Source organism: Rhopalosiphum maidis, chromosome 3 (assembly GCF_003676215.2).
Source record: "Rhopalosiphum maidis isolate BTI-1 chromosome 3, ASM367621v3, whole genome shotgun sequence".
Classification (NCBI taxonomy): domain Eukaryota; kingdom Metazoa; phylum Arthropoda; class Insecta; order Hemiptera; family Aphididae; genus Rhopalosiphum; species Rhopalosiphum maidis.
In genome coordinates, this window is record NC_040879.1 from 57,866,358 (window position 1) to 57,938,446 (window position 72,089).

The following is a 72,089-nucleotide window of genomic DNA, read 5'->3' on the forward strand; positions in this document are numbered from 1 at the left end:
AGCATTTATACGCTAATGCCACTTGAAAAATATTAAAATAATAGCTTATGTATATAATATATTATTATTTTGCATTTAAAATTTAAGTTTCTGCTTTATAAGTATTTTATAGCAAATAAAATTCATGTTTTATCTGGAAACTATTCACCATTACGTATAAATGGATAATAATATTATGCTCTGTACACGAAGAGATTTTCAAATCGGTTTTTGATAAAAAATTAGATCTAGTCTGTTTTATATAAAGGAGTTAAAAGTATGAATTATTAATACTATTCAAAATCACTGAAAAACTAAAAAGATCACTAGGAAAAACGATGAGAATTATCAAGCAAAACCAGTATTTGATCTATAAAACCGATTTTATTTTTTTAGTGTAATTAATATCCATTAAAACTTGAAATTTTTACTAAATATTTATTATAATTAATTAAAATTGTTTATATTATAATTTTCTATGCGTGGTATAGTTTATATTATAAAAATTATTGAAGTTAAAAATTCATAAAATTTTTATGATTTATACCTAAAGTTAAAAACCTAATACAAGATTTTCCATAACTTTTTCTTCAAATAACTGTAAAAATAAATTCTAGCGTCAATATAGAAAAAAAATGACGAGCGTATGAAATTTAATATTTACGAAATCACGTAAAATATCGATATATTACAATTTAAATAAAGGTAATAATATAATATATCCTAGAATGACAAATCATCTCCGTTCAGAATCGTTTTTCGTATACAATGATACCTGTCGTTGCATTTAAATTTAACACATCCATTATAGTGACCTACTCTCCATTTCTACTATATAGCACAGCGATATTTCAAGTTAGTAAATACAAGTAAATTTAACTTTAGTTAAACTTACATTTATCTTTACTAATTTTTCTAAAATTATAAATGTTTTCAAATCAGCGTGGTAGGTTAGGTATACGTAGTATATTATTTAAAAATCAAAAAAAAAAAAATATGATAATAGATACAAATAAATTTACCTGATCAAATTAAAATAAAATTTGGGCTTTTTTGTAATTTAATCACATTTTAATTTTGGTAATACGGGTAATACGGGTATAGACTAAAGAATATTTATATGTTCAATTTCTAGGTAACTTCAAATCTTTATCCAACTTTTATAAATTTATTACACAAGCAGTTTAACTACACAATAAAAGAGTTCTGAAAAATAGCGCATCATAATAAATAGTTGAGGCAATAGTTTTTTTTATATTATATTGGGTATATAAAACGTACGGTTTTTATGACGAAAAACATACATAAGTACAAATAAATAAAAGTTTAAAATATCAAAACCTATGTTACGAAACTAAAAAACCAATATTTACTTTCTAGTTTTATTTCATATTGAACCCTTTTAAGTGAATTTAAAACATAGTGGAAGAAATATATATGAAAGTTTGATTTCCTGAAAAGAAAACAATTGCAGCATATACAATAAATTGTATTTTTCTAGTAAAAATATATCTAATTGTTTATTCTATCAACGAATAATAAAATTGGGAAAATAATAAATCTTCTATGATATAGATATTATTTTTATTATAACTGATCAAATTATGTAGCACGTTAATACTATTTTTATAAATACATGTGAAGTCAAAATTTATTAAATTTACATAATCAAATATATAATAATTATATTATGTATATATTAAACAATTTTATTTAGTACCACTGTAAAAATAATATGAATCCATTTCATGTCAATAACAATCAGTTTGAATAGGTAATAATTTTTGATACGATATAATATTATATTATACGAACTACAATGTTTATCGTACTTTTGATTTTAATGTCCAACCTTGATAACATTTTCCAAATTAAATAATAAAATAGAACAAAAAAATGTAGGTGTACAATCATAGTTTTTATTGTATTGATTTGAAATAATAATATTGGTTTAAATGTTTAATGTTATAATACTTATCCAATAATGATTGTAATAATTATAATAGACGTCTATATTTTTGTACAATTAGTGGTGGGTTTCTTGTACGAGCTTGTTGCTCGAACAGTTCATCAAGTTACCGTTAGATAGAACGAAAATAATCAATAAAATGCGTAGTTGCGTACGTCAAATCCAAACGTTTACATTACAGTAGGTACCCCATCTGAAGTTCGCACATTTTTGGCGTTCAGTATACTCCCAGACACGCTGATCGGCGGACCTCCCGTGAACATTAAGTCTACGTAAAATTTTCGATAAATAACATTACGTAACAACAAATACGTACTTTGAATTTTTCAAATTTTTTTTTCACTCGTTTAAGTCTTAACTGGAAAATGGCCACGAAAATAGATGTAGCGAAATTAATACATGAAGTCAGCAAACATCCAGAGATCTACAATCCAGATCATGCAAACTTTGCCAATAAAGAAATAAGAAACAATATTTTTAATACCATCATCAATAAAGATATGGATGGTATAACAGGTGAGTAATAAACTTTATTCTTTAACGTAATATCCAATTATATTATATAATTAAAAGGCTCAGGAGTTTATTAATTAAAGCTATTAAAATATGCACCCATTCTTGACTTACAAATAAAAAGTCAAAAACAATTATTTCTATCATTTAAAATTTTTTTTCTTGTGGAAATATTGTTTGGATACAATATTTAATAATAGACGCTTTATTACTATTGTAAAAAATTAAAATGCAACGTATTTCTGTATTTTTCATGACTTTTTTAGTTGAAATGATTTATCTGACATAATTAGTTAAGATGTGTTTAAATGTAGCTAATCTGATCTTTTTTTAATCATTCAGTAAAATATACTAATGTGTAATTTTTTAAACTGTTTAAATCAAATATTAAATATATAATACTAAGATACTTTTAGAATATCATAATTAATTTAAATTGATTTCGTAGTATCTTTATTGATGTAAGTATTATAATTGTCTGAACTTTAAACTATATAAACTAATTGTTTATAGCTTTTTACATAATACACGTCAAATAAAATTGCAATTAATATCTAGGTATCTATATAATTTTAGTACAAAAATATAATAGTATTTTTTAATAAAAATTATTCAATGAAGTATTTCTAATATTATAAGATTCATACATGTATTATAGCGTTCAAAACATTTTTATTTTATCTAATGTAACAATGTATTTTTACCATAATCACAACAGAAAAAACCAGGAAAATGGATTTTCTGTATAGGTATGGCTTGAATGTATCTCATAATTCAGTAAGTCACTGTCACTAGTACTACAATATGGTGATAGTGAAGTAACTTTTTGTGCTATGCCTACGCATTATTATACCTACCTAAGTATGAAATAATTTTTATATGTAAAAATATAAATGTTTTATAATTACAACTATAGATTAATTAGGATTGACACTCTTGAAAATTTCGTACGGAAAATGAAAATATTCTCGGGAATACCAAATTATTTTTTTTCGTTACATAAAGGTAAAGGGTTAATATAAAATATTAAAATATAAAATTATTAATCAATTAGCAATATTTTTTTTTTTTGTGTTACCTTTTTATACAATTATCATAAAATTAGCTCAAAATGTATTGCTTTATTATTTTTATCGTTAACAGTTTATTTATAATATACCTAGTTAAAATCAAGGAAGAAATTTAAAACATACACATCTTTCACAAACTTTAACCGGGTCAGTTTTCCACTGACAAAACAAACCATCTTTTCTTATAAAAATTGTTGTTTTTCTGCTGTTTTTTTTTTTTGTTGTTGTTCGGTTGTGTTGCTGAGCTCCAAAGTGAAATGTAAATTTCATTCTAAATTCCAAGTAAAATATATTTGTACAAAAATGTTGGGGTGTGTAGTATGCTGCACCGAAACTAACATTTAGTTTTGCGTGAAAACTTTCACAAATATTTGTGGTACGATTTAGGGTCACTGCAAACTCAGACCAAATATTAGGGAGAGATAAATCTTAAATAATGCATATTGCTCAATATATTATGATTCTAGGAGATAATCTCAAAATGTTTAGACTGGTTTGATGATCATTAAATCATCAATAAAACAATTAAATACTTCCTCTGGTTTCAAAAACGACAAACCACACTTAAGTTAGTCAATTGTATCATTATCGGGACTTTTATATGTTTTTTAACCATGTATAGATTCTCATAAAGTTACACAAAGCTTTCAAGTTAGTAGAAAAACCTATGATATTGTCTACCAAATAATTACAAAATAAAAATTGTTCGTCTCTATTGATTGTTATGTTCATTGTATTTGAAAAATGATGTGTTTTTTGTTTGCTTTTAGGTAATTTTGGATACAGTACTTTACGAGCATGGTGGATGTTATTTCTTATTAATTTCAAATCATTCGTAGGCATTTATTGTAGGAATATTAAAATTTTTCAATTCAGACCTAATGAGCTTCGAAGGCTGTGTAGAAATATCTTCTTGCGATTTTCGTTTAACCGAGTCGCTAAATTTCTGCCTATCTAGAACTTTACTATCACATTTTTCGCCACAATGCTCACATTTACATTTCTCAATTATGTTTTAAATACCTACACGATAATTAAAAAAAAACACTTGCACGTATTTCAAAAACACTTTCAATGTTGTATATCATTCATTGACAATTTATGGAAACAAAATTTTCGCTTGACACAAAATCCATACTTAAGTTTTTAACACTACAAAACACACTAAAACACTACAAACGACTATAATTCAAACTTCTAGCCTTGACACGTACCGTTCTACTGACTACTAGCTAGTTTCAATATGTTATCCGATGACAGCTACTGTCCGGTCATGTCGTTATGGGACGACATTAAGTTTGAGTTATGTAATTAAGATAACATTAATATAAAATATTACTTACCATGAACCCAACTCAAGTATTATCAAATATTACCATGGACCCAACTCGTGTTTATTTTAAATGATCAAATATCTATCGGGACCCAATTCAAGTTTACCCTTCTTAAATATTTGATTTTAAGATTAGTTTTTATTATATTTTTAAAAGTTCTTATATTTCTATATACCTATAGTAACTATTAAAATCAACAAAAGAATATTCAATGTTTGTGAGCCAAAATTAAATAAATGTATGTAAAACCCTATACCAAACTATAGAGATTCAAAAAATATACTTAAATACCCTAAAATTCTAAAGAAATGTATTGATATAACGTTTACCGAAAGTTGTCCAGTAGTTTATGAATTAATATAGAACAAACTAAGAAACATTAGTTTATAATATTATATTATTATATGTATATAAATAATAATTTTGAAATGTAATGTAAAATCTTGTATTATAGTGTATGATAATATTATTAATCATTAGATACAGACGATATACACTCGATGCAGTTAATATTTTTAACAGAAAAGAGAGTAATTGTGTTTAGAGTACTTAAGTACCTATATATACTACTCTCAATCGCAGGTAAAATATTTTTATTTAGTATTTAGATTCTGAGAGGAGTGGGTGAAAAAACTAAAAAAAAAATCAAATGTTTTCTTGTTAACACTAGAGATGGCAACAAAAAATACATATGGCATATACATACACCTAGGCTTAGTTACCAGCTCCTTATCAATTTTATTAACTTTTTGGTTATCAGTTTACCGCATAAATGCAGACGTGTAATTCTAAATTTTATTTAAAATTGTGTATATTCTTGATGTGGCTAAATTATGATCTAGGGTATTACTTAGACGTACACATTTTTTAATGTTTGCCTCGGTGTCAACTTCCTATTAGGACAATACTTATAATTTATAATGTACACTCAATACAGAGCAGTATTTAAAAATTTGGTGCTCTTGGGCATATACAATATTAATATTACACTAATTAATTCATCCATTATCAGGATTCTTTAATACTAAAATCTAACTGATCAATTTATAAATGAAAATCGTTTAAAAGTTAAAAAAATTTAAATCTTCTTTTAATTAACAAATTATAATTTATAACATAATAGTTCATACCAATTACTTCTTTTTAACGTAATTTTTCCCAATAATTCAATAAAATGTAGCTTCTTCGTGATTTTTGTAAATTTCCACGTATTCCTGGAAAATGTTAAGCCCCAGAGTTAGCTACTATATGTATTTACACGGGTCACAAGAGAGAGATATCGAAAATATTCTGTATAGGTATAGACAATTGATAATTAAAGTAACAGTGGAATATTTGAAATTTCTACTGTTAATTTTTTTCAATTTCAACAAAAATCAAAAATCGCTAAAACACAATTTCGTAAAATATACGTTTGAATATCTAAGTTAAAGTTATGAATATTTTAGTTTCAAATACTTATATAAAAAAGCATTTAAAACAAAAAAGCTAACTCTGTTTTTTTGATTTTTTTTATTGCTGTAAGAACAACATAAATTTACATAATATATAAGGAATTTCTATTGCATTTTTAAACTTTTTAATTTAGAAAATAATATCATATTTCTACTTTCTTCGATAAAAAAAATACAGTACGATTTAGAAGGATTTTCTTGTACTGAATTTAATATACGAAAAAATAAGTATTATCTACTTCATAAACTAAAATTATTGTTGAATTAAATATACCTTGATTTATTTTATGTTATTAATTAATTCGTGTTTATAATTAATTATTTCATATTCGTTTAGTATGTAAATTATAAATATTTTATAATATAAAGCAAATAAAGTTCTATGAATAATAAAAATGTTTTTATTCATACATTATTCAAGTGCTGATGGTACGTTGTTGCAAAATATACTTATAACATTTTTAGTTGAAAAGTTTTCATTAAATACAAATTATTAATACTTTTTATAAAATACCCCTATCCGTTTTTTTTTTAAGTCAAAGATTTTTATTTTTACTTTTAAAATGTTAATAACACTTGTATGGATATTTTCTCATAATATGCATCCAAAATAATTGATATTTTTATATTATATTATAAAAATCCATTTTTATATAGAAAGTTACAAAATTTTTTACTTGTTATAAATACTTATATGTTTGGGTAAAAAAAATATTAATTTAGTTTTTATATTAATACATTTTATGACATATTTTTAGTACCTACAAAAGCTATGAATTAAATGAGTTTGCATCTTTTTTTTGTTATTTTAAAGAAAAATTAATTAAAATATTTGATAAGAATTTATTTTACATTACTGCAGTATATGAAGGCCTTCACACTAGAAACTATAGGGAAACATACATACTTATTACTCAACGTGGAGCAAGATGAAGTAAGGCGGGACAACTGTATTCCTCTATAGTCAGTGTTTATAAAATGCATAGGTAATAATATAGTTTAGAAGTATCTACTGTATAGAACCAGATGATTTTTGTTGAAAAATGAATACTAATTAATCACATATCAGTGTTTTTAAACGTTCATCTCTCGACGACTTATTTAATAATAATTTCTACATTATTTTAAGTTAAGAGTTATTAATTAATTTCTTATTAATACATTTATTTATACATTGCTGTAGCCTGTAGTCTAATTAATATTATTGAAAATGTTTGAAGCATCTCATCGTGTAGGTTTAACCGAAAATAGTTAGTCTACGTGGGGGTGTAATAATGAGACTGGGTCGTGTGGGCGTAGGTATAACTAGACTATTCTAATTAAGACGTCTATTTATAGTGATCCAATCAACACCTACTGCATTGCAGTGTGATACCTTTTTTTATATACTTTTACTATCTATTTCATATAGCATAAAGAAACAAGTGTTACGATATTTTTGGACAGAATAATAATACATATAAATACGAAGAAAATCTTAAACTTAAAAGCATTTATTTAATGTCAGGCATCCACCCCCACAAGCTGAGTGCAAAGTTGTTTAATAACTACAGTTTGATAGTTATAATTCTGGTTATATCGGAAAAATAAGTACATTTTTATCTGAAAAAGAGATAATTTAAAAAAATGTACCTAATAACGTTTAACCGTTTACTATAAATTTCGTTTCTAAAAATATTATTATCTAAAGTTACAGTAACTAGGACAGTAGCAATAACATTTATAAGTTATAAACTTAATAATTTATTAAATTTAAATTTGAGCATTTTTTTAATAAATCGAAATCATTAACGTATTCAATTATAATGAATTTTTTTCTTGTAAGTAATCTAGGTAGTAACTAGATATGCAATATAGGTATTAATATTGTAGTTACCTACCGAATAATTTCGTTTGTGTAGTGTATAGAAATTAATTAATTAATTAAAATTAAATTATTTGTTCTAATTTAGTAATAATTGCATTTTATATTATATTTAATAACAGTATTTGATGTATTTTCTTAAAATCATTGCTATAATTACTACGCAAAAATTACTAAAATATGGATTGGAAATTGTATTTAAATATTTTATTTGCACAATTATTGTACCATATTTATAATAAAACTTTATAATTTAAACAATATACAATTTCATAAAAGTTTAAATTCTTACAAAAACCAACAGCATAAGACGTTAATAAAAAAATTATCTCCTCGATTTTACATGGATAAGAGATTAGAGAGAGATAGGAAAGTAGCTATTTTTACTTTTATAAATAGTATGCTAGTTGATAGAACTTATGTACGTATAGGACTTTATTAATTATTATATTAGTATTAGTAGTATTTGTATAAAAGACGTTATTTAAACTGGATGCGATTACATGTCGGATATCATTTATTTAGACAAAAAGTTTTTGGACCTTATTTAAATCCGACTTCAATTAAATTTGGATATAAATCAGTTGGACAAAATAAATTGGATCTTATGGGGTTTATGTGAAATATATTAAATAAATATGTTCCAAGTTTTTGATTAGTGCCATTCGACCTACTATCCTAAAACTATATTATTATAATAATATAATTTATTGCATTATATATCAGTCCTTTACTCAATTTAACGTTTTATTTTTAAATTACAAAAATTAAGTGATGTACATAAATTGTAATTCTAATTTCGATATGATTTTAAAATTTAAACTAATAATATATAGCAATAAAAATCAAGCATATAATCATGATTTTCTCGTAGAAGGCGGAATGTCACTTAAAAATTGTATTTAACTTCACTGAATTTATATAAACAAGTTATTTTATAGGTAATATAATATTATAGTTATTTACATATTACAGCTTGTATAAATAAATTAATAAATTCCACTGTAATCAATGACAGAAGAGTATGAATATATTATTATGTAGGCTTTTTGCATGTGCATTGTTCGATACACATAAATAAATGTATGTGTAACGCAGGGTGATTCTCTTATCATTAAACATTCATTATTTCAAAAAGTGTAAACTTTTTCAAAACTTTTAGTTTCATGCTTTCTTAGAAGGCTAGAACAATATAGCATTATATTTAATAGTGAGAACACTGTCAACTTTTGATTTTCAAATGGCAACCTATATTAAAAATGTCATAGAATAATAGGGCTTTAATGAATCTTAAAGTTAAAATTATTTTTTTTCATTTAACCGTTAGTGAATTATAGCGGCTCAAAGTTGGATGGTTTGAGGTTTTTAGGTGTTCGTCCTAATAGGTTGTTACGACTGTGAAGCGTTGGTAACTACAGAGTACAGGTGCTAAGTTCATCACTGCGTTAATAGTAGAAAACGTGTTTATTACATAATATGAAAATAATATCTACATTTTATTATCTATTATCCTTTACCCGTGTAACTATTGGTCTTCAGAAACAAGAATTAAAGAAGTATTATAAAAACCGAAAACCACTCAATTTTAAAAAGATCTATCTCGCTAAAAAATTAACAAAAAATAATAATTTGAACGTTCCAATTCATAAAAAAAATAGCCCTGTTAATTTAGTACATTTTAAATATAGGTTGCAATTTTAAAATAAAAAGTTTATAGTGGTTTCACTATTAAATAAATGGGTGAAAAAAATAAGAATTTTATACAATTTAAGAAAAGCATGAAATAAAAATATTTTGGAAAAAAAATCATTAATTGGCAAAATAATGAGTATTTAATGATAAAAGAATCACACTGTATAAACCATATCCGAATACCAGCCCGAAGCACTCGAAGTGGATGAAAGTAACTGAGCCTCAAATCAAAAATTTATTTTTTCTTACATAAAATGTAACAAATAAATTTGAATGTGCGCCCGTAAGGCACATAATGGAAACATATTAATTTTAATAATGATATTATGTACCTACATTTATTTTAATAAACGATGGCAACGTCGCGGAAGTAATAGTACAAAAGAAATCCTCGCGGCGTCCTCAATTCAAACAGCAAAAAAGGTATATTTACCTACCATATATAATATACATATATGATTGTTCATGCAATAATAAATTTTAAATAAAATACTTTTATATTTTTTCTGTATGTACATAAAATTGAGTAAAATAATTAAGTTAAATAGTTACACCTTCATGAACCGTATGTACACTTTATCCCGTATAGTACCTATGTACCTATATACTATAACATGTTATATTATGTAGCGATATGATTTCAATATATAACTAATATATATATATATATATATACATAACTAATATATATACGTCCATACAATATAATGTAAGTGTAGTATATTTTATGACACAAAAAATCAGTGTCGTATTTACAATTTTTTTTTTTTTTAATTAGTATTAGAAATAATTTTATAAGCCTACATAAAATACGAAAAATAAACATGACAAGCAGTAAGTACATATAACTAATCACACAACGACCGACTAAAATCATCCGTGTGTACCGAAGAGATTGAGATAAAGCAAAAAATTATGGATCTTAATATAGTTTAAATTATACTAAGTTATTTTTAATTTTTATTAAAAAATATTATTCAAAAAAATTGTATCATCATTATTTTAGTATATTTTTTAAAAGTTGATGAAAATTATATGTAGATATATAAATAAATTTGTTCAGTGCGTGAAAGGGAATTCCTCTATATCCTAATCACCTTACACGTTACTGCGATGAATGCATTTTTTAGAATATTTAAACGAAATATAATGAAATACTCCTTGGGTAATTTATTTTTATGGAAATCGCGTAATTATCAAAAATTGTTTATTCAAATATTTGTTTTATACAAATTTAGAGCTCGCAAATAGAATTATTTAATTATTCATCAAATATTTATGGTCATAATTTTTTTCGAATTGCCAACAATTCGTTAAAATACATATTTATTTAGGTTTTATATAATTATATGAGCAATATAAAATCGTTAAATAGTTAAAAACTGCCAGTGTGTATATTGTACACATAATGAGGTAGGTAGTAACTATATAGTAACTAAAAAGTTAACATAACTCAACCCGTCGCACGTAGTTATTTTATACACACATATATATATAATTAACCATGGCATTTAACTTTGATATATTATTCATTTTATTTTGAAATAGATAAAAGAAAGATTTCTTAACTGACTCGGTGACTTATTTTGTTTGATACACACAATATTACAAATTAATATGTTAAGTAATATTATGTCTTTATGACATAGGTATTTTGCTTTTCATGTGTTTTGGTTTTATGAACTTAAATATAAACCAAAATAAATACTTTTATTAACACAAAAATAAAAGATATTCCTAAATATTTCCTGTACATGGTACATACACAAACAAGTGTAACTTAAAGAGACTTTTAAATGATTTTCCGTCTTTGACATTCCCCGAAATCGTTTTTAAACGGAGAAACAGAATATGTGCCTATTTGTTTCAATATTTGTAATGTCGTATGAATATATTAAACTATAAAAATATTTACAATAACCATTATAATAATGTCATAATACGAACAGGAACAGCTCACAAAAGTATAAATAAAATTTGTTAGTCTCATGTTATGTTTTTTATTAGGTACTTACTTCATATTATAATTTATAATTTTTTGAACAATCTTGCTAACATCTCAAATCACATATTTTTATTTTCGATACTTTTTATAACAATTTATAGTTTTTAATTAAATCTATAGGTTTTGATTTGTTTACACAATTTTTTTTTGTTATAATTTATTTTTAAATCAAAAATAAGTTTGCACATATTATAAATAAATAGGTACAATAATGCAATTTGTAAATTAATACAATACAATAATCTCTCTTAGGTTTAAATTTCGTTCTTAAAGCATAGCTTATGATAAGGGTAGGGAGTTAATAGAGGTTGTTTGCAAGTATAATTTTTTTTATATATTATATATTGGTCGTTATTCTCAATACCATTCGGCGATGAGCCGATGAATATTATCTACTAGCTACTTTTTACTTTGATTATTAAATTTCAACACATAAATATACTTTAAATAAAAAGAACAAAAATTAATATAATGTATAATAAAAAATTTACGAGTATAATATTGTATAAAATAATTTTTAATTTTCACTAATTTATCTGCGCATAATATTACTATGTACAGAGTATGTGCATTATTGAAATGAAAATATAAAAAATATAATTTTTTTTCATTTTATTCGTTATCTTTCACTCTCAGTTATACGGGAACGGAATCAGCCACTTTCGCCCCACAACTCCATAGACTTTTGTCTCCTTTATATCTACTACATAATGTTACGTTTGAGGAAACACTTAAGCGCAACACGTTTTACTTGATCCGTGATTGTCATTTACTATAGAAAATAAAATATTTACTATAATAATATATAAATTTAGACTTATATTTTATACTTTTGATAAAATTATCGACATTTCTTTTCTTTGTTAAAAAATTGTGCAGTTTACATTCAACAGATTTTAAGACCGGGTTATCCATTGGCGTTGTTTAATTTTTTTCTTGTGTAACTTCGAAATCAACTAGTAATTTAAAATTTAAAAATTTAAAAAATTGAACATTCGAATTGTGGGGTGTCCTGGCCAAACTATTCGGACTTACAATTACAGCCTCAGCTATAGCTTTATGCTTATATAGAGTAATCGCAACCGTAAATATATCGTACATCACTGCTCAGACAGATAGACGCGTCCTTCATTATATATAATTATTAAACGCATCATTTATTAACCTGGTTTTAAGTCATTTTAATATTTTATGGTATCAAGGTAATAATTAAAAAAACATTAGCTACTTCCAAATATTTAGCGTTCTATTTAAACGTCCTGTATTAGTCTATTTTGGTATTTTCTAATTGTTAAGATAATTAATTGTCTATCCATTTTTAAACTAAACGATTGTCGATCATGGATATTATATATATTATATTATCATGCTATTGCCTATTTAAAAAGCTTCCATGGATTAATAATATATGAATATATATTTATAATAATTTTAATTTAATATATTTTATAATTCATTCACTTATTATTATGTCCAGTTAATATAATTAGAAATAAAATATATTCAGCATTAGATGAAACTTGTGCAAATTTAAGTTAAAACTAGAGAAATATTTTGATTGTTTATTAAGTATTGGAATACAACCAATATTGAAAAAAAAAAATGTCTGTATTAACATATAACTTTGAGAGTCTGATCGCCGTATATGTATTATAAAACAATATACATATAATATACATATTATATCATATTACACGAACAATGTTAATTTTCAGGCGAAATTCTGCAGCGCAAGTGGGACCAAATATTAAACAAGTATGCTAATTTCATTAGAAAACTGAGCAACGACGATTCGTCTGAAAAAATTTTGGAACGATTCATGAAATGGCCGTGGACAAAACCCATGCGTATCTTTAAACCATATGTTCGCAAACAATTGTAAGTATATTATAATAGGTACCATTATAAATTATAATATATAGAATAGTAAAACCCATTATTTATAAAAAAAACCAATGGACGAATGATGTATTGATTTTTTTGTTTTAATTCGAGTCTTGAATGTTGTTTTAGTTTTTGAATACCTAACGAACGTTCATATTGAAAGTTTTAATAAATTATTGAAAAGTTTAAAATAGAATCTCAGATAATTATGTATAGGTACTGATGTTGTTCTGCAAAAGTAATATTAAGAATAAATTAAAACTAGGTATCGACAGAAATTCTCCAACAATATTTAATTTATTCTCCCAAATTGAGTAGACCAAAAGGCAATCCTTAACAAAGTTCGATGAAATTAAACTCAATCATGAATTCACAATATTAAAAATATACTTTGGAGTTACTGACATTATATTTTATAAAGTTTTTGTTAGAATAACCTGCTTAGGAGAATGGGTCAGACTGTCTGCAAATGGAATTATGTATATTTTTTAATCGACGTTTATTTCCTTGGAAACTAATTTGGGAGCGAAATTGATTGCACTTTGTGTGATTTAAATTTTATTTTAAACGAAATAAATAAACAATTACGACTGGTATTTATAAAAAATTGTGTTAAGAATTTACCCAGAAGTTAACCCCGAATTCAACTACAGTAAAATGTAATTATTTATCGATCAATTTATTTTAAACACTTTTATAAAATATACACATTATAAAATAGTAATATAGTTTTTATATTTTTTTTATCTTTATCGCGAATTTATGGGAAATTCTATTTTTTATCAATTGACAAAAAAAAACTGTTTAAATACCGCGTTTTAATTGGAGGGGTACAAACAAAAATAGTGGAATTATAAACGCACATATAATGTACTTAATTATCAGGGATCTGCAGGAATTAGTTGCAATAGTACATTGTTATATTGGAAGTAGTACAACATAACTGAGTAATAAATAATTAATACATTTCAAATTACATTAATCACAGTAAATTCAAATAGAAAATTTTAATTTGCATATTTTAGAATTTTTTTTTGCACATTTTAAAGATTTTGCTACGTTAAGAAGTTAGGTTACCAAATAATTATTTAAATAAATTTAATTTTTTTTATGTATTTATTTCAGTTATTCGTCGATAAATTATTATTGTCTTTAATGGAATAGTTAACGTTTTTATTGACTATTTAAAAAGCTTATATCTAACACTCTAATAGTTCTTAAATGTTAAATATATAGTTTGGTTTGTCATGGTCCATAGGTTAATAAAAATAAATATTTTGAGTTATAATTTTTTATTAAATTATTTCATTAATTCTCTATTAATTTATATCTAACAACTGTTTCACTTAAATGGGCCGTAATTATATAGAAAATAATGACCGGGATGATAAAATAATATAGATATGGAAAGTAAAATAATGGAATGTAATTTTGTGGAACGTAAAATTACGAAACCAGAAAAATGTGGAATTAAATATCACGGATAGTAATAGTAGAGCTGTAATATTCAGTAACATCCCGGACCGTAATTTTGTCGAAAGTGAAATGACAGAATTTGAAATGTCATAAGCCACTAATTTTCACCATTGATATGAATTTTCATATTTATCAGTTAACTACCTAATTACAAAATGGTCAAATCTATTTCGGATTTTTATTTTAAATCTAAAAAATATGATCTAGTATTGCCAAAATGAACGATAATTGGAAATATATAATTTTATCTAAAATGGAAAGGACGAAGAGTTCTTTAAAATTTGATTCTTTGTTAAATTATTGAGGTTTATTAAGTACTTGTTTGGTTTTATGATATGAAATTGAACACAATATTAAAAATAATGGTCTTCGATCACTGTACATAAATATAAACAAATAAACCATTTGTTAGTCTGTAGAAATGTTTTGATTTGTATGTAATAAATTCATAAGCACAACTAAGAGAGGAGAAGGGAAGGCTTAATTTATAGGCAAGGCCACACCTATAGAGATTGGGTTCAAACTTGGCTTCATCTCCCCCCCTCTTCTCTTTGAAAATTGTTCTGGATACAGCCCTGTTTGTAGATATTTGTTAAATGTTTTATAAAATGTATTTTTTATTATGTTGATATGTTTTGTATTGATCTATTTCATCACTAATAAAGCGATAAGGATAATTAATAACAGGCTATATTCAATAAAAATCACATGAAATTATAAGGGAAATAAATAACCTTCAATGATCTTTTTTTTTTAAATAATATTTCTTTTTGATGGGTTATTTAAAATCAATATAGTTTATATAAATTTTATATTCACGAATATAAAAAAAAATTATTGTGCTTTTTTAACGGTTTATAACTATTTCTAAATTATCAAATACTATTGTGAGATGATTAAACATTAATAAAAATGTATTTGTTTTAAAAAAGTAACTCATTACAATAATAATGTTCAAATCGTTTTTTTAACAGCGGAATACCGGAATTTCAACCCGCGGTGCAGCTGATAGCCGGAATGGAGGCGGACGTGCCGCATATCCCAATTTCGGCTCTACGGCCTTTGCATACTATATCCGCTGTAGATGGACCGTCTAACGACGACGCGACGTCCGGCTCCGAATTTCCATACCCGCGGTCCACTGGGCAGGGACGTGAACTGCAGGGTGACGATCATGTCGTACAAAACCCGACACTTCACTGTGTAACTACGTCGACTTTCGAAAGTCCTTCGACCGCGAATGAGACGCCAGTCACTTCGAGACCCGCAGACTCACAACTTGTGCACCCTATTCCGGAACCCAGTATCGAGCTCCCGCAACCAAGACCGATCGAAATTTTGGAGATTCCGATGTCTAATATTGGGTTCATGGGTCCCGAGTTCATACGGGCAATACCGGCATCGCGACTGCCGCAGATTTTGGAAAACTTAAGCAGCACCGGGTCGTCATCGTCGTCCCGCAATTCCACTGATCGGGATGATGGTTTCGACCAGTTAGGGAGGAGTATCACTGCTACCATGATTCAAGACATTCGAAGGATGATAACCATGGGCCAGTTCTCCGGCGATGATGCAGGCAGCAATGATGACGATGATGACGATGATGATGACGACGACACCGAAGAAGACGATGACGACGACGATGACGACAATGACGACGGCGATGACACGGTAGACGACGAAGTAGCGAAGAACGAAGGAGCGGTGGATACTGGAGATGATGGACCGTCTAGTTCTAAGAAGAGACGTCGACAGGACCAGTCCAATGAAGACGGTGACAAAGGTCGCACAAGAGTTGATGGTGATACAAGCCGCACAGGAAACAACGAACGTGATGGTCGGGAGGATGTTCTACCCGATCTGCCACAACCCAAGCCGGCGGTCAAGAGAGGACCGTCGGATTTTAGTGCACAAGAGCACATATTTCTGGCTTGGGCTAAGACGATGAGTACATTTACGCCCAAACGACAAGCGACAATTAAAATGCAAATCAACAAAATCATGTCCGAGGCCGAATTCGAAGATTTGGACGACGAGTTTTTTGCTGGTTATTTTATTTTTATGTTATACTTGCATGTCTACGTACTACACCACCTAGATACTATATATTATACAAATACAAATGTACAGATTATCTACCTAGCTACTCTTATTTAATACTTACTTAGCTTTTAATTTCCTAGTTAAATGTATGTGCTTTTAAAAAGTATCATTTTAACACGATTAAGTCGTTAAAAAAACAACAATTTCGAAAAAACATTTAGTGTAACTTGAAAACAATAGTCGTAGATACTTAAAACTGTCATCAAATATTTATAATATGATCATTTTCTATGCATTCTTTAGTTTAAAAAATATTTATACTTCTTTTGAACTACCTATTAATAGACATTTTGTTAGTTTTATTTCTATAAGTAACGATACAAATTTCCTTATGGATTTGTATTAAAATAAAATAGTACAATTCTGTAGACATTTTAAGTTCAAATTTGGACGAAATTACATATTTAAACTACCTATGTATGTTTTAGATCAAAAACATTATTTGAGAGGAAAATATAATTTTTACATAGGTATATTATTATATTTTTTACATTCAATGGTGTTTTCGAATTCAATTTTTTCAGGTTTTCAGCAAAAATTAATTTAACCTACTAACCCACTGTATTATTAATAGTAAGATTAATTAATTTACTTAATAGCAATATTACTTGACATGAAATAATTTTAGTGAATTAGGCTACTCTAACGTTTATTTTGCAATATTTTTTTCAGCTAACAGACAACCTCACCGGCCTATTTACACTTCACGCTATTGAACAAATCGTTTTATTCCGGTCAAAGGTTGACGGATTGGAAGTATTTTTACGGAACACGCTCCTACAACATTCCATTATCGAAGATCATAGTTTTCATCATTATTATAAAATAATGTTTTAGAGTTTACTCATTTATTAATCACGTATTTATGCGCTATTATTATACATCAATTGCTTTATTCGTTAATCGTTATATTATTTACTATAACAACATATTGGAACATAAAACAAAACAAAAAAAAATATATTAATTTATAAAATAATAACTATAAGTTTAAATTAAGTTAAATTATGCTTTGATACCAGTGCCACAACTAGATGATGAGCTTCGTTTTCCCTCTAAAACAAAGGGTAATTTAGCCATCCAAGTTACAACATTATCATCTACCTAGTTTTGTTTAATTTTGACAGTTTAAGAGAATAAAATTAATAAAAAATAATAAGTTAATAGGTATTTTCATATCTGAATGTCGATTTTGCTATAAACATTTTTTTTATTAATTTGTTAAAAATACCTCATCACTATCGTTACAGTAATCAAGCGAGTTAAATAAATTATTATTCAAGCTGCTGACATTTTGGATTAACATATTGCAATATCTTTATTATTAAAAAAAAATTCATCAACAATACTTAATTTATAATTAATGACCATGTTAATTATAAGTTAATCATTTTTAAGTATATTTTAATGCATTGCCTTGTCTGCTTATCTGCCTGGGTAGGTATTGTTGTAATGGTTGATATATACCCAAACCCATATAGTGCTGTTGTACTGTGCTCATAAAATATACTATTATTTGGACAATTCTGAGTTAATAAGACGACAGTACAAAAATATTCAATCTCATAATATACAAATTATTGAAACTTATAATTACTATAATTACTATATTTATATTTAATTGAATTATGTATTAGCAAATATACGTGTTAAATGTTTAAGTAATGCTGTTATTCAAACATACTACATGAGCATATTTTTTGTGTGATGTCTGAAATTATTAATTTGTTAAATTGGTATTCTATTGTTACTTTTTAAATTATGATTGTCATTACTCATTATTAACGACTAAAGAAAAATGTAACTGGGGCAAGGATTTACACTATTATACTGCACATCATACTTATAAAACACACTTTTGTCAATGTCTGTATGTATTTATATTCTTGAAATTCAATGTGAATTGGTTAGGTAGCATAATATATCTGTAAACATTTAACTTATTACTTATAATATTGTAAAATATGCTAATGTATAAAAGAAATAGATATCTATTATAATAGTCCTTTGTATGTCCAATATCAATAGAACAATTATATTTTGCACAATTTTAAAGACAGTAGAACTCCGATTATCCAAATGCCTATCAACCAAACTTCCGGATGTCAAATTAACAGGACGAGAAAAAAGAACTATGAAGCAAACTAAAATATCAACATTTTTCAAAATAAAATAAATAATGTGCCAAGTCGGCTATTTTTTTTTTCTTTTAAAATATGTTATTGTATTTATAGCTTGTTCTTTTTCAGTTAAATATTATAATAAAATTATTTATTTATTGTTACAAATTTCAAATTAAATTACATAGATTTTAATAATAAATAGATACATAGAATACATTTATACAATTATATAACTTTTGATATGTCATATATCAATCATCCGGATATTTACTTATCCAGACCACCCTTGACATTAATTAATCTGGATAATTAAAGTTCTACTGTAGTTAAAAATAAATAATGACCTTGTCGTTTTAACAGAAGCAAGTTTGAACATTGCTGTTTTTATAATATTACGTTATACATTTAAATCCTAAAAAGTAATTTGAGGTACACAGAAAGAAAAAAAATCTATTGCGCAACTAATATACATTAGCATAATATATATAATGCTCAGATTGAAAATTATAAGTTAAATTAAATTGTTTAACAAAATTTATTGACTACTATTTATAATTGCAAATTATAATAAAAATAAACACTTCATACAAGTTCAAATTGACAATTCATAGAATAATACATAGAGAATTGTCATCGTTTGAGAACATTAATGAATGTATCTCTAGGAATTTCTATGTTTCCAACCATTTTCATTTTCTTTTTAGCATCTGACTGTTGTTTCAAAAGTTTCATTTTTCTTGTAATATCACCACCACGTTTTCCACACTATAAAATAAAACAATAAGTTATTGTAAACCATTAATATCATTAATTATTAGTACCAGAGTTGAGCCAAATATTATCTACATAATTAATTAAATAATTTTAAAATATGATAATTCGAATAAAAATTTAATTGAATAATATTCAAACATAATGCTAATATGAAATACAAATATATTAGAATTCTTTACTCTTTAGTTTCTTCTTTAAATAGTTCTATTTGTTTCATTTATAGTATTTTTCTATTTATATTTTAATGCATAAATGTTTTAATTATAAAAATACCAAACATATATTAACTAAGATAAAATTACTGAAAATTATTTGAATAATTTTTTATTCATATAACCGTAATTGAAAATTATTCAAATAATTGTGAAATAATAATTTGAATAAAATCGAATTCGAATGATGCCCAACTCTGATTAATACTTATAAAAAAAGTGTGAAAAACCAGTAGTTACATAAAGTAACCATTTAAGTTCAATCAGAGTATTAACAAAAAATTATTTAGATAATAAATATAATATAGAGTTAGATAATATGTAATACATCAATTTTATATTAGAATATTAGATCAATAAAGTATAAAACATTTAATGTTATTATCATGTGTGAATGTGTGAATTTAACCAATGTCAATATTTAATATCAATATAATAAATATTTAATTGTTAAATAATGAATTCTTATACAATTTCATTATCCTTGATTACCTTAACATGGTAAATAAAAACAAAAACAAAAATAGAATAATTTGATTTTAAGTCTTATAATTTTTATCTTATAATCTGTATTGAAATAATTATTGAAGTACAATATTGTGATTATGCACTTACAAGTTTTGATGTTACATCTTTACGATAAGCTTTTAAAGTTTCTCTTGCAATTATTTTCCCTTTGACTGAAGCTTGAATTGCAATCTATATTATTTCAATTTTAAGTTAGTTTATAAAATTTCAATAATGTATTAATGATGAATTTTAAAATGTTACCTGAAACATTTGTCTAGGCACCATGTCTACTAATTTCAATACCATTTTACGCCCAAGACTTACAGCTTTACTTGAATGAACTATAGTTCCAAGTTCTTCAACAACATTTCCATTAAGCAAAATATTCAACTAAGAAAACATGAATATTTTAATGTTATAAATAAAAACTGATATTAAAAATTGTTAAATATATTTAATATTGTTTTTAAAATACTACTCAACAATTACTTTTTTACTTTATATATTTAAATATTATTAATCTTAAATAATTTTTTTTTATGTATAAACTTAAATTATATTAACTCAAATCTGTTTTTTTTTTTGCATTATAAATTTCCAAATTTTAAATATCAGTGAAATTTTGCTTAAGGATTTTTTTTAATATTATTTTATTATAGGAGAATATATTAACAATCTGTATCTATACAATAAAATAAATAAAAGTTAAGTTAAACATTTGAACAGTTGATCATTGGGTTATAGAATCAACCGTTTATTGGAATCAAAATTGAAAATCTCAAACCAGATCTTATGTTACTAATGTTAAAGTGACTTTTTATTAGAATCACCAAGTACCGGATAATTGAATCATTTTTAAGAACATTCTTATCGTTTTAATGGTATTTCAAACGTACACTAGGTTGAAAAAGTTAAAAAGAGCTATTTAAAAATATGTCGAAAATTATACTTTTCAGTTGTTCTAAAAGTTATATGCACAATGTACATAAGTTATTATTTATTTAATTTTAAATCATTAAAAATAATGTATATATTATATTTACTGAATATAAGGTTAATATGAAAATGAAATTAGTAAATTTTTAAGTACAATCAAAAATCGATAGTCTTTTTACTTTATTTTATTTTAATTTAATTTTATACATACATATTAATATAAACTCATCAATACAAAAAAAAATGTTTTATGGAACCAGTTAATAGAATCAAAATTATCTGAACCAATGTGATCACATTAAGCGGAACTCACTGTATAATTAAACCACTAATAGTTTTTTCATTTATAAGTTTTGCTACTAATATTAATTTATAATTCTTCCAATAAAATTATTTAGTATAAGTTTTAAGTTGGAACCATTGTGCACTAGTACACAAGGTTAAATTTAAAAATAACAATTAAAAAAATCTTTTAATCTTTATTTGTAATGTAACACATTTTCACCAAAAATGAGTTTTTAAAGATACTGATTGATATATTTAAATTTTAGATAATTATCAAGATAAACATATTCTACTAATGAATTTTTTATTATTTAAGATAAATTTAAATTCTTATGCATCATTAATCAATTTTATTATGTAAACATTATAAACAATGGTTACATTTCAAAAACATTGTTCAAAATTAGCATAAGTTATATAAGGAGCAGCATATTATGTAAAAAAATAAGATTTTGGTGATATTTATATTAATAACAATTCTAAATAATTAAGATTGAATAAAAAAAAGTACTTGAAGGAATATATTTAATACAGTATTATAGTATTTAAAATGTACTCAAATACATTTTAGTGATAATATTTAATATATTATAACACTGAATTTAATATACCAATTAATTATTATACAATTCAAATTTATAATATAATATTTGTAATTTATCATACTTTTACTAGATTTGAGAGTTCATATCCATGATCTTCATAACTAAAACTTCCAAACCCTGATGTAATTGATTTAAGTGTATCATGAAAGTCTATGACAATTTCATTTAATGGGAAATAACATTGTATCATTATTCTGGTGTTGTCAATATTAGTTGATGATTTTTGTACACCTCTTTTCTCCATACATAATGACAAAACTCCTCCCAAATATTCATCTAATGTTTAAATTTTATTAATAATAAAACAAAATATACTATAAATTAATTACAGTTCATTGTTACCAGGAGTTATGATAGTGCCAAGAATGAATGGTTCATAAAGTGCTACAGTGAAGGTTGGATCAGGGAAATCCATTGGATTAGAAAAATAAAATTCATCACTACCATACTTTTCAATTAATTTTTTTGATGTTACTTTAGCTGAAATATTTTACATATTAAAAATGTAATCAATATTTTTAAAAGGTTAGATAAAAAAAAAACCTCTATATGTTACACTAGGCGCTGTCATGATGGCTTGAGCATTGTATTCCTGTTCCAATCTTTGATTAAATACATCTAAATGGAGCAGACCGAGGAAACCTAATCTCCAGCCAAGACCTAGTGCTGGACTAGAATAAATAAATAGGTTATGTAAAAAAAAAAATAATTGTCTATAATTTATTTATTTTTTTGTACCTTGACTCAGTTGTAATACTAACAGCCGAATCATTGAGTGTCAGTCGTTCTAAAGCACTTCTCATTTCCATATGTAATGATTGATCCATCGGAAATAACCCAGCAAACACCATTGGTTGAGCAGGTTTAAACCCAGGAAATGGTTCAACTGGTTCATCTTTCAAATGTATAGTATCTCCAATATGGGCTTCTTTTGCTGATCGTATATTACAAGTGAGAAATCCGACTTGGCCACCCACTCTATAAAATTAAAAATGATAATTAAAAATATATTTTATAAAAATTATTATACTCTTACAATGTTCCAGTATTAAATTCTGTTGGTCGTAGTATTCCAACATTTTTCACTGTATATGTAGTTTGAGAGTATACGGTTGTTATTATATCACCTTCTTTAACACACCCATCTTGAACATAAATTAGAACTACAGCACCGCGGTATTTATCAAACCAACTATCAAAAATCAAAGCTTTGAATGGTGCTTGACGATTAGCAACTGGAGGTGGTAATCGTGTGACAATAGATTCTAATAAATCTTCTACACCAGTCCCTTGCTTGGCTGATATCTATAAATATATTATAATTTTTGTGATTAAAAAATATCTATTTTATAATAATTAATTGACATAAAATTTACCCTTAAGACGGTTTCTGGCTCAATATCAAATAATACACGCAGTTGTTCTTCTACTTTTTCTGGATTGGCATTTTTTAAATCCACTTTATTTAATACAGGTACAATAATTAGATTCTGACAAAAGGCCAAATAAAAATTAGCCACTGTCTGAGCTTGAACACCTTGGTTAGCATCCACTAAAAGTATAACACCTTGACATGCTGATAACGATCGAGAAACTTCATTGCAAAAATCAACATGACCTGGTGTATCAATTAAATTTAACAGGTATATTTGGTCATCTATTTTGCTTTTATAAAACAATGAAGCTGTTTGAGCTTTCACTGTTATACCTCTTTCTTTTTCTACTTGTAACCTGAAATGAATAAATAAATAATAAATTATTGCTTCTAATAAAAATATAAAACTTAATGTAGGTATCTACATAAGTTTCTTATTCACAATAAATATTAAATTTTATCATGCATAATTTTTAAGCTCAAAAATAAAAAAATAATAATAATGAGTAGTGATAGTTCTTAAATATTTATTACTTTAACAACAAGTTATTTTTTTCAAGTATAATAAATAATTTTTGAGATGTAAAAAACATATTTTTATTGATTACTGTTTTATCTGATATTTAATATAAATAATATTGACCATTTTCATACTTAACACTTATAGTAAGTATAATTTTGATAGTTCAAAGCATAAGATAAAAATAATATACCTATCCATTAAATATTTTAATAATTTATTTCTCCAAGTATAATCAATAATACACTACATTAACACCTTCAATATGCATTTCAATTCAAAAGTGATTTATTATTTCATAAATTAAAATAATTTTTACCTGTCCAACACTTGTGCTTTGCCTTCTTCGATGCAGATGGTATTTGTCAGTTCCAATAGCCGATCGGCCAATGTGCTCTTGCCGTGATCTACATGAGCTATGATGCTAAAGTTGCGAATGTTTTCACTTGGTATATTCTGATACTTGAGTGGCGTTTCTGATTTCCCTTCAGTGGTCTCTGAATAACGTCGATAGCTCGTGAACAGAAACGATGAACTGCCCTCGTATTTTTTAAACCGTCCATAGGGTCTAAATATCCTAAATATCACTTTCATATTCTTAAAAACGGATTGTCTACCCGACACGGGAGAACAAAACCGTACAATTACAAACGACTAGTTATTATAATAAATTATGGTTGACATGAGTGATTTGAATTATTAATTCGGGATTTTGGAAATCAACGTTCACGTTCATAATTTCGCCGACTTACAGCAGCTGCCGTAGTACTATTTGCCGCTTATCACTTCGGACAGTTCGTGATAAGGCGGTCCCGTGATATGCCTAGCATGAAAGTGTTTACAGAACGATAACTATTATAGTTCATTCAGTTCCGAAAAGATGTTAAAAAGTTAAAAAGTTCATAAGCGTAGTGTAACTCTGCAGCGGTGTACAGGTCGAAGTTAACTTTGTTCGTGTCTTCCGTAATCTGTTACATGTTCTGATATCCTATTTATATTACAATATTATGGGTAGGTACTATTGCGACGTCGGCTTACACATTCCATTTCAATAATAGGTACATAATACCGAAAGAAACGTACAAAAATGTGTAATTAACTAGGTAGATTTGATATGCCAACATCAATAGTGCATAAATCACATAAAAGTAATTTATTATAAATAATAGGTGACAATATAAAGTGTGACCTTTGGTACAATGCATTTCATGTAAGGACAACACATAACGTTAGGTGCAAGTAACTATGCAGAAACATAATATTCTAATAGAGTGGGTAGTATGTCTTCCGGACACCATTAAATTATATAGGAAACATAATGTAAGCATTCTCGATGCTTAAACATTTTTTGTAGATAATATTACGATATATCCATTTAACCATTATTTAATGAATCCGAACTACTCGCCTATTTTATTAATTATTTTTAGAGCCGATCATTATAGTCATAGAATATCTGAAATTCTTTATAGAGTAATTATGATGTTGGAATGTTTGTCAATTACATTACAAATCAAGGCTATGCAGTTCTTAATTATATCAAAGTGTTCTATATAACCGCTTTTATACTATTGAGATATTACGAATATGTAGGACGTAAAAGTATTCAATGTTATATTTTTAATTATGATACAACAAAATTTGAAATTGTATTATTTATTTAAATATTTTTAATACATAAATATATAATATAATTAAATAAATGTAATTTAAATGATAGAACACTAACAAACCATAAACAATAATAATATTATGATACATGTGTACATCTTAAACCACAAAATAACAGTGGCTAAACTAGAATTTCTCAATGGGTTAAAAAATAATTAAAATTACGCGTTTCTTAGTTAAGTGTTATTAGTGTTAACATATAAAAAATAATCATTGTAGCAATAAATTATCAAACATTTTATGTGTCATCAATAAATTCAATTTCTGTAAAATTAATTGTTATTAATTAATTTTTTATTTTATGTTGAAACATTTAAAAGCACCTAACTATCTCATTTATTTGAAGAAAAAAAAGTTGTATTTTGATTCTTTTTTAACAAAATAAAGAATTTAAATAATTTAAAATGTGTTTATGATGTTTTATAAAGTTTAAACAGTAAACACAATAATAGTAACATTATTTTATTCAAGTTAATATAACTATTTAAATAGGATTGAGAAGTTAATGAAATGCGCACCTATATTGTTTATGTCAAAAAAATAAGACAACATTTTATTTCAATAATTTTAAAAATACTTATAAATGTACAATATGAAGTATAAATATAGTGAGCTAGATATCAGTCAAGTGGCAACATCAGGTAGAGCTTGAAATTGCCAATTGGTTAACCATACCATTGGCCTAATCCAGTCATGTTTTGTTAAACTACAAAAAAAATTGTAGTAGTTCATCACAGGTACAAAAAAATATGTGTAATTAATAATAATATACTATTTAATGTATCTAGATAATTGTATTTTGTATCCGTATCTAGATTACAAAAAATATAATTTGGATTTGTATCTTAGATACAATATACAGTAGAACTCCGATTATTCAAACGCCTATCAACCGAACAAGAAAAAAGATTAGCGACTTAAAAATGCTTATTTTTTTTTTTTAATATGTTATTGTATTTATAGCTTATTTTTTTTCAGTTTAGTATTATAATAATATTATTTGTTTATTGTTACAAATTTCAAATTATATTACATATATATGTTATATGTCAATCGTCTGGATATTTGCTTATCCGAACCACCCTTGACATTAATTAGTCCGGATAATCAAAGTTCTACTGTATCAAGTATCTTAGTAGACATTTCTAAGATACTTTTTAAAATACAATTATTACTTAATTGCAAAATATAAAGTCCTCAATGAAAATTTAACTGAATTGGAGAGTAATATCAGAGAGTTCTGAAGATTGTTTTTTTTTAAATTATTAAGTTCAGAAAATAATGATGATACTGTAAATAATGACTTGTTTTATAGACATAGTGTTAAGATATTTTCAAAAAAAAATTCAATTACAATCTCTTGAGACATTTAGTAATGTTAATGAAATGTTCATGAAATATAATTTGGATTAATCCTGAATTACATGAAAAATTGAGTAATATAATAGTTCAATAACATTTTATATTTCTATGAACCAACCACTAAATCATATTTAAGAGTCTATTAACTCAATATAAATTCATTAAGTGTCAAGTGATATTTCAAACAATCCAGCATAGGTTTATGATTTTTAACTTTGAAAAGTAGTACTATTGGTGTGGATGATATTGAAGAACAAGATTTATTAATTATTAAAAATATAATATTTAGCTACTGCTAAATTAAGAGATCTTGACAACGTTTATTTACTAAGTACAATTATAAAAACATTTATGGAATAATTAATATTACACATGAGTACACTAAGTATTATATATGTTTTATTTCAAATTGTATTTAATATGTGGCTTGGTGTGGTGCGATCGTACACTCAACTGTGGAAAAACTCTGAGTGTACGTATCGGCCAGATAGGTTACCACCCAGAATTTTAGTGACAAATCCTTGCCACACATACAAAAAAAAAAAAACTTGTTTCAACCTACCGTTTCTCCCCTCTACAAATGAATAAAAAACCATCCAATGGTCTTTGTTGCCGCGGATTAATTAAAGAAGGAGTGTATTTAATATCTTATTAATAATTTATGTTAATATATCATTAATAATTTATCTGTAAAAACTATGTTCTGTAGCTACTAAACATTATTTACAAAATTAATTGACAAAAATTTAATAATTTTTTTTAATTATCTTGTTTTAATTCAACAAGTTAATAAACATTTAATTACAATATTAATTAAACAACTCAAAATAGGGTCATCACAATTAGCGTAGTACATGAATAATTGTATCAACATTATAAAAACAAATGGATCATCATTATTATCATAGCACTAAACAGTAACCACTAAACATGTTATTATAAATTTATATTGTTTTGTAATAATATGCTAGGTATTATATAAAATATTTTTAAATACAGGATTGTTAAAACAAGACACATTAATAGAGAATACATTTGGTATTATGGCAACAAAATTCAATGCAACATGTTTACAAAAATCCTTTAAGTACTAGAGAAAAGACAATCAGTGCTATAATGAAATCAACTGTGATTCTACATAATTTTTTATAAAAATCAAAAATTATTATATTTTAAATGTTAAGTTAATTGTTATAAATTTATATTATTAACTTAAACTGTTGATCTACTGATTTGATTTTATCGTTGTTTTTATTATCTATTACAATCCTTCAAATATAGATCATTTTAATAATTATGACTGGAAAAAAATTGAGTGGGTGCATATTAGCACCAGTAGTGTATGTGAGGAGTGGGGACCTATGTATGGGTTCATGAATTCAAAAATGTGTAGATTATTTTTCAAGTGAAAAAGCAACATCATTTTAATATAAATATAAAAGAACAATTATCATTTAAAAAATAACAACACTGTTGAAGGATTTATTAGTTTTTATTTTGATAAAATATAATAATTAGCTAAGTTCTTCTAGTTATCCTAATTCTAAATATGAAAATATTATCAAAACTAAATAATTTCTCTACTGGAGAATTTTCTAGAAAATTTATTTTTGAATATTCAATAGCTTAAGAATAATTTTGAAGTGGATTGTGTACCGAATTCCTGAAAAAAATATCTAATAGTATTTATATTCAAAATGATAGAAGCGATCAATTAAATTTTCACAGGTTTAGCCTAAATTAGAAGAACTATTAAATGAATATCCTAAATTATGTAATAGCTATGAATTTTAGATTGTTTTATAAGATACCAAATAAAATTGTTTGTCCTGTATAAAACAGTTAGCAGTTATTTTTGTGACATTACTTTAAACATAAATTTAACTAAATTATAAAAAAAAAAATTATATTTTATATCAATTAAAAATTATATAATAGATTAATAACTATTATCTAGAAGCAAAAATATTTATACTTAATAGTTATCTTTTTTTTATATTTAATTATAAATTATAATATTATATATAGCAAAATTTTATAAAAAGATTAGTAAAAAACAAAAAAAAAATTAAATACACATTTGAAAAAACATTGGTTAATACTATTAAAATCTGAATTTACTTAATTTTATTCACAAAGATAGGTACTTAGTTATGCTATACCTATTATATATTTTACATATTGAATGAAGTGTTGTTGTAAAATATGTAGCACTATCTTCAAGAAATTGTTTGTGTTGCATGTTGCAATAAATCAATTTAATTTGTAAATTGAAGCGTGTTAGGAAGTCTACTTATAAAATGCAGGGAATTGTATCTGCTATAAATGTATTGTGTAATTGTTGAGTTAATAGTTCTAATAAGTATAAAAAATGTATAGTTTTTTCATTTAGTAATCCGATAAAATTGCTTCTAAATTTGTGTACTTGATTTATGTTGAATAAATTTGAGTACTTATTCAATTTATAACGAAAGTTTATTAACCTTACTGAAGAATTTTTCAAGGTCAAATTGTTATTAAATTCTATTATAAAGTGATGGTTTATATATTAAATATAAACTTTTTCATATTATTTGTTACCTAGTTATTAAAATAGATAAATGTAGCTTAACATTGTTGATTTAACCAATATAAATCATTCTAAATTAATGACGGCATTTTTAATTTTTTAAGTATTACAAATTCAATTATTGATTACTTGTTAAATGAAACTTGTATCTGATTGTTCTGATACAATTTGGTATGTGATAATCAAAAAATGGAACTGTCTAATTGATTTTAAAGTTTGCGTATTAAATTTGAATAAATTATTGTAATAAAATAGGATTTAATTTTAATTGTTAATTTTAGTTATAAATAAGCATAGAGAGTGTAAGTAAATTTTAAGCATTTTTTTTAGTATTACAGAGTAATCAAAAATAGTTTAAAGGAAAATTTCTTTCTTAAAACACTTTGGCGTCTGTGAGAAATCAAGAACTATTTATTTAGAATTATTATGTTTACGCGGACTTAGCTTGAATTTCCTCATAGCAAACCAGAATTAACCCTCGAAATTGCTTCCTTTAGGCACATAGTTTTTAGGAGCAGCCTGCTGTAAATTATTTACTGATTCACTGCGTAAACATGCACAAAGTTTGCAGAAAATAAAATATGTGTGTACTGTTTATAATAAATTTATAGATTTTTTTGGTAAAACATTTTATTTTTAATTTTTTAAATGGTTATTAATAATGCAGGTAACACAATTTCTTAGTCAAGTTTTCTTACTTACTTAGTTAGAAAGACATATAATTATATGGTCATGAATAAGTAAACAACAGGCACATACACCTTATCTAAAGGCTTTCGGTCGCTTCAATTTCTACCATAATATAGGTTGTCGATAGTTAAAGCAGTATCTGTATCATTTTATTTTGTAAACAGTATATCGGTGCTTATGACACGAATATTATAGGACTTGGTATCAGATTGAGCTCTATATTATAATAATATGATTTTTGATTTTTGATTTTTGTAATGACGTATGATATTATATTATATTATAATGTGGAATTATTTTTATTAAAAGTTGAGTTAAAATTATCATAGTAATTACGTGTACATAATAGAATTTTAGACTACTTTTACAAGTGCCTAGTACTCGAAAGTCGTAAGTGACGTAAGTACAAAATGATCCAAACAGTATAAGTAAACTTTTTTTTACTTTCAATAATTTTCATTTAAGTTTTATCGTTCATTATCGTGCACACTAATATGAGATATTTTTTATTCAATTTTAGTAAGGTAGACTGATTCAGTTGTTATTAACGGTTCGATTTTAATACATTATTTACATTAGTCATTAGTATTACTTATTGTCAATATATAAATCCTATTCTTAGTTTTATGATTATGTATATACGTATTTTTTTTAATTTCAAAAATTCCTTGCCAATACTTTAGCGCAATGGAGACGCTAAATTCTCATTTATAATTTATATTACTTTTATACTAAACTAAATATATAATATATAAAAATCTCGTGTCACAATGGAAAATATTTGTTACCAAACAATTCCGAAACGGCTGGACCGATTTTCATGAAATTTTGTGTGTATGTATATTAAGTATGTCGCAGATAGTAAATTATTTTTCATACAACTAGGCAACTAGGTGTATAGTGTGGCTCACCACAAATATTTTTATTTTTTACTCTGTATATAAAGGAAAGTGTACTTTATAATAATCAACGCAGAGCCGAACCTATTTAAGCTATCGAATTGAAATTTTAAGGATAGATTAATATTATAATTTCACCGTGCACTAAGAAAGGATTTTTCAAAATTTATATTTTAAAGGATTGAAATCAATAAAAATAATAATAATAATCACGGCTACTAACTAGAATATTTGTCTATGTGTGTATTTTATCGGCGTGTAGATATGAATTGTTCTGAGGCGTAAGACACCGACTAGCTCAATTACATTACCTCTTTATTATGTTTAAAGGCTGTGCGATTATTTAATCGATTATTCGAATAATAGATTATTTTTAACGAATGATACATTATCGATTAATCGATTGAAAAAATGCCACTTTAGACGGAACAGTTATGTAAAATTGATGTCAGAGATATCATCTATACACCAAATCAGAAAACCAAAAATTGTTTTTATCCTTATGCTAAATGTTAGCATTGTTAGCATTATAGGTTACCTAACTTAACACGGGTGCATTTTGTACGGGCGTAAACCGTTTGGGCGAATCGACCTAGAATATGGTCGGTTTGGCGAATAAATATATACCGTTTGGGTGGTATGGAAATGATTATAATATACACTTGACAATTAATTAAACAAAATCATACAAAATATAAATAATTAATCAAGTCCTATAAAAAAAAAAAAAAAAAATTGGTATAGATATTAATAATATTATACAGGTAGGTAGATAGTAATCTACAGTCAAAAAGTTATAAATAAAATTACATATAATATAATAAGTACATTTTTAAAGTAATCTATTGGCTTTGTATGAAAATGCTCATAATAATATACATTCAACAATTAATTATTTAAATTTTCGATAAAAGTGATTAATAATGATAATAATATCATTCGTATCTGTTACCAGGTTTTTATCTTGCATATAGGTAAAAATAATTTCACTCACCCTAACGACTATTGTTTTTTTGGTCAAAATTATTACCTTTGCCCAATCGACCGCTGCTCTTTTGTACGGACGTCGAAGTGCACGGGGACAGCTAGTATTAATATATATATATATATTAACTACAGTTTTTATAACAATAATAATTATTCGGGGTAATAATAATTATAAGTGCGCGATGATAAGTATCCATTCATCAAATGGATGTGAATCTATATCTAAAATATCATTTCCAGGCATTTATTTTTACTTTAATTCCTAAATCATGTATAATTTGTTAACTTGTAGACATTAATTCATAAGACTATCTTTTCAGATGCCTATTTCTTTAAAGTAAAATAATTACTTATTGATTTAACTGGTTGTATCTTATATTAACAAACTTTTTCACCAAATTTCACAATGAAGATGCTGCTTAAACAGTCAGTTTTACTAGCAAAAGCTAACCATTTATAAACATCTATAAGTAAAATTACAAGAAAACTTGATTTTTAAAAACTCATCTAAGTTAAGCAATATTTTTTACATTATTTATTATATTCCAATGCTATAATATAAGTATTATATACACCTTTAAAATCTAGATAAGATAATCATCTCCTTACATTGGTAAAAGATAAAACATTTGAATTAGCTTTTTGTTTTTATAACGTGTAGTTAATAATACTTTATCAAAATTGTAACATTTCAATTCATGACAATTATAGTCAACAGTATAATATAATATCATTAAACTCATAACGTATTATACATCAATATAATAATTAGTAGATATCGAAGTTTAAGGCGATTATAATATTTTATAAATCATAACTTCACCGTGTCTTGTTTATGTTTAAACCACACTTTTGATATTTATAACTATATCCAAATAGGAATATCATATTTTGCGAATGGCGGGTATTCGAAAAACACTGCCAGCGCTACCTAGTGGACAATTGTGTAACCCATTTGCCGCCTAAACGGTATTCAACTACTTATTTCCTCCAGCGTTTAATTGACAGCGACTAGACCGTTTCTTCTCTATACTAGTTAGGTATTTGTGTTTCTTCTACATCATGATATTATCATCACACTGCGCGAGTGGCGTTGGCTACACTGCGTATTACGCGAAGCCACTGACCCGCAGTCAGTATACGACGTAGTTAATCATAAACGTAGTAGATAAAGTGAGGTGACATGCTCTACAAGTTTCCTTCACATTTGCCGCAGTGCTTTTGTCGACATTGCTCTTAATGCTGTTGTCGAGCTATAATTCGTTTTTAAAATTGAGAATAGTTGAGTCATTCGCGTTCGCGTTGTATACTCTCCGACACCGCTTACTATCGTGTTCGAGCGTCAACCATAACCGGTTCAATCACATTGTAATACGCTATCATACCGTGTTTTCGATCTGTCGATTAATGAGATCGCGTTCTTATTACCGCCATTCAGTCGTAAAAATCCACGCCGAAGAGCCCGAGATACAAGTTGTTTTTTATTTTTCAAGGTGAGACGTATTCTTTTTAATCACATGATATCTGCAGATATTTTGTATCAACATTATTATTCAGTTTTTGTTTTACATGTCGATCGTTATTTTTGCGCATCTACTTAGGCTTATCCCCTCTTAACCAAGTGCATATTTTAATTGATTTACCATTGTAAGAATAATCTTTATGATACAGTCCGCTGTCTATTATGATTATTATAACCAAAAATAAATAACGACTGACTTATGATGACGTGGTGCGCCTCGCTCTTCCCGGGCTTTTTTTTTAGTTTGGTTAGGTTAGATAATCGTAATTACCAATGCACTCTATATTATTAGTATTACTATTTTTCATATACCGTATGTCTAATACCATAAGTCATACCTTAACAAGACGCATTTATCATTAGTTTCATTATTATATTCTCTTTGCTCATGTTTCGTACAACCTATATATCCTTCATGATTTTGGTGTACTTTTCGTTTCGCTAGTGAAGTGAACACTTATCCGCTATCGTTACTTTTTATTAAAATAATTCTACTCGTTTTTTTAATCCTTGTTGTCGTCAGCTAATAACTGAGACTCCACGATTTTCATCTTGATGATCATTATCAGTCTAACATTTTTTTTATGTAAATTACCTTGTATTACTGGTCATGCAACGTATTAAAAGTACACGACTCAACCTTTACGTCTTTTGCTGTAAGCTCTTACAGTAATATAGAATTGCTCACCTCCGTCAACTTTCCTGATCGCCAGAGGTGATTGCACAAGCTTGCCAGCAACATTACGTTGTTTGAGGGGCCGCTGAGGACGTCCAGATTTGGACACAATCGGTAGTCCGTCCAGTCAAACACACCATCGTCTAATTTTCATTGTAGTTTTAACAAACAAGTTGTCCCTAATTGTAATTTCTCTCTATGGTTGTTGCACAAAATCGATCAAACTACAGAGACCCACTACTAAACTGCATCAAAGTCATTTGTGTGTATACGAGTTGCCGTTACTCATCATTGTGGTTGTATGTTGGGCTGCCTATCTACAAAAATACAGGCGTAAATGTAAAATATAATATAGTATTTTTCCATATTTTAATTTATTTATGTTGTTATAATTTTTTCATCTATTTTTTAATTTCATTTTTTGAAACAGAATATTTTTTAGAATATTTGGATGTATCAAAATATAAAAATTTTGACGAGTATTTTAATGAGTTATAAGCTGGGTTCGGAACTTATAGTACTAAAATACACTAAAATATGCGCTTATAATATATGACCCAATAAACATAAAAGTGATGAAAAGCATTTGAAAAAAAAAACCATATATAAAAAGGATTTGTTAGATATGAAAATAAATTTGTTATTATTATTGGAAATTTTTATACTACACATTTATAAATCAAGATTCTTAAAAATTGGTTTTTAAATATTCTAAATATATAATATAGGCAATATATTATATATTTACTAAAAATGTGTTGTCATTAATACAATTTTTACGTTTGTGGTTGCATTGAACTATTATAGATGTTTTCTAACGTTTTCAAACAGAAAAGCTTCTCTTTAGGATTATCCAACTCAAATTACTAACTGAGTTTTATCGTTTTATCGTTTTAAATTGCTTTTATTGAGTATTTATAGGTCACATTAATGTACATTTTTGTGACAGATGGCTGACCCTGTATAGATATAAATACTATATAGTATAATGAATATGCTGGAATGAGTCATCGTGAGAGATGTTCACAATAATACGTTTTACGAAAAATGCGAGTTAGTTGACACGGAATGAATAAAATACTTAATACAAAATTAATGGTGGAATAATAGCCATTGATAAGATTGAAACACGTCTCATATAAGCATAACAATGCGTGTTTAGTTATTCCGTACTTTAGCACATCCGCTCGGCCATCACCATAAAAACGAAAGAAACAGTGAGGGTATTGAAAACGAAGCATCCAATAATTCTGTCAGTCGTTGGCGCGTCGTTATCCTATTCACTTTGTTTTACGTATTTAAACGATAGAAAATTTTAGCGCGGCAGAAAATATTTAACTCGCACTCATCACTAACACCATATTCATGTACATATCATATTGTATTATTTAAATGACCATGACATTGTTTTTAATTACTACTTTTTATGTATAGTCTCAAGTACTAAGGAGTGTGCTCCGGTTAAACAATGGATTTAGACGAGGTCCTTGGTGAATTGGGATTGGGCCCATATCAAGTGTCCATATGTGCCGTTATTGGATTCATTCTAACGTACTCAAACATATCTCCACTTAGTTACGCCATTACAGCCAGTGATCTTAAATACAGGTAAACTTGGAGTAATTAATTATTATTAATAGGACGTCATACCCGCATGTGTTGTACTGTTGTCTCTGTCTTACGAACGTAAGACATAGTAAATTTGAGTTCAACAGATTCAATTTTATACTGTTAGCTTTAATATTAGAGTCAGTTTACCTATTATCAAACTTAAAGGTAATAATATTATCTATGACATATCATAGGCTTTTATTGATATCTTAATTTTTAAGCGAGTTATAGTTATGTAAAATATTAAAACTTTAAAATGCTCGTAACTCGCTTAAAAATTAAAATATCAATAAAAGCCAATGCGATGCCCTAGATAATATTATTACCATCAACTTTGATAATAAGTAAATTGACTCTAATATTAAAGCTAACAGCATAAAATTGAATTTACTGAACGCAAATGTGCTATGTCTTACGTTCGTAAGACAGTAATAACACATGTGCGAGTATGACGTCCTCTTAACTACAAACAATTTAGGAAGTAAGTTTGTTGGTTCATTTTTAAAAGGGTTTTTAATTAATTAATTTATATAATTTATAATATCGTAATTATTAATGGATACTTATATTATAACAATAAATTGGACGATCCTAAATTTGTTATAGATCTATGTGTAAATTATATTTTAAATTTAATTTAAAATGTCTAAATTAATATGACCTATTAAAAACTATTAAAATTGAAGTAAAATTTAACCAAACGTAGAATTAAATCAGTAATTAAACTTAACATTTGAAAATATTTGATGTAATTGATAATTTAAGACTCAATTTGATTATTTACGAAGAAATAAAATGTTGTGATAATTTCTATTAACCATAACTAAAGTTCTTGTTTGATGCTTATAAATGATAATTATACATTTATTTTAATGTTAACATCAGTATCATTTCCAATAGTTTCATTCAATAGTTTTATAATTTAAATTAATAATATAGGTATAATACTGTTCAATAATAATAATCATAATTAATAAAAGTAATTGTTATAATATAATAATATATTATGTTATAATATTTATAACTAAACATATTATGATTTCCATTTTATATTATTGTCTATACTCTATAGTACTATACTATAATATTATGTGTATGCCAACATTGACCAAAATCCTAATGTAAATGTTAACACCCACTAGTACACTAGTACATGTCTATATTATTTTAAATTTTCAACATTCACCAATTTAGTAGGTGTATGTCGACATTCTCTAGGACTTGAGGTGATTGTCAGCACTCGCCAATTGCGGAAATTCACAGTAACATATACATCTCATTGTCAAGAATCGTAGAAGGATTTGCAATTCAGAAAATTATAAAATAGAAAAGTTATCAATAAATAAATTAAATTAAATATAAACTAATTTAAAAGTGAAACACTACTTGCAAAATCCTGATTGTCCATATTGTGTGGACTTTTACAATAAATATTTTAATTTAATACTTTGTTATCGAGTGCATTGAATAGGTATTTTTTCAACTATAATTCTTTTAGGTGCGAAATCCCGCAGTGTGACATTGACAACCCATCCTTCAACGTGGACTGGTTGAACATGACGATACCTTTCAACAAAAGGACCAATGAGCCTTATAAATGTCTAAAGTACCACTATATACCACATAATGTTAAAGGGGCTAATATCTCGACCAATGGTACATGTATGCCAGAAGCATTCAATGTCAATCGTAGAGAAAAATGCGACAAATGGGTGTTTGAAGACATGGAAAGGACAATAGTAAATGATGTAAGTTGGCGGGCTTTATTACATAAATTGTTTCGTAATACTTATTTGCAATACCTTTCTAACAACACCAATTATTTTACACATAGTTTGGTATTATGTGCGAGGAAAACAAATGGAAACTCAGCATGGTGGGAACCATCAACAGCGTTGGTCAATTATTCGGCATTCCCTTATCAGGATACATTTCTGACAAGTGAGTGTAACTATAAAGTACTTAAGTACCTACATAAGTATTATAGCAATGATCTTATATTTTTGCTAGTAAATTGTAATAATATTTGAACAAAAAATTAAATTTTGTGTTTACAACATATTGATACAACGAATATCAATATATGAATACTTATTAAACTTATATTAATTAATACATTACTCTATGGCTTACAATAATATTGTCCTAGTTATTATCCTTAGTCATAAAAAAGTAGATGAGTAGTAACTGATAATTAGATAATTTAAGTAATAGATATTTTTGTATAAAAAAAGAAAAAAACTGTTAGTAAAATTGTTATACTTTTATTAAGTATTATAGTATTATACCCACATAATAAGTCTAAATTGTAAATTTGTTTAAATTACATTTTACACGACAGATGTATTTTAAAATAGTTCTATACCAAAATGATCATCGGAAAGTGGTTTACCATATTTTTGTTTTAATTTTATTATGAAATTTTAGATGAATCAGCTGAAGTCATCACTTATCTGTATTATTCGTAGTTTATATACATAAGTTTGCGAATATTAACACCACAAATTAATTAAAAAAACAAAATTATTTATAATAAATAATAATAATAATGTATGATTAAAGTAGATATATGTTTTTAATTTTAAATTTATTATCCACCTATATAAAAATAAAACTGTTGTTATTAACATAATATGTGTGTTTTATAAAAAAAATTCTACAATTTTTATTTAGGTTATATATAATAATTAAATACATACTTTTATTTTTATGTATATAAAGGTATGGACGCAAGTATATCTGTATAACAGGGACACTCATGTCGGCCATATTTGGCACAATCAAATCCTTCGCTACCAATTATTATTCATTCCTCGTTTTTGAATTTTTGGATTCCATGGCTTCTAGTGGAGTGTATGCTGCAACCTTTGTATTAGGTAAGAAATCAAACCCTTGAAATCAAAAAATATGTTATAAAATAAATATATATTTTTAATAACTAAATTTTACAAATTTTAACATTTTTAGAACTATAGGTTGTAAATATATATTACAGCGAAAACTGTCTAATGCGGAATAGCATGGGACCAACCAAAAATTCCGCTCTAAGCAGTTTTCCACATTATTGAATAAAACGAAAAATTCCGAATTATAAATTCGTATCACTTTTTTATGTAAATAAGTTGATACTTTTCATTTATTGATATACTCATATAATAATATTAATTGACTTTTCCACTTATTAAACTCAGACAGGCGGATTCTGATTTTTTACTTGTACACAAAACAATTGTCTATTGAACTCACTACGCAGGTTAATGGTTTAAATGTGTATTTTTAAGGACATATTTTCACAGTTTTAGCCCATTTTCTTGATTTTATTACACATATATTACGATTAATACTATTTCCTCGACTCGTAATATCGTGTTTTTAAACTATAGCCTATAGATACAAAGTACAATATATTGATAATATAGTGTTAACAATTATGTTGAACAATTGAACAACATACCAAAAATTACTTTTAATCTATCATGTTTACCCAAGCTATAAGTGTTTAGTTCAAAAGTCAAATCAATGAATATAATTTCATAATGACTTAAATAAAGAACGGTAAAAAATAAAATAAAATAATTATTAAGGTTGATAATTTTATAAATGTTAGAATATTTTTCAAGTTCGGCGGTGCTTATATACAAAATTATGGGTATAGTCAAATTTCCCTTATTTTAGTCGAATTGCACTCGGATTTCTAAAAGGTATTTCGAAAAATAAATTACTCATTTGGAGGAGCTAAATGTTTAGAAAACACTAATTTGCTTTCTTACTTACAGGCTTAGGACTAATAATAATTTTAAAGATAATTTATGTATATAATATACATATATACATATATATATATATGTATATATTTATTAAATGTTAGAAATATGACATAATTATTTTTAAAGCGTTCCTTAAACTTGTCAATTATTTTGTATGGTAATAATTACAATAAACTGAATTCAAAAACTGTAACTGGGTTATTTATTTTTGAGCATATAAGTTCTTAAAATGTCGGTTATTTTTTTCTGTCGCCGTTTAGTTGAAGGTCTTATGTCAGTATTCTGCATTAAAATATACGTATATTTAATTGTGTTAAAATAATAAATATAAATATATTTAGATAATAATTCCATGTTAATAAGACATTTTGGTAAAATCGAATAGTTTGAAATGTTTGAATAGCGATTGTTCATAATTTTGGCTTATTACCCTGTATCGAAAATCTGTCCGTGTTATTTAAATTGTATTTATGAATGTGAATCGTAACGTAAATCTTTTACGTGCTCATAAATAAAATTTGAAGATTTTTAACGCTTATACTTTTTATACTTTTCAAATAATTTTATTAAAACATTTTTTTTTTGCACAACTGAATTTTGACAATTACCTACTTTTTACTCGTTTGTAGTTCAGCCATTACCTTTTTTTTTTTAACTCAAATGCATTCGATAATTTATTTTAGATAAAAAGGGGAATTTGACCATCTCAAAAATTATAAGTTAAATTTGGTTGATTTTTTTAAATTTAAAAATAAAAATGTATGGAGGTTATGAATAAGGTTTAGATTAAATTATTTTTAAAAAACAAGGTTTAAATACAGCGTAACTTTAAAATATTAATATTTTTATGTAAAAAATTTTAAACTGACAAATAATTATTCATTATTATTATTATTATTAACTCATTATTTATAACAACATTTGTATTTATTTTCAGCTATAGAATTCGTCAGTCCAAAGTCGCGGGTTATCATCAGTACTGTTGTGGGCTGTTTTTATCCTATGGGCGCAGTTATCATGGGCTTCACGGCCTACATGATTCAGGATTGGCGTATAATCCTTAGAATACTCTACTTACCTGGACTACTTGTAATAGGAGCTGCTTGGTAAATGCGATATTCATTATCACTACAGTTGTACATATATCTACACAAATCTATTATATACATAAAGATTTAAATGCATTTGTCTAAATGATATTTTTACAAAGGTACGTGCCAGAGTCTTTAAGATGGCTTCAAACCGAAAATCGAATTGAAGAAGTAGCCAATGTTCTATCCAAAGTTGCTAAATCCAATGGCAAAACACTACCGGATTGCATCAAAGAAGCACTGGTCGCCAACACTAACGCTAAAGCCAATGTAACGGACACGGTAATGATAATATTGATATAATATTATATATATACATAAATACATAATTAATAAATTATAATTCCATTTAAATATTATGAAGTTCAATCGTATAATAAAATATTTTCCTAATGGATTTTCCAGCCCAAGAAAAACCAATTGTCTTGTAAAAAATTATTGAGTGATATATTTAGTTCAAAAGCGATTACACTGCGTATAATGAATTGTTCGTTTTGCTGGTTAGTATAGTAATTATTTGTTTTACAATACAGGTACCTATACATCATTTAATGCTTTCAACATAATTGTTTCGATGTGATTAAAATGTATTGCATCTTAATATAATTTATTGTATAATTACAGGTTTACGATTACATTAGTTTATTACGGCCTTTCCTTAACTTCTGTGGAATTATCCGGTAACAAACATTTTAACTTTATGCTTGTAAACGCTGTAGAAATACCAGCTAGTTTAACATTGTGGTACGTTATGGAAAATTTTTCGCGACGGAAGACCCAAGCTTACTCGTTCTTCTTCAGCGGATTGGGATGTATTATGGTCAATTTAATATCTGCGAGTAAGCAAACATTTAATATTTTAAATAGTTATTTTTTCTTCATTTTATTAATATGCGTTTTAGAAGTAATAATAATAATAATAATTGTTTTTTTATATTAAAACAAATATTTTGTTACATATTATTGATCAAAGCATAAAATAAAAAATATTATCTTATTTAAAACGTATAAAAATGAATTCAAGACAATATAATGACTTACTCTAGTTATTATAATATACGTAAAATGTTATATATTAATTTATTTTATTTATTCACCCAAATTTATTTTTTATAGAGAACTTTGTTATTAATTTATTAATTTTATAATACATTTTATTTATTTAATTACAAACAAATTGGTTTTATATTTAAAACAAACTTTTTATGTTTTGAAATTATTAATTAAGTAACTCGGATTAAAAGATTATTTGTATATATAATTAAATCCCAATTTTATAATTTCATACATAATTTTACCCAATTTCACGCGCAATCGTATGCCTTTGAATAGTTAAAATCATGTTCTTTGTTATTCTAGCACTGCAACTAAATATATATATACGATATACATATGTATACAATATACCTAAAAAGGTACAACGCACGCAATCGTACTCTGCCTCCTACCTCCTACATAGTTATTTGTAAAAATACAATTTTTGTTTACAACCATATCCATTATTTTAATTATCATCAACATATATTTTTAATAAAATAAATTAAAAATGATTCTATTTTTAATAAAGTTAATGAGTTAAAAAAGTTAAATTGTCACGTAGGTACATAGTTCGAAATCGTACATATCGCATTATGTAGAGTGTTATTTGTACTTTGTACATATTACTGTGAAGTATAAATAAGATAGATAATACATATTATCGCAAAATTTAAAATCGTAGTACAAAAATCTTAGTTTAAATACGTTCATACAGTTCAATTCATTTATAAAAAAAAAAATTTAGATTGTGAGTGAAAAAATATTATTTTAGTATACCTATTGATATTAAAATAACGTGTATTTTTGATTTTTTGTGTAGGTATGTATAGTGTATACACGATAAGTAGTCGAAAAAATGATTCACTCTTTAACTTTGAAGAGAGTTTTGGGTAGAAAATTGAATCTAGTTTGTACTTGAAGATTAAAATTAAAAATTAACAGTATTTTTCAAAATAATTAGGAAAAAGAAATAAAACATTAATTTTTACGTAAAACTAATTTTCCACAAAATTGGTTTTTGTTTTAATTTTTTAATTTGAAAATTAATACATAAACTTTAATACTTTAAATTTTCTCAGAATATTTATTTTAGCGTTTCCTACATATATTATTATTTTCTAAATATTTTTAATCTTTTGAAGCAATTTATAGACATTTGTCATTTTATTTTAGTTTTTTTTTTTAATAAATGATGATAACAAATTTAATGATTACTAAAAATATATTTTCAAATTATTTTGTGGTTAGGAATTCTTAAAAAATTTTATTTTTCTATCCAAAGCTACTAGAAAATTTAATGTAATATTCCTTGTTACTAATGATGTAGAAAGGTCTTTTTCTATGTATAAAAATATATTAACACCCAATAGGATAAGTTTTAATGAAAGTAACTTGACCAAATATATGCTCGTAAATTCCTTTTTTAATATTTTGTATGAATAATTTAAATTTGTTTTTTTTAGAAATAAATTTAATAATTGCTTTTTTTAGGATTTTTTTTGCTACAAAATCCGAGCCCTACTCATTAGTTTTTCTACCTAAAATAAAAATAAATTGTTTTATATTATTTTAATACTAAAACCGTTTTAATTTATTTTTAGTTTTTTTTCCATAAATATCGATAAAAAATTATTCACTGGTTAAAAATTCTTGAAAATCAAACACAAAATTCTGTTTAAGTATCTATACAAAAAAATATAACATGAAACATACTTAGTGATATAAGCTGACAGATCATTTTTGCTCAAAATCGTTTTCGTTTATTTATTTTTTGATAAAAAAAAACCATTTAAAAGAATCAAATTGTGAAAACGTGAATACACCTTTTTGTGTAAAAAGTACCTATGTTCTATGCATTTTAACATTTTGTGATTAATACGGTGATACTGTGATAGTATTTTGTCGTACTCGTGACAATTTGTATTATTTATCTTTTTTGAGCAGCAACATGTTGTGACTTGTGAATAGCATCCTTCGAAATGTGTAGAAAAATCACTGACCACAGTAAACATTGCGATATGTACAATTTCAAACTTTGTGCGTAACATAATATTATTATAAACGTCTATTATATTAATATATAAATTATAAATGTACAAAATTGTATATTTTTATGTAGCCTTTACAATACAATTCATGTATCATTAATTTTTACAGATTATATATGGATACAACTATTTTTGTTCTTGTGCAGCAAGTTTGCAATCACCATGTCATTTAACGCCATGTACGTGTACACCGCAGAAATGTTCCCCACCGAAATGCGTATGACATTGTTCGGTATAACTAGCATGTTTGGCCGATTGGGTGTCATGTTTGCTCCACAAATGACATTGTTGGTATGTACTTGATACATTTTCAATGCCTAAATTTAATAAAATGAAAAACGCTCATAGAACGTCAGAAATTTAAAATGATTTAAATACTTTTCTACAGGGCGCCTATTATGGACAATACGTACCAATCTTATTATTCGGAATTTTATCAATTACGGCTGGGGCGTTGTCTTTCTTTTTCCCGGAAACAAAAGATAAAAAATTACCCGATACAGTAAAACAAGCTGAATTCGTCGTAGATATCTAAGTGAATTAATAATAATTCATTTAATAGTAATAGTTTAAATGGTTTAATAAAAATACACTATGAGAAACCACCAGTTGCATTCATGTCTTATGACACTAAATAGATGTATTAGTTTTATTTTTCATAACTTAATTTTTTATTATTATTTTTTTTTTAATAATCTATTGCTAAGCTGCTAAGCAAATTTTATTTCATAAACTTTAAGTGATTGAATTAAGTTTATATTATAATGTATAATTTCAAATCATTCTTGTGTACCAACTATGTATGTAATATACAATAAACATACACATTTTATAATAATGGATTAAACTTAATGTATACGTATTACATATTATATGAATGAATTGTTTAATAGTAAAAAATATTATCTCAAACAATTTCATTTCATTGCCATTTTCCATGTGTTCTTTTTTGATTAAATTTCAATTTCTGTGATACTAAATATTAATTAATTACACGTTTTTGAAACGTAATAAAACATTGTTTGTTGTGTATTACTATATGGTTTATAATATAATATAATATGTATTGTTAATATATATTCAAGTACTAATAGTATACATTGAACATAAGTAATTTGCACTGTTATCTTCAGCAATAATTTTGATTAATGATTTTAATACAGGGAATACTTAAATAAATATAAGAATATATAAATGTATGAATTAATTTAAGAAATGATAATTTTTGTATTATTTTAATCAACATTCTGTACTTTTTTTAAAAATCACTGTTTACAATGTTGATGTATTACAATTAGTGTTGTAAAAAATTGATAAAACAATTATTTTACAATTTTTATTTTTTATTACTTTAGAAATAAATGTAACTTTAAATTCTACGTAATTTGTAATGTTTTACCTTTTTTGAGAGTCTCCTTCAAATTATTAGGTTGTATCTCACATTGTAAAGAAACTCATAATAACTACCGGGTCCTAATGTAGACCTAAGATTTCAATCGAATAGGTTATCTTTCGTGTCAAATGACGACTTCATGACTTGGTTTTCGATAGAAATACGTTAAATGACATCTGGACAGTTGCTTGCCAATTTTTAAAGCTCAGCCTACCTTTACCAAACTAATTAATGACGAGTTGATTTAGGATAGACAAACAGTATTATATACAGATACAGTGTATCAATGTGTCACCCGATGTGTTCTGCATTAACGTGAAATATTATATTTTCCGATTGCATATACATTTTTAAGTGTTAAAACAGGGCAGTTCCTATGTAAATAATTAATAATTTGCATGTAATTCAGTGTTCAACCGTAAATATACAAATATAATAATAATATTCTTCCATAGCGTTCGTCTTGCAGCGCCGTCTTTCGTGATGTATAAGTTCGTCACCGATCGATCATTTTCTGATTTACTGTTTCGAACGTTTTAGGTATTCCAACTTAAATATTAAAAAAAGATCAAGTCAATTTTAACAAACTAGGCAAACTACCTGACGGTACGCCTGCTCAAAATGTTTATTCGTCGAGTAAATTTAATAGATTTGATACGAACAAATCGTGTCCGGTATCGTACCACCTTCAAAAGTAAGACTACAAGGGCTTTTTTGTCGCCCTTTGGAAATCGCCCCACCCTTTGCACGGTTCTGCCTTTAACACAACAGCAGCGGTATAGTATTTTCGTATTTTCAATTTTCATTTCCGCGTGTAGAGCACGTGCAGCAGTCAGGGCGTGCGTCGCAACAAAAAGAACCGCAACGTCGTCGAGTCACCAGATTATTTGTTCGATTTTATACCATATTGAAAAGCAAAATTTGAACACTGCAAGTGCAAATGGTATTCGTGAAATATCAGAATGAATAATTATATTATATTCAGTTAAGAAAGTACCAGATGAAGTAATTTTGTTACAATTTTTTTTATGTAAGATGTAACAACAATTTAATATAAAAGTCTTCTGATGAGTAATTCTAATAATATATAATGCGTTATAGTTTGGATTTGTTTCAAATATTGCGAATTAAAAAAAAAAAAAACAAATTATATTTTTACTATAAATGTTTTTAATGCATATATTTTGTGTTCAAATATATATTTAACTAGCTGATTTTAAACGCAGTTACCCGTGCCAAATTAAATGTTTGTGGATTTACTCCTCCTTAATCTCCGTTAAATATTAATAACAGTACGTATTTTTAAAATGATAATATTTATTATTATCTGTGTTATCAAGGATGTATGCTAAGTTTAAAAGAAATCTGACCGAGAAATAATGGATTTCTTTTAACTCGCCTTGGAACTTGAATTTTGCAAAATTCTTTTTTAGAGGGTCTTTACATCATAAAACTACTTACCAAAAGATGCTTTAAAAAGATCTTTTAAGAGCATTAAATTCACAGCCTTGATTATAATATTTCAACTCGTTATAATTCAGTGTTTAATGGTTTGATCTGCGTAAATTACAGGAAAAATAAATTAAATAAATTATATCTTCAACTGACATTTATCAAAATATATAGAATGTTTTCTATAAACCGGTTGGGTAGACTGGTGTTATTATGTGCTTAATAAAATAATAATAAAATATAATATAATATTTTGTATAATTTTAGACAAATATACTTTTATAGTAAAAAGATAATAATTTTTATTTGGTATATGTTTGTATTTGTTAACTACTGCAGTAGATTAAATAATAAAAGAAATGTTGGATAGGTATAGCTTTTTATTTTACCTATATAATATTTTTATTTCCGTTGCTTATCGAATGACAAACAGCGTTTACTAGTTGCGGTCAACCAATTAAAAGGTTACCTACTAATTGCAGTCATTGTTTGTACTTTTATAACTCAATAGTGGGATAAAAGCACAAAAATATATAAATATTTCTTAAATGTATAGTATTTTAATATATCAAAAACAATAGTGATCGACTTCAGTTAACAAACTACGGTGACGGTTAATAATCATTTAAGATTACTATACAGTATATGATATAGTATAAACTTACATTAAATGATAATTAATAGCTTTAAAGTCAACTCCGATATAAAAGCATGGAACTTACTGTCAACAAAATTTCTAGATTGGACTACTTAAAAACCGTCAGCTTCAAATTTTAAATTAAATTTTTTAGATACTCATTATAATATCATACTAATTATTACTAATATATAATTTAAATTCTAAATTTTTTAACTCATTTTATTATCAGTGTAAAAGCTCAGTCTTTGCTGTGACCGCAACTTGGACATTGCCTACAATTGCAGCGACCGCAACTGTTATATGTGCTTATCTCAAAAATTATCCATGTAGCAAATGACAACGTTACAATTGTTACAAGAAATTAAATAAATAGGTAGGTAACAGTTTTTGTTGTAATACCTTACCAGTGAAACGCGATTGCGGCCGCCCTACCTTTTTACACGCGAAAAACGCAACAAAATAATTGCATTCTATAGTAATTGCATGATTGAACTCGTTTTACTTTTTACCTGCAAAAAACACCACAATTGCCCATGAGTATATAATATAGGTATTTCCTTGCTAACAATTTTCCAATACACAATTTAATATTATTTAGCCGGATTTTGTTAACTCAAAGCCGAGGTTACACAAGTTCGAAACTAAGTTCGACTGTATACCTTTATTAATACATGGTACTATAAACATTTTTCATGTTTTTTTTTCATAAGCGTTTTTTTCCAATATGTATAAAACAAATACTAAAATTACTAAAAATGTATAAGTGTTAATATTATATATATTGGAAAAATACGTTAACGAAAAAAAAAGACAAATGTTTTTAATGCCAATAAGGGCAATACCTATATTATAGGCTCAAGCGCAATCGGGGCATGACCCGTTTGGGTGCAATTTAAAAAAATTACCTGTAAATTGTTAGCACGTTTGGGCGCATTTACAAAAAACATTTTTGAGCATAATATTGAACATTGTATCTAGTAATCGAAAGTCTTGTGTAATCTAATCTACTAAATCTACTCAATCGTTTCATGTTTGATCTATATTGATGTATAATGTACCATGTCTTAATTATTGGAAAATACTGCATACAAATTGGCTATAAATATTTATCTGTTAGTACAGCTAGATAATACGTTCTGTGTTTGCCGTTTATCGTTTGATAGTTTACAGTCGTCGTGTAAAAAATTAATGAATGGAGAAGATCATCATATACAATAATATTAATAAATAACAAACTAGTAATATACAATTAGGACGTTTAAAAAAAAATATGTATAAAATATTTCTGGAAGACTATTGAGCCAACCACTTCGCGGTGTTTTTTGTGTAAAGCTAATAGGCCCAGATATGGTATAATATACAGGGTGTAACTCGTCTATTTGACATTATTGCATTTGCACTATTATTGCATTTGTCAAATAGACAAGTTACACCCTGTGTACATATATTCATAAAATATATATGGCCAACGTGCTATTATGAAGGGAAATATTACGCGCAAGCGGTGTATGGATTTATGCCCTAAAATGTTCTGTTTTGGCTAAATGTGCCCAAACGTATTTCCCCCGCATAATCATGTTGTGTTTTTTTCAAGTAAAAAGGTAAAACAAGTTCAATCGTATTTCAATCTTACTAGGATCTACGGGGATGGGGTTAATCATGGTACATTCACCACAGTTATCCATTCGACGTCTACCGCATAGTAGAGCATCACCAACTTGCCTAGCTTTACACGTGAGATTTCGACTAAGTTTAAACTTAAAATGTGTGTAAATAAGAATTTTGGTTATACATATTTCGAAATTTTTGGATCCAGTATGAACAATTTTAATTCAATTTTGTACTAATTTTACAAGTCTTTATATTATATAAATTAAACTAATTGAAGTTTTAATAAACCTTAACAAAATATCAAAATCCTTATCTTACAACCAGTAAAAGAACCCTGTTTACAGATTACGTATTAGATGTTTTCCAATTTTACTGCTTGTTTCCGGCAAAAAGATAATAGAATGATGAAATAAAATCACCGAAAAATGTGATAATTTCACGAATGTTGTGCAAAAATTAGGAAACAATGACAACAGAAAAAAATTACATTAAGCAAAATAAATTTTACTTAATTCCAATATCCAATCAGACCTTGTGTAAGAATTGTTTTTCTATTAAACTTCCTACAAATAAAAGATGTTTCAAATCCTATGCCCTATTATAATAAAAATACAATATAATTTTATTGATACGTTTAGGTACATAATTTACGTTTTTGAAAATATTTTATATACGTTATTAGCAATATAACAACTTTAATTTAAATTTTTATCATACTACGTAAATAAGAATTATTATTAAAGTTGACACAGTTTTATTAATTTTGATAAGTTTTACAAAACGAGCACAAAAGATTAATGAATTTTGATGCCGGTATTTAATTTAAGTCTGGTTAATACCATCGTCGTACAGGAATAAGATAAAATTCAAAATAACCTACGAGTTCTTTACAGTGTACAGAATTTTAAAAATCGTTTAACGATAAGCAATTAATTAATATAATGGCCCTCAATGACATACCTAGCGTTTTGATAAATAGGAATGAATATAATTTCTTTATCAATTATTATAGACATGGTATTCAACTGTGTGCGGTAGAAAGATCGTACAATAATACAAACCAGTAATGTGTACAGGAAACTTATTTTTTATATTAACATTCAATCGTTAATACAGCCATACAGTTTCTAATAACATTCCAGGACATTATTTCTTAATAATAAACTAGCCATTTTATTATTATTAACAGTACGATGGTTGATAGGTTTTCTATGCTTTGTTTGTGTTAGCATACATTCTATATACTTTGTACATAATGCATAATAGCAGCGAGGAATTATAATTAACCTTGGTATAACAATTTCGACTAGAATATTTGATGGGATATAGATTCGAGGTGTGAGTGATTTAGATCAACAGAGGACATACATTAACCTGCGGGTTCCACTTTAAACCAGAATATTATATTTGTGTACATGCGTCGTAGACTATTTTATTCGTGTATTTGTTATATGAGTATGAAAATACGTTGTCAATATGATTATACGATGATGCGCTGGGGTCGGCGGCGGTGGCCGCGAATATAATGTGAAACAATAATAATAATATTTAATTAAAATAGTTATAAAAGGCCCTGAGGTCGGCTATGAGGTACTAGGTACAACGACAACGGTGACGGACGAGATATCAACATCTGCCATCAGTACACCGTGGACTAGGAATGCGGGATGCTGTGATGTGAGGTAGTACTGTGACGTTGTACTTGAAAAATCCAAAACATTCTATTTGTGTCTATTACGTATTATAAATTAAATTTTGTATACATTTATAGTATTTAGTATTTGGTAGATAATTTGTTATAAACCGGGTACCGAGTACTGACCGAGTAAAAATGTAAATTATTAATAATATTAATTATTAGTTAATAATTGAGTTTTTAAACTTTAAACACTTAGTATTGACAATTGGTATTTATTATTTAATAAATAATAGTTAATGATTATAAATAAATATATATTATATATTTTATAAATTACATAACGAAGCATAGGTATTACACCGGTACCGAGCAATGACCGCGTAAAAATGAAGGTATTACGCCGGGTACCGAGTAAATGCCTAGTAAAAATTTAGAATTACGACGGGTACCGGGCAAGGGTCGAGTTTTAAACATGATATGGAGTACTCGGCCATCGAATAATTGCCGGGTACCCGGAACATCTCTAGTATTTAGTTTTATCCTTGTATTATGATGTGAATTAAACGATTATAGTAATTTATTAACTACCTATTAATAAATCGTGATATTTTCTGATAATATTATACATTTCAACAATAACATTATATTATAATAATAACATAAATAATTACTGGACTACAAATTTAAATCATCTTTTTTGTTTTTAGTATTACGGTAGGTCGATAAACACATTTTTACGATAAAACATTTATTAATACAGCATATTCGTGTTATTCTCATGTGGCACTGCATTCAGAGGACACTACACCCTCATCTGCTGTCTTCGTCTTAAACATATAAAACATAGCAAAAGCTGTTTTGCGCGGGATTAAACAACTCTGGCTTTAGTGATAGTTAAGACTCCAAAGTGGCATATATTATAGTTAAGAATGTTATATCTGTGAAATATCGTTTTTATATTTTTAATACGAAAAAATTTCTTATCGTTTCAAAATCCATTGTTTTTGAACTTAAATACCTAATTTTTTTTTTAGTTACGATATCGAAAAAATAAAAACGATATTTCAGAGCCAAAGTTCTCCATTTTACGTGATGAAAATTTCGTTTCTTAGTCATTACTGTAGCCCTCTCGGTTCTTTCCCGCGAAATACAGTTTTTGCTATGTTTTACATTTGTAAGACGAAGACCACACGGGTGCGGGTGTAGCGTTCTCTTAACGTCTTTGTGAACTACACAGACTGTGCTATAGAATGAACGACCAGTCGGCTAGATACATCTTGCGGATGTGGCCCTGGTACCAAATTTTGCGATTTCAGTCACCCTCTTAAATAACACCACCTATATAGGTATATATAAGTATATAGGTATTAGGTATTTTCTGTATAGGTATAGCAGCCGCACCATTATCTGGTAGGCTGACCATTTCTATCCGTTCGAAAACGATATTTGGAAGGCGCATTACAAAGGGAAAGTGATATTGATCGAATATTATAACATTTATTACTAATTAAGTTTTCGTGTATAAATGCGTTTATTCTTTTGAGTATCGAGATTAAGAGTTAAACTATATATTTTGAATAACCAAATCTCATATTGAAAATGTTTTATTAATTAATACATTTGACAATAATAGTTATGCTTATCACTAATCAAATAATGGTTTTAATATCTAAATATTTATAATTACTTGTTTGAGGAATATTTCTAATTACCACAGACACGTATTTTTGACGAATATCGTTTTAATATCAAATTTAATTATATTATTTGTACATAATATAAATAGTTACTTATAATACTTATCTTTATACCTACTTAAATATTTGCTAAACAAATAAAAAAAATAAAAAACATATTTATTAGATATTCTACAATATTATTAGTAGTAGAAAACCGATTTAACAAATTTTAAATCGGTTTGTAATAATGACATAGCCTAAATGTGTCGAGCTATGACATTAGGTATTCAACAAAAAATACAATAAATTTAAAAATAAAAGATGGCAAACAATTTAACTATTGACTTACCAATAGTACCTATAATGATACTTTAGACAGTTATAATAAGTCTATGTAAAAACGGGAAGAAAAATTTAATTTAGAATAATAAGTTTTAATTTAGTTTTAATAATAACAATCATATATTAACAGAATGTATTATTCTTTACCATTTAATTTTATACTATATAATATATATATTTAGTGTACACCCATAAAAAAGTCGGCTACACATTATATGTGTGCTAAAAAATCTTGGACCGCAATTATAAGTAATTTTTACGGTGGATGGAATTTGTAGCCGCCCACTTTTTAATAGGATGTAGTTAAATTAAGTCAGAATAGTTAGATATGATCTAATATACTAGTAGTTGCTAATTTAATATTTCATATACCTACTGAAACAATAAATAACTATAATCTTAAGTTGACGTATAATACTTTTAATTAAATTAATATATGAGTATAAAATAAGAAGAAAAATATCACACTGTTCGTATAGAATTTCGGACTTTTACTAACACTGCTTGTTTGTTCTAAGATTCTCCTATCATAATTTTTAAAAGTCTGAAGTACAAAAATCATTCTAGCTTAATCAAACTATTTTGTGTATTTTAGGCTTTACCGATACCAATCATTATATTATATATGTGTGATGTGTATTATATTGTATAAGTGTATTGACTTTTATACTATTGAATATAATAAATAAAACAAACAACTGTAATTTAGCTATCATTTAGTTTTAACCTTGTATTATGTGAATTAAACGATTAATGTAATTTATTAACTACCTACTAACAGATCGTAATATTTTCAGATATAGTTATCGACTATTCTATTGTAACAAAAACTTTAATTATTATTGGACTATGAAATACAGTACCACACAGCAAAAATGGCAGGAATGAACTATATAATCACCAGTGTTGAGATTCTATTATAACTTTTATTTTAAATGTGCGGACGAATATTTTAAATATTGAACTTAAAATTGAACTTAGCACTGTTAAACGGATACCACCACTCACATGTGCTGTCTCTGTTTTACAAACGTATAACATAGCAAATTTGATTTCAGTAAAACTGATTTTGTATTGTTAACTTTAATATTAGAGTGAATTAACGTATTATTAAACTTATAGGTAAATATATATTGTCTGTGTTTTCTCATCGGTGTTTTACGATATTTTAATTTTCAACTATGTTATAAGCATTTTTTTATATATATATATATATATATATATATTTTAGTATTATACACATAATCATATTATTATTATATCCAATATAATAATTTTAATAATTTAATCGTTAATATTTCGTTACCGAATCTATAGATCCAAACGCATGTTGGCCACCGTGGATACCAGGAAATCTCGGTAGGTCCTCTAAAAATTAAAAGACCCAGTCCTACTACCTAATAGCTACTTTTTCATTAAACATATTAATTTAAGAGGCCGCAACAGCCGCATGTGTTCTCTCTGTCTTACAAGTACGTAACATGGCAAATTTACGCACAACAGATCACGTTTAGCTCAGTCAGTTTATAAATTAGAGTGAATCGACGTATTATGAAACTTGATGTTGAGAACATTATCTTTGTTTGTATGTTGATTTTTTTACGATAGTTCAATTTTTTAGCAAGTTATGCGTATATAACATTGCGTAAATTAAAAATGCTCATAACTCACTTAAAAACTTAATAAATCGTAAAACAACCAACATACAAACACAGATAATGTTCTTACCATCGAATTTCATAATACGTCAATTCATTTTAATTTTTAAGCTAACGGAGCTAAACGTGATCTGCTAAGCATAAATTTTGCTATGTTACGTACTTGTAAGACGGAGACATACGGGTGTTGCGGCCTCTTAAATTAATAACTCAGAATTTACTATAAATAATACTACTACTTATAATCAACGCTATCAGCTGTCTAATAAATGTATAGAAAATAGAAAAAAAATTATATAACGGATAAATACCGATTTTCCTCTGTAAGATACTGTTAATATACCATTTGGCATTTTTGGTTAATTCTATATATAGATAACAGACAACTTTTTATTAGAAATTCTATGAATTATAAAAATAAATAGATAAACTATCATGAGAATAAATAATATAATATACTGATCTTTTTTGTTTATAATAAAGTCATTTATAAATTGCCTGTATTACAATTTATCACAATAAATAATAATATTTTTATTTATTAACATATCATACATAATATTATAATATTTTTGATTTATTTGAATAGTTTTTATCCGACAGGTAGGTGGGGCTATAATTAGCAAGTAGACACCGGTTTTGGAAAACTAATCTGCTGACGAAAAGATTTTAATCCTAATTGCGGCCTGAGTTTTCGTGGGTTAAATTCGAGTTGTGGCACAATTAGATATTTAGAACTAACCATTTTAAGACGGGTCTATCATGCTTTTTGTCGGGTTACGCGAACAATCACTAAACATTCAAATGTTATTGAATCATTAAATTAATCAATGTCTTATGCAACCCATCACTATAATATTATCGTTGTTCGATTAAAAATAACAACTACCTACTCTACACTCTACAAATTACTAATATGGCTGTGACTGGTGTGAGACTTTTTATTTAAAGTTCTATATTAAACAAAAAGATAATAATATTATTCTCACTTACATAACCGTAGAACAAATAAAATAAAATGAATATTCGTGGTATGATACTATTCGATAAAAACAAAATTAAAAATGGTATAGACGAATAGCTACCACTCTGATTTACCTTAGTTGTCGGGTACTGGATGGGTAGGTAACTGCAACGGGTATGTTAAAATTGAATTAAATGATATGAAAAACGATTCGAAGCGAAAACAATCCGTGAGACTATATAAAACATCAAGTATTTTTCTTGATATGCTTTTTAAAATAATGTAGTTAGTAAAGTCATCTGTTTTATTTTTAGTCATACGGTATAGGTCGATGAACACATTTCTTACGATAAAATATTTATTTAATTCGGTTACACTCATATTATTCTCGTATGGCAATGCATTAACATATTTGTGAACTATACAGGGTATCCCGCGAGGATTTACCCATTGCGATATCTCCTGAAATAATGAAGATATTTAATATTTTTACTAGTTTCGAAAAAACAGCGAAATTATTATTATGTTTATGTCTTGCCGAAAAATGGGACAAGATAATAATATCAAAACATTAAATTAGGTATTTAAATCGTGGACTATACCATACTCAAATCACCAACAAGCCATAAAATATTCACTATTACGTATTTATACGTTGGCGGACAAAACGCCTTTTTTTACTAAATTCAAAGTAAACAAAATACATTTGTTTTATCTATTTATTATAATTATTATAATATAACCGTATTTAATACTAGGTATAACAAAAATGTACATATTGATATTTTGTACAATAGTTATTAACTTTATTTAAAAATTTAACAATATCGAAGAAATAAAATATGACGTTTATTGCGAGCCACACTGAAACCCGTTCGCCAGCCGCACGAGCACGCGGGCCACATGTTTGATACATTGATACCACTGTGGCACTATCGTATTAAATAATTCGCAGTTTTTTCGAAACTAGAAAAAAATATTAAAAATCAGGAAATTGATGAAATTAAAATGTTAAACGTGAATATTTTCAGAAAAAAAAACTCTAGAAAATGGCCACCTTCAATTTTTTTTAAATAATTAAATAAAAAACTACATTTCTTAACTTTTTTACCAAAACGTAAAAATAAATTAAAACATGAAATATTTGTAGTTCTTGTCCCCGTGAACCTTGTTAAAAAACCATTATTTCAGGGGATATCTCCATTATTTCAGGGGATATCGCAATGGGTAAATCCTCGCGGGACACGCTGTATAGACTGCTCTGGAATGAACGACCGGTTTGCAAGGTACGTGTTGCGGATGTGGTCCTGGTACCCAATTTTGCGATTTCGGTCACCCTCTTAAATAACACCACCTATATAGGTGTATAGGTATTAGGTATATAGCTGTACAGGCAGCTGCACCGTTATCTGGTAAGCTGACCATTTCTATCCGTCCGAAAACGATATATTTGGAAGGCGTATGTGGCGTGTGTGAAGATGACATTGAACGCAGTCCATATGCGCTGGAACGAACGACCGGTTTGCAAGGTACGTCTTGCGGATGTGGTCCTGGTACCAAATTTTGCGATTTCGGTCACCCTCTTATATAACACCGCCTATATAGGTATAGCACCTACAACAGCATTCTCACCACTTCTATCCACATTATAGCGTACGCAGGATTTTAGTTCGGTTAAGGTTTTCTCACTGTGGATTGATTAGAGACCCGTGGGAGGCAAAAAAAAAAAAAATCCTTTTTCCTTTATCCTATTTACTCGGGACACCGCGTTAAAGTCATTAATACACCTACATAGGTATATCCGCTACAGCATAATCTGACAGGTGGACCCATTACAATAATGCATTCGAAAATAATATTTTATATTGTCCTGTGCTCAGTGAAGTATTTTTATTTCACCTGATAGGCATACAAAAAAAAACCTAACCAAATCTCATATCGAAAATATTACATTAATAATTATGTTAATCGTTAGTCAAATAGGTAATAAATATAATAATAATAGTATTTATAATTAACTGTTTGAGGAATATTTCTAGCAATCATCGATGATTGATTACGATGAATGACCGATATTATAACAAAAATGAGCTTCTCCTATGTTTAGGCTTTAGACGTGTTTTAATATAGCGTTTCGTTTAAGTATACACATTCATTTATACATAATATAAATAATTACTTAATTGTTGGAGGTAAATTTTTAATATTGTTTACACGGTGTTACTGTGCGACGCATGGTTGATAATTATCAATTATATATTATTATTAGACAGTGTTTATGGAGTAATAAAATAATTATAACAGCTAATCATAATACGATACGAAGAATACAAAATGACAGACGGACGTACCATTACGTGAACATATGGCTTTAATTTTAAAATATAATATGTTTAATGATCGTGGTACACTACGGCCCGGTAATTAGTCTCGAGAATATAAAATAAATTGTAATTATCATTTATCACATACTTAAAACGTACGCTTAAAAATATTAAAAAATACTTGACCGTGATATAATTTCATACCCGAGTTATTTTATATTATGATCAGCGTTAAAAATTTGAAATCCGGACATTTTATACGTCGGGTAAAATAATATATTTCACAATATATGTGCATACCTTTGTGGGTGGTTAGTGGTTATAAATGGACTTAGAGTGCGAAATAAAGATAAGATATGATACATATAAACAAAACTTCTCTATAGAAATAAAAATATTTGTGAGGGTATAACAATTTACAAGTATTTATTTTATTCATACCTATACAATAATATGTTGGGCGATTTTTTTTATCGAACGACACTCATTAATTCAAAATCTAATAACGTTTTAGCAAATATTTTTTAGTCGAAATAACACTACATTTTTTAACACACATGATGCATTAGGTAGAGAGATCTGAATGACGAAGTACGCTTGACATTTATTATACATAAAAATCAAGTGGAGATTTGTATAATTATCTCTATCTGAATAAAATAATATATTCGATCATATCGCACGCTGTAATTAATAATATGGCTTAGTAATGTTTTTACCCTTGCCCTCCCACAAAATACCATGACGAGTTTTCTCGTGTAATTTATTTTAATGTTCCGTCTGGTTCAGTTAACTCGCATCGCCGCGGTGTTTATCTGTAACCTTAAAACCGGTCGACTGTCCACACGACTGTTCTGAAGCAGGTAATATAGCAATTAGCTGCCATTGCTGGGCATACATAATATCCGAGTACATGTTCAATAATTTATTTTACCGTAATCGTTTCATATAAAACACACAAATAACAACACATTATAAAAAGTATAATGGATAACATTAGGTATTGTTATTATTGAGTATTGACCCTTGTCTTAAAAGTGTTTACGATTTGTTTGAGGTCACACAGTGTATGCATACAATTTATAATGGTCATCATACACATTGTATTGTAGTAATGCTGGGGTCTCCAAAATGTATTACTTGAAATAAAAAATGCGCGGCCTTTGACGTTTAAAATCAGATTTGAAATTTTTAGTATTTTATAAATGTAATTAACATATAAATAGTAATTACTATAGCCATTAATACTAAAAAAAAGTGCATAACAGTGTAGATACATTTGAATTAATTGTTATGTATTTTCAGTATTTAAAAAATACCTGCACAATAAGTTGTATCTGTCTTACAAACGAACACCATAGGTGAATTTTATGTAGTAACCTTTAATAATAGAGCTTATCGACTTTTTATTAAATCTAAGTATAGCAAAAACGTTTTCTGTTTTCGTAGTTTTTTTTTATGATATTTTAATTTTTAAGTGAGTTATGAGTGTTATGACTTAATGACATTTTTTAAATCTTAACATTTTTATATCTTCACTCAACACATAACTTGTTTAAAAATTAAAATTTCTTAAAAACCCATATAAAAATAAAGACAATATTATTACCTTTAAATTTGATATTAGTAAATTCACTCTATTATTAAAAGTTACTTGGTTACTACAAAAAATGGAAACTGTCTAACACGAATTTACTATATCGTACGTTAATATAATACGAACATAACTCACGCTCGAATGTGAGGTTCTCGTAGTGTAGAACTGTTATTGTATATTTATTTAAAATATTAATAATATAAAACAAAAATAGTTTAATCATATGATAAGATTTTCAACGAAGCATATAATATCGCATTATCAGAACATTAGTGTAGTAACTTAAAAATTGTCGATTTTGAGTTATACATATTTTCTAATGGTAAAAATGTCGTTCTTTATGATAGACTACCGTATTATCTCGTATCTAAAATTTAAAACAACTTAAATACACGTTAATGTATTTAGGAAAATAATTGGTGGCTATAAATGGAATAGTGTGGTATCTCAAAATAATACACTATTTCAGTAGTGCTACACAATATAAACTTAAATAGATAGTGCAGTTCTGTATTTTTCCGAAATAATACACTACTGAACTCTGAACTGAAATTGTTTTTTTTTAGTTTAGGTTCATACCCTTTTTATTTCTTAGAATAGTAAGTATTAAGTGCCTATATAATAAATCCAATATTAAAGTTATTAATTTCATTAAGAATGGAAACATTTCATATTAAAAAATTTAAATTATTATAATAGTAACTGGGAAATTTGTTCTAAAATATCTATTATATAACTATATTAACTCAAAAATAAGTTAAGTTCTATACGAGGAAAACTATTTTTTTTAAACTTGATATTATAAATATCTACATAAACGTTAAGACAATTTGAATCCAAAATTTGATAATGACACGTGAAATACATAATGTGTTACAGCTATTTTACAATGCTATCAAATCAAAACACTCGTTTTTCTCAAAACATGGTTTTTTGAGTTGCAACACTAATTTTCTGATAGTACAAGATGACAATCCTGAAAAAATATTTTGTTATTTATTACAATCAAGCCTTAAATATTAAACATATTTATATGAAAATTGATTTGTAAATATGTCACTTTCGTGATTATAAATACGGGTCGACTAATAATTTACATTTCCCTTGTCGGACAAAACAAAAAGTTCAATAATAATAATATCATATATTATATTACGTCTCTTAAGTCTATGTTATACATATAGAAAATTATTAAAATTATAATATAAACTGTATGAAATGTGTAGTGTCGGTACGTACAATATATAAACAAATAATAATATATAATTTTTGTTTATAATAATTATTTTATTATATTTATTAATTTTTAAAAAACTAAAATAATTTTATTAAATAGAAAATAGAAAATTATTAAAAATCAAATTCGACAACCATCGATAAAATAAACAATAACAAATTTAATATTAATAATATTATAGGTTTTAAATGTTTTTGTTTTAAAAAGCAGGTACCAAAAACACTGTTGTTACAATTATCAATGGTTAAATAAACAAAAAAAAATGAAGAAGTTCTCTAGTTATTATTCATTTTGATAACGATATTATAAAAACAACACATTAAATAAAATGCACACACAATAAATATAATTACAACAATATAAATAAATAATAATAAGGCGACAAATTGTACCGCCGAATATACATAGAATAATATAATATGAACGTGGCATAAGTGACAAATAATAACAAAAATATGGTGATTAGAACCAATTACACTACAAAAATGTAATGTATAAATATTCATAAAAAAAAAATGGTTTTATCGAAAAAAGCAGCGATTCGCGCAAGTGAATTATCAAATGTTTAATAGTTTCATACTCATAACTCACCTAAAAATTAAAATATCATAAAAAGCTAACGAGAGAACACAGATCTTGTTCTTCCCTAAAAATTTGATAATGGGTCAATGCACTCTAATATTAAAACTAAGAGCACACTATTGAAACCGTTGAACGAAAATGTACTATGTGGTACGTGTGTAAGATGGAGACAACACATGCGGGTGAGACGTCCTCTTAACGATTTAACAGCCCGTTTGGTGTTTACGCGATGAAGTAGGTACGGTTACTGGTTCTAGGTAACTTTGTACCGTCGAGCATCAAAAGTGCGAAACGCGGACACTTTGTACTATTATTTACATAAAGTATATATGTATATGTTTATATTAACATTCTCCGAGTTTTCGGATAGTTTTGAGGCAATACAATTGGACGAATGTGACAATAGGCTATACAAGAAGCGAAAATATAATTCTAGTGAAAATAATAAGCTATTAACTTTATGTAACCAGCGCCAAAACAAAGAAATAATTTTGAATTTTTAAATTCCATACATTATGTTTTATGTCGATTTTAACATTATTTCTCGTTTTTGACACGTCATATTTATATTGTACAAATTTTGAATTGATTTAAACTGATTATTTTTGACTTTATAATATATACAATATTTTATAACGTTTTTAATAAATTTACTTTTTACATTTAAATAATTTACATAACACTTAGGTATATTACTATATACATCAATGTGTACTTTATGTATATAATAGTACAAAGTGTCCGCGTTATACAGTTTAAATAATGGTCCATAAGGCACCGATATACGTCATTTGCATAATCCTTATATATATATATATATTTATATTTATAAAATGAAAAGGTCTTTTTTATATTTCAATAACGATGATACTATTTAACTTTTTTCCATTTATTTTTCATAGAGATGTTCTGAATAGGTACAACTGAGTGTTTAATTATAATAAAAAACTAATGTATATATACAAATCGATTATTTAACACACGAGCGAAGCCGAGTTACTCAGCTAGTATATTATAGTATAATATTTATTTCACGAAAAACATAATTAAAATTTAAAATACAAAAATAAATATACAATATAACAGCTGATGCACGCGCAAGTATATGTGTATTTGTCTGTGTGTGTGTGTGTGTTTGTGATTTGGACGTACATAACGTTTATATATTATGAATATGAAATATTTCTTTTTAGCCAATGTAACAAGGGCAATGTTTTTTCTCTGTCATCACGTTTTAGAGCAGAAATAATGCTTTGGTTTTTGACTTCAGCCCCTTTTTGAAAATTAAAATTCATCTTTTTTTTGGGGGGGGGATCAAAAGTAAAAAATGTTTAAAAGCGTCAGGAAAACCTCTAAAATAGTAACAAAAAAACATAATTTTTACACATAATAACCAGTTTTTAACAAAATCGATTTTTTTTTATTTTGCTGTAACTCAAAAACGAATCATTGCAAATACTTGAAAGGTTCACTAAATGTTAATATTAGCATTATTTATTTAGGACTACTACATTTTCAAAATATTTTGACATTTTTAAAGCTACTTATAGACAATTTAAATTTTCGACTTTTCTTGAAATGCCGATAAAAAAATTTGGTTTTCCAAAAAATCTTTAAAATTTAATACAAGGTTTATTATAAGTTTTACTTATTGTAGTAAAAAAAATCGAAAATCGTTACTCACAATTTTTGTTTAGAAGCATTTAAAGTTCAAATAATTACGAAATATGTAAAATCGCGAAAATTTATTAGGAATTTTAATGTTGAAACTTCATAAAATTTTTTTAATTTATATCTAAGGTTAAAAAACTCATTACAAGGTTCTCCATAACTTTTTCTTCAAATAATTGTAAAAAAAAATTTTAGCGTCAATATAGCAAAAATTTTATGAACGTTAAAAATTTTCTACGAAATCGCGTAAAATAACGATATATCTTAAAACGATTTAAAATATTTGTTGTTATTCAAAAAGTATCAGTTGTAGAAACTCGAAACTTTCACCAGTAGCTGAGAAAGTGACAAAAATAAATTATTATTATTATTAGGTATCCTAGACTGACAAATCATCTCCGTTCAGAATCGTTATACGTGTATAATGATTGTCACTGCGTTCAAATTTAACACATCCATTACAGCGACCTACTCTCCACCTATACTGTACAGCAGAGCGATATCCATTTGACCACTCTTTTATTAAGATACATTATCGATACCTAAGTAGGTAGGTATAGGGAGGTATACAGAACAAAACACATTATGTATACTAGATAGTAAATACTAATTTATAAGTATAATAAATTATGGTGAATGGTGATATCATTAAAACAATTCATATCATCAGATGTATTATGTATTAGTCAAGCGCCTAAAATATAGTTACATGTATTATGTATGCGCCTACATAAAATATAATCTATCATGCTCATTTTTCTAATGCTGATCACCAAGCCTCCGTGGCGCAATGGCTAGCGCGTTCGGCTGTTAACCGAAAGGTTGTGGTGGTACGAGCCCACCCGGGGGCGTTACATTTTTTTTTTTTTATTTAATATTATAATTTATAATATGTACATTGTATTTATATGTATACGTTTTTTTTCTTATTTATTAAATATACAAATAGTAGCTTTTCAGAGTCCTTAAGACGTATGTATTATGCGGGACCATAGATGACGTTATAATATCCTGTTCGTGAACTACTGAACTGGGTTACAGCATCCGCGGATCGTGATTTGAGTAACTACCTGTTTGACGAATTTCGTGTGTCCTTGTCCCTTAAACATGTCCGTCGGACGTAGCCCAAACGGCTCCAGTATTTTATAACACAAATTCCTGCTCACTTCATACAGACTGTCTCAAAGCGGTAATGGTTAAAAATGTGTTGGTGACCACGAGTAAATTATAAAATTTACATAAAAAAGCATATAGTATCGTATTATTGTGAATTAAATTTAAGAATTAAAAAAAATATATAAAACATTTATACATATATTATATAAAAATATTAAAAAAAAAAAAAATCAAAAATTTAAATTATAGGTAAATATTTTTGGCACAATTTTTTTTATATACTCCATACGAATATTTTTGCCGAGTACACAAGTACATATAATATATAATTTCGCTATAGAAATTATGTTCGATGTTTCGGTATTTTAAATATTATCAATATATCATATATTTTCGGTATTCAGTTTTATACATTTTAAATTTAAAAATACGATATATACCGGTATACACTATACGGTGCTCAATAGTAATATCTACGTCCTACATGTTACGGTAAAAAATGAAAAAAATAATAACAATCATCATGCAAAATTTATTCAATACACTAAATAGATAACAAAATTAATAATTATTGTATTTGAAATAAAAAATTGTAAAATTCGTTTACTTACACTAGAGACTTAGAGGAGCTCAAATAAAAATAGCAAATAGCAATAAATGTATAAAAATAATAATTAAAAAAGAATCTGAACTCTTTATCAACTATAAATACAACAGTATTAATAAATTACTTTTGTTAAATCAGCTATTCCAGCAGTTGCAAATATTTTTTTGCCCAAACTACATAAACTTCAGCCACTTCAACAGTCATATCTTTTTTAAGAATGAATCTTAAAAGTTCATTTTGAGACATTTCACCAAGTGACAATATTTTCTACACTTGAAGGACATCATATATTACACACTGGTTTATTATTTTTAAAAACATTTAACATTCAAACATTTGCCTAAATTATAATTTTGTATATAGGCACACAACAGGAATTTTATATTCCTCTTTACTTAGGGTTATGTAACATTTATGATTTAAAATTTATTAAATTAGTAATAAATATAATTTTAGTCAACAATTTTGACAATATAATACTAGATGTCTTGCAAATTGTCCTTAGTTATAGCAACTGACAATTGTCAAAATAAGTAATGATCCAGCCAGAGTACTACCTAGTAGTATTAGGTATATTTATTAATTAGTGTAATCGGTCAAAAAGTTCATGAACAAAAGTCCGTTTTAAAAAAAGTTGGACAAAATGTCCTGATTCAGTTTTTATAGTCGGACTAAAAGTCCGAAAATACAAAATATTCTATTTTATATAATTAATATTTATTTTAAAAATGTAAAAATATTTGTAGACATTATATATATATATTATTGTGACATTATATTATTATATTTATTTTTCTATTTTCTTATTTTCATTTATATAATTATATAATTTATTATTTATTTTAATATTTTAATAGGTACGTAGATACATGTATTTAAAAATATTATCATACAAGATAGAATCACACGATATCTTAGGAATAACAATATCAAAATTTATTAGTAACTAAATACATTTCAACAAACAATAAATTTTACTTTATTTATAAACACGTCAACTAAACTACAACTATTTAGTACATTTATTATATAGTATGTATATATAATACACATATATAAATTTGTCATTACTATAGGCAGTGGCGGATTACACATTTTTTCACCAAAGTTCAGTTTTTTTGCCCCCCCCCCCCTCACCACTTCTTAACTAGTCGGTATAAAATGTTTCGACTTTAACTGGACAAATCGCCAAACTTTTGACTGCAGTTGTGATCTACATGGTTACTTTTTCTAAAACATTTTTTAAAAAAATGACTATCGGTAACTTATTATCAACGATAGAAATATTATACATTTATAAATTTATTTATACACAAATATTTTATTATAAGTTATAACCTTATACTGGATGCATATTTTTCTGGCTTTTGTCGAATCAAACTTGTCAATCACTTCATCAAACTCGATGGTTTTAACGAGCTCTGTTTCAATATATTTTTCTTTTTGCTAATCAATTGGTACAATACGAGTATATAATTGGATAAGTTTGTTACTTGTTCAGTATTACTAGTATTAGTAATATTACGCTTTACAAATTCGTACACACATAAGTAAGCATATCCAATGCTGTGTGTGATTCATGCTATTTACACAGTACACATGTACACATGTATTATATTTTGATTATTTTGCTACCGCCTGTTACCACAGCCAACGTTTAACTTTTTACATATTTTTTACATCAGCCACAGACTAGTGTACACTTAAATTTTGTTTGAAAATAGAGTCAACTCATTGGTCCATTGGGTGCCCTGGAGCAGCTGCCCCAGGTTGCCCCGTGTGTAGATCCGTCACTCAATATATAGGTACCTAGCTATAGTGGATTTCTGTTATATTTTTGTGAGTTATACGAAAATATAATTATATAATATGTGAACAAACATTTTTAAAATAAATATTAATATATACATATATATATATATATATATATATATGTATTTATTTATTTTATTTTAAATAAAATATTTTGTATTTTCAGATTTTTTGTCCAATTTTTTTTAAAACGGACTTTTTGTCCGCGATTTATTTATTGGCTAGGTATATTATAATAGTTAACGTTTCACTGACAAGTACAATTTAATTTTTATGGCTTAAACCCTTAACTATAATAAACTGCTTAAATATCTAAGAAATAAAAATTATTTTGACAAGAAAAGTATAATTAATAACTTAATATTGATAACAGATTAATTAGGATAAACGGAATATAACTGATAATACAACATTTAATTAATTTTATGGTTTTTTGTCGTTTTAAATAATTGTAATGAAATATTGTGCAATATTGGCTAGACTGGTTGGTGGTTTTATGTCGGGTGGCTTTCTTGCCGAATGTCTTTGTTAGGACGTGCAACCGAGGGAAATTATATTATCAGGCTATCTGCAGTGATAACGTTTGATCGCGTACAAAATGATGATGTGGTGATTGCTATGCTAACCTAGAGGACGACGTGATTAAAAAACTATTATTTTAGCATGTGCTAACCATCATCTGAAGTTTAAATATACATACCTTATGGCCGGATGCTAATTGAAACGTTCAGTTATCAGTCATCAACTATCAAATATTTGCGAAGTACAAACTTTTTGTATTAATTGTCACAATATTTCAGTTTTTATTATTTAAATACCATCGTCAATATGGAAAATTTCGAACCCAGTAAGAAAAAAAGAAGAACTGTATACTCGAACTTTTCTGAACAGGTAGGTTAAAATAATATTGGATACTGTGTGATTACATGAAATTGAAGTGTTACAATTTAATTAAATATTATATTATATTGACAGAATAATGTTGTATGTGAAAAACAAAAATACGTGGATGACCCATGTCTTAAAAGTGGTGACTATGTATACATTAAGAAAACTAATCAGGTACGTATTTTATATTTTATGTTGATAATTATTGTATAATCTAATCATATAATGAAACATTTTTTCAATTTTTACATTAATTGCTTGTAATTTATTGCATTTAAATATGTTCCTTTATTTGTTATCAGAGTCAGATTATCGGCAGTATACCTAAGTCTTCTCCAAACCAAATGAGGTAAATTCATAAGTACTGAAAATAAATTTTTTATAATATGTATTATAAAGTGTTATATTATTTTAATTATTATATGTTGAAAGCAGTCAGTGTGTACGACTTCCTGGTTCTTAACTAGTGGTTAATTACCTCATGGCAAGCGGGTGTCGATCGGTGGCAGCACAAACAACATTTATAATTAAGTCTTAGTCAGTAAGTTTTAGTTAATAAGTTTAGAAAACTAGGTTAAGCTATTGTATTTTACTATGTAAAAGATAAGGTTAATGTTAATTTTCATGTAATACCTATATATATTTTATATATATATTACATAATGTAATTTAAAACTACTATTTTTGAAACTATGACAATTGTATAAGTATAAAAGTTTAAGTTTAAGTTAAATATACAATCGTAGACGTCTACACAGGAGTAAATTTATAATCACCACAATATTACGAAAATGTCAGTATACTCGTACATATGCATTTTATATTGGCATTAATAATGTAAGGATTGACATTGGTCAAGATGAAAAATCGAAAATTATTTAATTGTTAACGCATTTAATGAAATGTTAACTAGAATACGCAGTTCTCGATAATAAATGTAAAAACTTACGTATTTACCTAATTTGTTTACTTGCCAAACTGTGTTTGAATGTAGAAAGATTTTATATCTAATAACACCATTATCTATAATAGTTATTTTTTAAATTTATAATCGTCTATACACACGGAGCATCACATAATTCATGAATAAGAAATATTTTTTGTAACGTATAAATTAGTATTGACATTGATACGATGATTTATATCAAGGTGTCACTTTTTGCACATTAATAATTTAATGGGCTCTGCACTTTACCTATTTAAACAGTATGATTTTTATAAAAATTTTCTTATGCGTATAATATTCTATGAACTATGATAGGTATAACATTAACATAAAATGATAAAATTGTTTTTTTCTTTAATTCAATTAAAATATTTACTCATAAAGTCATCAAATATATGATAAAAATTAATAAAAAGTTAAATATAAAGTTCATTATGACTATAAATTATTAATAAGAGACAAAAAAAAAACTGATATCAAACGCAAACATTTATTGAATTACAAAACTTTCATCATAATTTTAATGTATAGATTATTTTCATTAAAAAACTCACCAAATTTCATAACATAACAGTAGTTTAAAAATCCAATTTTATCTATAATAATTATAATACATTACATGTCAATTTATTTTTAAGTTAGTCATTAATTTGTTTAAAGCGTAAATTTAATGCTAATTTATGAATTTGATTTAACCTTTATAAAATTGTTTATCTATATTAGTACTCAATTTGAACTGATAACTCATAATTTTAACAAACAGGTCTATAAAAATTGTTGATATTATAAACTTATAACTACCCGCCTGAAAACCCAGTTTTATCCAAACCTACTATTGTTTAAAATGTTTAAATACCATCATTACAAATATAATATTGATAAACATAATATTAATTGAAAATAATGAGGTATTATGGGAATTAAATAAATTAGATAATATTAATTGAAAATAATTATTGCTAAGGTATATTTTTACTTTTTAGAGAAAAAAGGTTGTTAAATAAAAGAATCAAGTTACGAATAAAGTTGGTAGTTGAATTTTGTTTGATGATTAACATTGACATTATTCTCTAAAGTTATGCCTGGTAAATGAAATGCAAAAATAGTAATGTTGAAGGCCGGATTGGCTCATCGAATTACCGAGGAAAACTCGTTGGGACGTAACATTTTGGGCCATACAAAACATTAGGGGCTGCTGAAGGAAAATATATTAAGAGTTAAGTTGAAGAAGTGGAAACTAAATGTTGTACTTGCATAGCTGCATAGACCATAGTGGCATAGTACATGGTTGTAGGTTGTAGGTATTAAATATGGGATTATAGTATGAGTACCAAGTGGGCTGAAAATGTATTGTAAATGCTGTATGAAAAATGTGTTAAATATGTTGTTTATTAATATGATATGCCTTACAAATGCAGTCTAAAAAAAAAATAATTGGAAAGAAATTAAAGTCATTATAAATAAAAATTGTTCATATGTATTTGTAATTTTTTTATATTATCAAGGCTGGGCATTAACTTATTAAAAGATAAAATTAAGTTTAAACGTTAAGCTATTTAAATCATTACTTTTTTTCAAATTAACTTTTAACTTAATAAGTTACTTTTTTTAACATTAATATGTTAACTTCGACTTTCAAGATAATTTTATTCAAAAGTACCTATCTTAATTAAGTTAATTTTTGTATGAGGCAAAATGCAAGAATAATTCAGAATTTTAGGATTTATTTTAGAAAAGTTGATTTTTTGATAGCTCGCTGGTACTTTGATGTATCATTTTAAATTTCGGCAATAATTGTCTTGAGCACAAAAAAAAAACTATCTAATAAATAATATTATCTCTGGAATTTTTATAATTGCAAATTAGAAAATTTTAACTCTAAACTATGTTGTTACTTTTTTTCCAAAGTTAATTTTTAACTTAACGAGATAACGAAAAAAATATGAATAATTTTTACCTTAACTTAATTTTGTTATTTTAAAATAACTGAACTTAACGAGTTTAAAACAAAATTATTAACTTGCTCAACCTTGTATATTATTATAGATAGTGACAACTTATAAGAAAACGTATACATTTGGATCATAAACAAATTAATTTTGTACATCTACTTATTTTCTTAATTAACAAAAATTATATATCTTCTTATCACATTCATGTAGGAAAATATGCTAAGAGTTAAAAATTGAAGAAGCGGAGACTAAATGTAACTACTTGCATAGTTGCATAAACCATAGTAGGTACATGGTTGTGTTGTGTATATTAAATATGGAATGCAATATAGTATGAATGCAGTTAACTTTAAAGTTTAAAATAGGTATTAATTAAGTATAAATAAATTATAAAAAGTCAATTATTTTTAGTTAATTGTTAAATTTCAGTAAAGTATCACATATTCACATCAAACGATCAAGACGTAACTGACGCCTAATGTTATACAAAATATAGTAGAACCTATACTATAGGTCCTTTAGTTTATATCCATAGTCTTATCATAACATTCAAAGTTGTAATTTAAACTTTTATTATACTCAATAAGTAATAGATGTCTGTTCTCTATATTATTATTATTATTATCGTCGCGACTTTGCTCATGAAAACTATATAGGTACCTAGGTATAAAATACAATTACATTTTTAACGATAAAATTTGGTTTATCGCAACCCATGTGTATCATTCTATAGGTATACAAATATAACTTTGGGCTAATGACCTGTTATGTTGAAGCCTTACTTCTAATAATATATATATATATATATATATGTATATATGTATATATAACTTGCATATTAAAAAAATTATTATAAATGTTTATTTCAACAAGCGTGCTTTCGAATTTATATATAATTTAAAAATAATTTTATTTATGACAACAATTATTTTAATAACTTTTAACTTTTTTTGATAGCAATAAACCTCATCAGAAACTCTAAAAGTTCTAAAAAATTTAAATTGACATCATAAATAAAACAACCTATTAGTTACAATACATTTTTTTTTTTTTTTATGAAAACTAAAACATTTGAGACATTTTTATTTTATTTTTAAAATCCATTTAAATTATAATTTAAACTAATAATTATCAGTAGATATATTGTGCTAAATTTAATTGGTATCTATACCTAAAATATATTTTGTGAAGAAGACGTGACTTCAAGTAATACGGTTTATTGAAAGGGTTTATAGTACCCATTAGTTAGTTAAATAATTAAACTATAAAAAAATTGTTAATTTACCATGAAATATTGGACTGTTGAAATACAACATCAAAAATTGAAATCTTAACTTCAATGAACTGTATTACTTAAAGTATGAA

At 26.3% G+C, this 72,089-nt stretch overlaps 3 protein-coding genes and 1 non-coding gene across 4 annotated transcripts; 3 read left to right on the forward strand and 1 right to left on the reverse strand.

The window, feature by feature from the left end:
* The first annotated feature begins 2,187 nt into the window (after positions 1-2,187).
* Positions 2,188-19,797, forward strand: LOC113556130 (nucleolin-like). Its single transcript, XM_026960898.2, has 4 exons — positions 2,188-2,464; positions 13,596-13,758; positions 16,215-17,287; positions 18,016-19,797. The coding sequence occupies exons 1-4, from the start codon at positions 2,314-2,316 to the stop codon at positions 18,057-18,059; spliced, it is 1,431 nt and encodes a 476-aa protein (XP_026816699.1). The 5' UTR covers positions 2,188-2,313; the 3' UTR covers positions 18,060-19,797.
* Positions 19,798-19,928: 131 nt separating this feature from the next.
* On the reverse strand, positions 19,929-25,435 carry LOC113556128 (translation factor GUF1 homolog, mitochondrial). The gene is made up of 10 exons (XM_026960897.1): positions 25,003-25,435; positions 24,165-24,519; positions 23,825-24,093; positions 23,527-23,766; positions 23,332-23,459; positions 23,131-23,268; positions 22,850-23,064; positions 21,224-21,352; positions 21,068-21,151; positions 19,929-20,231 (listed from the first exon to the last, which is right to left on the reverse strand). Exons 1-10 carry the CDS (start codon positions 25,275-25,277, stop codon positions 20,097-20,099), a joined length of 1,968 nt encoding a protein of 655 aa, XP_026816698.1. The 5' UTR covers positions 25,278-25,435; the 3' UTR covers positions 19,929-20,096.
* Positions 25,436-34,312: 8,877 nt separating this feature from the next.
* On the forward strand, positions 34,313-45,149 carry LOC113558787 (solute carrier family 22 member 5-like). The gene is made up of 11 exons (XM_026964327.1): positions 34,313-34,354; positions 36,494-36,667; positions 38,169-38,418; positions 38,505-38,611; positions 39,392-39,546; positions 41,375-41,543; positions 41,648-41,810; positions 41,934-42,028; positions 42,153-42,367; positions 44,724-44,905; positions 45,003-45,149. The coding sequence occupies exons 2-11, from the start codon at positions 36,528-36,530 to the stop codon at positions 45,147-45,149; spliced, it is 1,623 nt and encodes a 540-aa protein (XP_026820128.1). The 5' UTR covers positions 34,313-34,354; positions 36,494-36,527.
* A 19,030-nt stretch (positions 45,150-64,179) lies between these two features.
* Trnan-guu lies at positions 64,180-64,254 on the forward strand. Its single transcript has one exon. It is a non-coding gene; the product is annotated as a tRNA-Asn (tRNA).
* Positions 64,255-72,089: the final 7,835 nt, after the last annotated feature.

Excerpts from the sequence above, each read along its gene's own strand:
- LOC113556130 (XM_026960898.2), top strand. The coding sequence starts at position 2,314 with ATGGCCACGAAAATAGATGTAGCGAAATTAATACATGAAGTCAGCAAA. Across the intron at positions 13,759-16,214 it reads CCATATGTTCGCAAACAATT|CGGAATACCGGAATTTCAAC; the intron begins GTAAGTATATTA and ends TTTTTTTAACAG. Across the intron at positions 17,288-18,015 it reads GGACGACGAGTTTTTTGCTG|CTAACAGACAACCTCACCGG; the intron begins GTTATTTTATTT and ends TATTTTTTTCAG.
- LOC113556128 (XM_026960897.1), bottom strand. The coding sequence starts at position 25,277 with ATGAAAGTGATATTTAGGATATTTAGACCCTATGGACGGTTTAAAAAA. Across the intron at positions 24,520-25,002 it reads AAAGCACAAGTGTTGGACAG|GTTACAAGTAGAAAAAGAAA; the intron begins GTAAAAATTATT and ends TATTCATTTCAG. Across the intron at positions 24,094-24,164 it reads AGCCAGAAACCGTCTTAAGG|ATATCAGCCAAGCAAGGGAC; the intron begins GTAAATTTTATG and ends ATATATTTATAG.
- LOC113558787 (XM_026964327.1), top strand. The coding sequence starts at position 36,528 with ATGGATTTAGACGAGGTCCTTGGTGAATTGGGATTGGGCCCATATCAA. Across the intron at positions 36,668-38,168 it reads GCCAGTGATCTTAAATACAG|GTGCGAAATCCCGCAGTGTG; the intron begins GTAAACTTGGAG and ends TAATTCTTTTAG. Across the intron at positions 42,368-44,723 it reads GGTCAATTTAATATCTGCGA|ATTATATATGGATACAACTA; the intron begins GTAAGCAAACAT and ends TAATTTTTACAG.